This window comes from Diadema antillarum, unplaced genomic scaffold (assembly GCF_040938485.1).
Source record: "Diadema antillarum isolate AM-2024a unplaced genomic scaffold, OU_Dant_1.0 scf00000167, whole genome shotgun sequence".
In the NCBI taxonomy this organism is placed as follows: Eukaryota; Metazoa; Echinodermata; class Echinoidea; order Diadematoida; family Diadematidae; genus Diadema; species Diadema antillarum.
In genome coordinates, this window is record NW_027271056.1 from 3,858,452 (window position 1) to 3,930,540 (window position 72,089).

Sequence of the window (72,089 nt, forward strand, 5' to 3'; positions counted from 1 at the left end):
ACGTGATCCATGTACCAGACTTTAGTATATTGTGTAAGTTTAAAAGCGTTATTTGCGGCGACTATGAAACAATCAATATCCCTCCAATTCAATTAATAAGCCAATAAGCACATTATAATTGTGGTTATCTGGGTCATCTTACAGGTTTTGACGAATATGTGCGAAACTCCACTGTTTGATCCAAACATCTTTTATTTGAAGAGTTTGGAATCTAGACTAGCAGAAATCCAGGAAGTACAAGACCCATTTTTTACGTATCGATTTTCGTATCGTAAACCAGTGTATTGCGTGTGAAGCATAAAAGATATGCCATATAGGGTAGTTATAGCCACCCCATGAAAACGCCTGTACGTGATGAGCGGCGACAACCAAAGAGCTGCAAATCAGGAAATCGTCACACGCATTAGACCGGATCTGTAAACAGCTATTTTTACGATGAGTAACAAGGATTTAACCGCACGAGTTTACATAGAAAAGAAAGGGAATGACGACAGCGCCATACCAACGATTCATTTCTGTGACAAAGATGAAAGCACGTCTAGCAACCGGGATCAAATGAGTGTCATAGCGGAACTCTCTTCGGTTTCGTGTGCATCTGCAGCGTCCCACTCTCAGCACATGGTATCGTCGCCTGCGTGTGACGATAAAACAAGCTCGGTCCTGAAGTCGAGTAGCATGGCTGGCCCTGGGAGCTACCAAACTTCTGCCAAAACTGATGAAAAACGCCCTGTGATCGACAGGAGTATCCCTGCAATCGCCATAGGTAGACAAACGAGAAGGATATTGTCTCAGTTCCTGACTCCCCCAAAATATGGATCGAAAAACTGGGAAGACATGGCCGAGGAAATGGGCTTCAATTACCAACTGGACATTCTGAACTTCCAATTGAAAGATGACCCAGTGGCTACAGTCATGTCAGAATGGAGCACGAAGTCAGACAGTACAATCGGAAGACTTCTTGATATCCTAGACATCATTGATAGGCCAGATGTACTTGATGCGTTGCCCGATTCTTTAGGTGAGACTGAATGCGAATTACAGTACACGTTTGTATCACTGCACTGAGTGTTGTCCCAGTCTGTGAAAAGGGGAATCATTACTTACCCGAATTTTCTGGCACTTTCTTGTGCCAGTTTGGGGTCTTCAAATCCGTTATAAAGGCGCAAAGTGCCAGGTTGATACAGATTAAAATTTGCAGACTAGTCTACTGATGTGAGTTATCTTGGGTGATTCACAAGTGGAAACTGTATAAACCAAATATTTTGTGAGGTTTTTAATATTGTAAATTTTGCCAGTCGGGTGCTATTTGTGAATTTAAAAGCATGTGAAAATATTAACTCTGATCCCGACATGAATGTCACATGCACGCATACACTTCTCCGTTTATTACTGTACTCCACAATTGCAAATTTAACCTCTTACAAAATTGTCGGGAGGTCCAGATTCACACACAGAAAGAAAAGACGCCCTAAATATATGGCATATACAGTGGTGTACTTGTCATTCCAGTAGTGACTATGAGACTGACACTTCACCTGATTCAAGCTTCAATGCTAGAAGTGAAGTGAAATCAAGTGGGTGAAGAGTGACCTTCATACAGGTACTCCAGGGACAGTTTTTCTCTTTTTAAAAGAGGAGGTATCATGAGATCACAAAGCATCAGTCATTCTAGACCTCAAACTTGAGATCTTATATTATAATTGTAAGGCAGATTAGTACCAACTGAGGAATGCTTCCACCAGGTAATTTGATACTCTGAATCAAAAATGGCTGAAATACTTTTTGCTTTAACCTTTTTGAGGACGGTTGATTTTGCTACAACACGCATTTCCTATAGATGCTTGCCTGAGTATACTCTGGACTCGTCCTCAACAGATTATTAGTTACATGTGAGCTAATTTTAGTGAAAGTTTGAATGAAATCAATCAAATGCTTCAAGGATAATATTTATGATTATAATGATTTTATTCAGGAGTAGTGCTCTTGGTTATGGTTGGAGCAAGGAGTAAAAATGCTAAACAACCCCCCCCCCCCCCTTAAAGGTATTATTTACCATTGGCAGCAGTGATTAAAAAAATTTTCAAGTTATTACATGTGATGAACATATGTAGGTCAGTTGTATCTCAAAACATCCTATCATATAAGAATTTGCAATAAAGCCTAAAATATTTAAGGAGATATCAGTATTTTTCTTAATAAACTGTAACTGTAGACAGTTTAGTCTGGAAACATTTTTATTCTAACACTTGTTGTATCATTCTGTATATTTAACAAAACTTAACATTGATTTTACTGATTCAAATTTTTACAGTGGTTGTTTGTATTCCTAACTCACAGTTTAGAACTATTGGACAGCACTAATGCTGGGTTTTTGTTTCATGTACAAATGGTCCTTTATGTCTTTAATGAGAAGAATTTCAGGATGAAGAAGCTATGGAAAGTCATGTATTTTCTTTTGTTTTTTTTTTCTTCATTTTTCTTTAACTCTTTGAGGATGGGCTGATTTTGCTGCAACACACATTTCCCTGCAACACACATTTCCCTCAGGCATTTGCCTGAGTATACTCGGGACTCATCCTCAATGGGCTAAAGGGAACAAAAAGTATGTGGGAATGGGGGTGCCACGTACCCCCCCCCCCCCCCCCCTGCAGCCCTTTTCTCAGGAATGATAATGTATGGCAAAAGGGTTGCTGTCGATTTCTCTACTCATGAATTCATCTTAGCAATGCTGTACAGTTATAACCAGCTTTTCTTCTGTCTCTTGATTTGATCACATGCAGCCGTTGATTGCAGACGGTGGAGGGAAAGACAAGCTCAAGCTCAGACTCCAGTGCAAGTACCAGAAGGTATCCTCACATCTCTCATTGAAACTACAGAGGAAAGTAAATGGAATCTGAGGAAAATTCTCATCCTGTAGTGTCCTAGCTTGTCGCTTTCCATCTCTCTCTTTTTTTTTTATGGCAAATTACATTTCTGTTGTATTGTGTTGGAAATCTATGTTTGTGTACTATGGCCACATTCTAGACTGACAAGATTATTCTGTAGGATTAAAAAAAAATGCCTTTATTATGTTAATCTATTACAAAACTTACCAAACAATGGAGATGCTAGAAAAGAAGATTTATAGTGTCTACCAGAAGACAGAGAGACAACAGTCATATATCATTTTGTACTTTGTGGACAATATTAGAGGAACATTACACTTGGAGTTCTTTCAATCAAAAGCTCTCCCTGACCAGCTTTCATGAGTCTTGAATGACTTGTTGAATGTGCCTATTCCAGATGATAGGTCCATCCAGGGGGTGGTTCCCACCTCCCTGGTCTATCAAAGAATTAGAGAGATGCCTTAGAACAGAATGAAGGTTTTTTTTACATCATTTGAATTTCTTGTGACGTGTTTGTATTGCTCTTCTCTACCACACAGTAAGCGGTGGATCCCTCAATGCACAGACAGCTATGCAGCAGCTGAGGGGGATCACGATGGGAGATGATCCTTCTGGTAAGAACACACTTGGCATTCCATGGCATGTTATCATCTCCCTTTTTCCTAATCTGTCGATTAAACTAGTCCTTGTCTGATATATATCATTGACTGATTTTTCCCCTTTGGATAATCACACACAAAATAAGAAATTATCCACTCTGCATTCTTCACATCTTGCTTATCAAAGAAAAAGAAATATCTTTGAGTGTGGGTTACAATAAACAGAAAACTGTATGCGTGATATCCTTTTGAAATAATAAATCAATTGTGACTGATAGATTATCCACTTCATCATCAGTCTCACTGTGTATAAAGAGACACGCCCCATGTGTACCAAATATTCATGTTTTTAGGCAGCATTGCATAGTACTGGACATTGTGAAGCACTCGTCTGACATCCTAAACTCCTTTCTGTTTCTTACTGGCAATAAGAAAGAATCTACTGTAAAACCAGGGGTTTTCATGTGCATGAAACTTTCACAAATTTCATGAGGAGTCAGTGTTTACAAAAATAAAATGCCTATGAAAGATTTTTTTTAACGAAATGCATTGAATGCCAGTGGCAATTTGTGAGAGTTTCATGCCGCGAATGTTTACGGTTTGGGAGTGTATTACAGAAGAATGTGGCTTTACTTTCTCTCCTCTGAAGGTCCCCTGGAAACCTTTGATGCCTACGTGTGCTTTGCGGAGACTGACTACAGTTTTGTCCAGACTTTGATTCAAGAGCTCGAGGGTCCTCCACACAACTTCAAGCTTTGCATCGACATCCGCAACTTGGTGCCAGGAGGCTCTTACGAAACTGTCACGGCCGAAATTATCGAGAATAGGTGACCTATCTAATCATCTTCATATCCTTTATAGATTAGAAAGCAAGTACATGTAAAGATATTTGTGATTTATTGTGCATGATGATCTATCCAATTGGCGCTGTGAAAATTGTAAATACAGCATGCAGACCAAGGGTACACATTTTTCCTGGATATTGCTCTAAAAGAAGTTTCAACAATAGCCTCTTTAAAAAAAAAGTTCATTTACCAACTTGTCAAGTACTGCAGAATAATCAGTTTAAATTCTCATTAAGTAGAGCAATTAAAAAACTTCATTTGAATGAAAACCTACCATCTTTCAAAGTATATCTGGAATTTAGGTGGACATTATTGAGCCCAGGGTTGTGTATGAAACGTCAGACCATTCATAGTGAAAAGAGGGTGGGGTGTTTGTAGAGCTAGATATGGAAATTGTGACAGGGTCAGGGTGGTAAAGTTTCTGTGTGCAAGTCAGATTTGCTGGTAGGGAATGATGTCTCTTTGTAACCATATTGTGATTCTGTCTACTCTCTCATGTGTCACTATAATCCTGCACAGTATGACTGCAGCTGTCTGTGAAGAGGTTTTTGGCTATGGGAGGCTCACTCTAGTATAATATATATCTATGCATGCAAGATTATAACTTTTCAACAGCACTCCAGCACAACAAATCAAAGAAAGAAAGAAATGAGAATTACCGCATTTATGGCTAATTTCATTTTTTAAACTATATCTTCAGTTACGTTATTACCGCACTTTGTCTGCGTAATGTTCACCTCTTTGCTTAGAAGTGATGACTGTACACAGGAGCACAATGTCCATGTTTAAACATGTCATTTGATTGGTAACCTGTTTTATATGTAGTGTGAAAGAGTTGTAATAATGTTTTGGGAGAGTTGAGTGTCTGATGTTGAATACAGTAGTCAGTGTTTTGTCTTCCTGACGAGGCGATGAGATGAATGCAATAATTTACATGGTGTTTTGAATGAATAGAGCGGTACTGAGGAGATATCAAATGTCTTAACATTTTTAATTTCCTAATAAATCCTTTTTGATGATTTCCTGTCTTCCACCAAGGTGCCGTAAGATGCTGGTAATTCTCTCCCCAGAGTTCCTCCTCAGTAGAGGATGTGACTTCCAAACCAAAGTTGCAGTGTCACTCTCACCAGGTAGAGTTTTCATCCCAAAATATGTTGCAGTTGCCTGATTGCACAGACAATTTTTTTTTGGGCTGAAAGTACATAAATCTTTTAATGTGGCAGGTGCAATAACTTTTTAATTTGTTTTCCCTTTATTATTGTCATTTAGCACAATCATGGTTGATTCATTCTTATACTTTACACATTAAAGGTAGATGTACTGTAAAGAATGTAAAAAAAAAAATCTTGGCTGCAGTATCTGACATACTTCCACAAAGCGATTACAAATTCTAGTTTAAATGATTATTGAATTCTTCAAGAAGTGTGTATACATGTATGTGAGTGAATAGATTTGTCATACTCATTTGATGAAAAAGAAAGGGTTGAATGCTGCCCAAGTATGTATGATTTTTTATCATGGCTACTGTACGACTAAAACACTGACGCTTATTTCATTTACCTGCTATTTATTTACGTTGATGTAGGGAAATTTGTCAATCAGTTCCAATATATTGTTTAACAGATAAATGTAGATATCACATGACTCATGAGTGTTATTTTACTTGACTGCTGTTAAATATTGTAAAGACAGCAGAAATGAGCAAATAAGGCTTTCCATTAAACTTGTAATCTGACATGATGTTTGTTTCATGACAAATGTATAAAGGTGATGCACAATGTTGATTAGGTAAATCATAAATAACTGCAGTATGCAGTGTAGCTTTGTTTGCTGCTCTTGGTAGTGAATGTAACATATTTGTCTCTCAAGATTTCACACATTGATTCTGAGTGATCACTAAGATCAATTTGTTGTGCTGTGGTAGAATTTCAAGTTTAAGTGTTAAGTGGTGTACTTCCTTCTGTTATTCCAGGTGCGATGTGCAAGCGAATAATCCCAATAATGGTAAAGCCGTGCACACCACCAAACATCATCCGCCACATCACGATGTGTGACTTCACCAAGTCCGACCTCCTCCCCTGGCTATGGGATCGCCTGCGTAGGGCCATGAGGACCCCCTGAAGACCATGGCCACCCCCTAAGGACCATAGCCACCCCCTGAGGATCATGGCCACCCCCTGAGGACCATGGCCACCCCTTGAAGACATGAACTCACGACCTCTGCAGCATGTAGCTAGGCCGAACGCACCTGACCTCCATCGAGCAAGCACTCCATCACAGTGTAGACACTCTTCTCTCAGCTGGTATGGTTTAGAGTGTACATCATATTTCTCTTAGTCTTGGTGTTGGACATGTTGTAAAATCTGGTAGCTTTTTTCTTTTAAATTCATTTGTTGTTCCATATTCCTCATTTCATTCAAGTTTGCATTCCATTCTATTCCAAAAGAGGAGTACAAGAGAAAGTAGTCATTGAGATGGAAATAAACAAATCTATAAGCAGTTATGAATAATGTGTAATATGAGGAACCTACTAAAAAGCAGAAACTTGTAGAGTGTATGCTCCATAGTGATGATTTAAGAATATAATACAATGTATTAATGGCAAAAAATGACAATATATGACAACACAAAATGTCAATGATGTAATAAAGTTATGTAATGCACTAAAAGTAATACAGCATTCATGATTTCACCTAAGGTAATAAAGGTTAGTAACAATTTGGTTCAACAAATTTAGTCAAATTTAGTCACCCAAGAGAGACTTCATTGTTAGTACACTTTCTTTCATACATCAGTAATACTACAGATATTTTCCTTGTTACTGGACCAAAATCAACTGAACAGTTGTTCTCCTGTCATCTCATCTTTAACATATAAAGAGGAATAAATTTACCTTTAAATGCAAAGCAAAACAAAAAAGACAATCATACAAACTTGGAAAATTGATCTTGCCATTTGTTTTTAAGAAAAGTCTGCAACCATACGTGAATTTTTTTTTTTCGTGAAAGCAACTGTACAGATGGTTGCATGAAACATTGCTTGAAACAGGCAATGAAATCATATTTTTAGAGATTGTTTTAATGGAACTTAAGATGCACCTCATTTATTTCCAGAGGAAGTTTGTAAATATTCAATGTTTCTCACCCAGAAAGTAGTATTATCTAAAGTTTGTATCACATATATTGTGGTGATGGCAGTAATTTTCCGGCTATGTAGAGAGCAAATCAACTGTGTGATAACTTTTATTAAATATTTGATCTAGACATCGTCCGTAAATCACCGTTAGATTCATACTAGAATTGGAACCACCTGTTGTAAGAAAACTGCACCAAGAGTAGAAATTCTATTTCTGTAGTTTTTCTTTTCAATATTTCTCAAGCATGAAAAGTGATGGATGCCTCTGTTCTGTGTATGTAGGCATGTTGTTTTTATGTATTTATTTAGAAATAAATATTATAGGAATAGTTGACTTCCTGAAATGTACAGTTATATATGTATATGCAGTGTAGGTTTTGGTTTGATCATTTTAGTCTCTCCCCTTAGAATTGATAGTGGTCACCATGACAATCATTTAATACCTTGTGCACTTCCTCAAGATCAAGATTCACTGTAGAGGATGTAATCTATTATTTTCTGGAAGAGGATGATGATTTAATTATCTTTCAATTCACAAGTTAAATTCAGTCAAGTATTATTGAGTGTCAAAACAATCAGCTCCTCTTCACCTTAATGGATACAAGACTTGAGGAGTAGGTTTTCTTGCCAAGTTAAACAGTCTAATGTGTTTTCTCCATTTAGCTCCCAGTGGACTTGCTATAAGACATCCATTTTATGCATTCTTTACTAGACCGTGTCCGGGTAATATACACATTATTGGTTTCTGACTGTTCCATGTAAAATGTATTTAGATATGACTTCACGTTGGTAAAATTTTAGCAAGTAGGGACCGATATGTGTGTGATTACTTTACAATCAGAGACCCGATTCAGAATTTGACAATGGTAATCATCAGTTCTTCTTCATTCTATTTTTCTTTGTAGAAGTGGAGCTACTGGAAAGTTTACCAAAGTGTGCCATTTTTTATACCTGGTATTCCATTGTTGTGCTTTGCAGTCAAGTTACAGTATGATGGTCTGTACAAACCAACCATTTCTTGTACTGCTGTTGTTGGTGAATGTCTGATATTGCAATTTTGTAAATCCATGCTACGAATTTGGTGAACTGTTTAATGCAACATTATACAGTATCTGATTTCTATCAAAGTTCATACAGAACAAAAGTTTTCATGAAATCAAATGGACCAATTTTTGATTGCAATTTGTTGTTTTTTAAGTGTTTTGTGTGCTGATGTGTTCCGATGTCAATGTGTGAAGTTACAGCAAATCTTTGTGTCATGTCTAAAGTAACCATGATAGCCAAATGGTCCCACAAGAGAAGTCTGGTCTGAGTCCAGTTTATCCCATCGACTTCTGAGGAATAGCGCTTCAGAAATTCTTATCTTGTCATTATATTGGTACATCAGAATTTCACTGCATGTCTTATAATGGAGAAAGATTAGATGGAATATTAGTTAACTTCATGAATCTGCACAAGAACAGGAAGAAATTTACAAAAATAGCCGTGAAAGAAACAGGAACTTTAAACTACAGAATCATGTGTTACGGCTGTAATTTCCAGTTGAAGATTCACTTATCAAACCAGTATTTGTGAGGCCTCTGAAACTTCCGCAACTGAAACAAATGATTATGTATGAACAAGAAAAAAGCCAATTGAAAGATTAAGTTTTCACTCTTCCTTATCAATCACTGACAATGAATAGTAAAATTGTGATAAACACCAAACCAGAGTATTTTGGTACGTAGGACTTGCAGGGTTACATCAAATGAGACTGGGGCTCTTTCTGACTTGGTGAGTTTAGTCCAATTCTGATTGTGTTCTCTAATGAACAATTTTAAATGATTATAAGTAAGCAGTCACAGTCCCTTCCAGAAGACCAGACAATGGGGATTTAGTGCCTAACCAAAAAACAAACCAAATATCTCTTTATGACTAAAATGACATAAATACAAATTTTGTCATATATATATATATATATATATATATATATATATATATATATGTATATAAAATATGCACAAGCACACTCACAAGGATACATATACACACATCGAAAACTTAAAAGTCCCTACCGGAAGACCAGACAATGGGGATTAAGTGCCTAGCCTAAAAACAAACCACATATCTCTTTATGACTAAAATAACATAATGCACAAACACACTCGCAAGAACACACTTCAAAGAAGTCATGCATACACTCATCCCCTCTGTAAGCCGATTACAAGCACACATTGGTGGCATAGATAACTGTCTGACAGAGATAACGAGTTAAAGGAACTATGCAATGCAAATGCATGTTGACTTGTATCGATTGATAATACCCTGACATACCAGTGAAATCTTGTGTGTGTCCAGGGGAGGTGGGCTCACCTCCCTAGTTTATCATAAATGAAAAATGCAAGTAACGCTCGGTCTAGGGAAAAGTACATCCCAATGTCTTTTGTCCATCATGTCAGTACTTCAGCAGTGATTGACAGTTGATGTCACTGGCAGAATATTGGTTTGAAGGACTGTTTTTCGTTTTTTTTTTTTTTTTGGTGGGTTTTTGTGGTCATATCCAAGTAATCTGAAGAAAACTAGAAAAATCATCATGATATATACAGTATGTCACATATCTGATCCTTCTTTGGCCACGTACTAAGTAAGTGATGTTGAGGGTACGTATCATGAATCAACACGAGTCAACTTGCACTTGCATTATGTAGTTCTGTTAACTTTGTAGCTTTTGCATAACGCACATAGCCTACACTGTACTGTAAAATATATATAGACCTACTTTATATCTCTGAGTGTTACTGTAGTAGCATATCGAAACATTGAGTTGAGCTTATACTCTTTTACGTCCGAGTTTATTCGTTTACACCACGAATATGAATATAAAAAGTTGGAAGCCCTAGGAGAATGGAACTTACATTTAAATACAATTGAGTCATTTAATAAAGACATCAAAACTTGTCCAAGGTCCAAGGTGTATGAAATGTGATCCACATTTGAAGGCAAGTACAAGCGCTTGTATATCTCAGTGTGTATGTGTGTGTCGTGTGTATGTGTGCAGACGTGTGTGTGTTTATGTAGTGCATGCGTATGTATGTCTGTGTGTACGGATGTTGTGCCATGTGTGTGTGGTTCAGATTAGCCTCCATTCAAGGAAGGACCAATTGACTCTGATCTGCCTGGTATACGCAGATTACAACAAGGGAATTTCGGAAGCCGAATTTCGCAATAAGGCGGTTTATTACGTATATGTAACTTCTCTCTCGGGAACAACGTGTAGACCCCGGGCAAGTAGCAAGCTTTTCCATATAGGTGCGTACTTGTGCATAACCATGCAGACGCTAGAATCGATTTGTATGCAATAAAAGTGAAGTTGCATGATAAGGATACAAAGGACTTGCTTTATACCTAAACGAAAGAGGAACTACGCGGTGTCGAAATTCGTAATCTGGTTCTCTCCCGAGATTAAAGGCATTATTTACCATTTGCAGACGAAACAAAATCCCAGCTTTAGTGCTTCAATATAGTTCTAAAATGTGAGTTAGGGATAGAAACAACCAATGCAAGGATGTAATCTATAGATAATGAGAAACCTCTCAGGGGTTTCTTATTATCTCACCAAAAAAAAAGAAGGAAAAAGCTAGAAACCTGAAGTAAGGCCTCAACCAGAGCTACTAGTATACGATCTCTTAACCGTCAATATGTTCCTTTTTGCTTAGTTAATTATTCGTTAATACACGTGTATATCTTATCTTCTCCCCCTCCACCGATCACCAGGTCTGTCCGTTTTGTCATGGCATATAAAATGGCAAAGACATGTGGCCTGATGGACAGCGAAACGTCAAACTTGCTCCACACAATTCTGGTATTCTAAAGTTCATCTGAATAATGTATTCATGTATTTTGTACGGCACTGTCTATTGTGTGCATGATGTTCATGCACGTGTTCCTATAGTATGTTAGTTTAAAAAGGTGTGTTTCTATGTCGTGTTTCTATCTGTCTAACTCGATCAGTTTTGGCCGTTTCCCCCTTCCCCATCGGCATGCACAAGGGATTATTTTACACAAGTTGAAGCTTTTCAGTAGATTTCTCCCCTAAAATCAGTGAGTTTAAGCTTATTATGCATAGACAATGTTTCTTCCCCGGCATTCTTATGTGATATATCCTCAGGTTGTATATCAACACTTTGAGCCAACCAAGTTACAGGAGTAATCGAAGAGCTCAAAATCACGTTTGAAAATCTCGTGTAACTTGAAAATTTGTATAGAAGATATGTCGCTGTAATATGATTGGAGGACATCAGCCGAAGAGCTGTTAGTTGTCCTCTTGGCACCTTGTTGCGGGTATTTCACCTGTGGATCAACGTGCGCCATTTGCAAGATATATTCCGCGTCCGCGTTCAAGGTTTCAAACTTTCCAACTATGTCGTATTCTATGTCACATGGCCGGCACATTGTGTCGATGGGCATCCAGTGCGGGTTGACGATGGCGTCGTCATTATCGGTCAAGTACTGCACGAACTCGGAAAACTTTAAATCATATTCTGTCCTCCAGTTCGCTTCGATACGATTTCCCTCCTCCTTCCCACGATATTTGTTTATGATATACAAACCATAAGTAGAAATCCAGTCAACGTCCTGATGATGATTTAGCGTGAAAGGAATTGAGATATTCGGCGCCAGCTTGTTGCGAAACGCCGAGAGTATACGAGAGAACGGATGTCGCACGAAAAGAAACTTCGTAAAATTTCGAAGCATGAATCTACGATGACTGACGTTAGTGTACTTGTGTAAGTAATTCAGGTATATTTTGCCACGCGTGTTGGTAGGCAATCGGTTAATCGCCCTCATGTGGAGATCGTTGATGCCGGCGAGCTTCAGGAAGACGGCCTTCCAATTGGTGCAGCCGACTTTGGGTACGTTACAGTAGATGAGACGGTACTTCTCGTCAACGATGAGCTCTCGCGGGGGGTTTTCGGCAGGGTCATTATGATCCGAGGTTTTCATCAACCGTTCGCACTTCCTTCTGAGTCGGCTTACCCTACTCTGCATTGTCGCTGATTGTGACGTCACTGAATGCTCTCTCAGACTCGCCTGAAACGCAACAACAAAAGATTAAGAAGTAAAATCATTCGACATTCAAGGATGATTAATAATAATTAATAGAGTCCCTTCCAAGAGGAGGCTTCAGTTATTTCTGACCAAATTTCAAGCAAAGTTATCCTTCAGGGATACATCCAGATCTTTATTCATTCATATATCATTTAAATGTGAGTGAGATGCTCTCATCTATGATAAATCATGATAGCACATTGCTAAGTTTGAAGACTTGCACTCATTCTGACGTGTAGGCCAACATTTTACTTATAGTCCTGGTTTAACACACATAAAAAAAAAACAGAGGGAAGATCACACACCCGGTCAGCGTAACATACCCAACTTTATTTTTCTTTCCTTTAGTCCATCCATGGTCACTATACTGTCAAGATTCCCCCAGATGTCTAATTTATCCTTGCTTAAATGTAATGCATTTTGAGCTCGCAGTTTACATCCGTTATACGCCCTCTGATCTTTTCTGCCGCTGAGATGAAAATAAGAGAGAGAGAGAGAGAGAGAGAAAGAGGGGGAGGGCTGTCTGCTTTTGATAAATTCCAACTTATTTTAATCATACGACGTTATTGTACGTGAATGTGACGGATTCTATTCACCGTGATCAACATCACCAGTAACTTGCTGATGTCTTTGATATTTTGAATATCGTCATTAATACCAGATAGCATTTTAAATCATATGAATATTACCTATGTCATGATTACGATAACTAGCATTGATATTAATGTTACCATGGTGATTATAATCATCCTCCTTATATTTTTCATGCCTTCGTTGTTATTCAATCCAACTGAGGTATCCCTTCATTCCATAGTAGTCAAGATAAAATGGCATACCGGAGGCCTACTGACGGGACCGTAACCAGCATGTCTGTCGATGTCCAGGGTTTCTGTAATGGAGAGAAACGACATGTATAGTAAATCTTATAACTCTCTATTTTTTGGGGGAAAAGCATGTCAAAAAGGAAAGTGTTTCTCCGTAATCAAATGTTACACTCTATCACACAAAACATTAGGCAGTGTCATAAAAGCTTAATGAGGAATGGCAGCCGCATTACAATGCTTCGGTCGACGTCAGATGAAAATTCAGAACGCCACCCCCCCCCCCCCCCCACGTCATGCTCTCAATTTCCACTGAATTTTCTTTTGTTCCACTGAATTTCCTATTGAATCACTGGAAACATCTATCTTTCATCCAAGTTGTTGGAGATTAAAAGTTACTTACTAATAGCAAAGATGTTTTGGTGAGAGAAGGTTGAGGTTATCGAGTCATCGATTTCCCCAAAATCAATTTTCATAATTTGCCATGCAAATAGAAGAACTGAGCATATAGAGCAGTGAATCGCCTCAGTAAATTGACAATGATTTATCTTTTCGTGAGAACATACCATTGTTTTTCATTTGATGCCTATAGTTATATGGAACTTCTCACACACATAAACGCACATACACATACACACGCACACATAAAATCCTTCTACTCATTCAGGATATTCTGCATATTCGAATAATATTCATAATGAAAAAAAATAATTGGAAATCTGTTAAGAAACTACAATGTTAATGAAACAAAATCAATGAAAATATGAAAATCATGTTCTGAGAAGACTTTACAGTCAGGAGACCAAAATACGGTTACAAGCATGAAATAGTTTCGGTTGAGATGGGGAAATTCAGATTTTAACCTTTTGCGAGATAATTATTGCAAACCACTTATGAAATATGAAAGATCATACATACTCTGAGAGAAATTCAAATTCTACTTGATTAAAATCGGTTTTGAAATGGCTGCAATATCCAAAAGAAAGTAAACAGAATGGACCTCAAGGTGGGTTCCACTTTTTTTAGGACCTCTTTGTTGCGCTTAACGCTAATCGCTTATCGGTAATGCATGATTTTAAGCTTTATCGAAAAATCGATTTAAAAACTTTGCTGAACTATCTGTTTCTGATAAGAACCACAAAATGAGCACTTCAGCGCTACGTGCGCAAATTGCACGGACTTCCTGTTGATCACCTTGGCGATTGATCCGTCCTACCATTTTCGCGCCATCTGTTCAGGGTGAATGCAAAAACAGACAGAATCATACTTATCTATTATACCACGGATTTACTAGGCGCTCCTTGGGTATACCACGTACAACGTTTTGGCGATTTGAGCGGTCACCGAACTCACCACCATCTCTTCGCTGCATAAATATAAACTCAGAATGTGTTCTGCAAAATTGCTTGGAGTATTCGGGTATTGCTTCTACAGAAGAGTACTGATTTAAAGGGATTTGCTTGTGTCAATGCCTGTGAGGGTGTGTTATATGTTCAGCACGGTAACATAAATGGCTTACATATAGAAAGTAGATTTAGCAATTTTTATGCTTTGCTGGGTTTCGTTTGCCGTCAGCATCTACAACGGGCACTTGTGTTATGTGGATTGATAACTATGATAAACAGTCATGGCAGAAGCTGCAACTATATATAAACGCTGGAAACACACTCTTTTTTAATGTTGTTGTGGTATGATATTGCAGTATTAAATACCCCCCTCCCCCCCCCAAAAAAAAAAAAAAATCAAAATCAAAATCAAAATCACACACACACACACACTCAAACACAGGCAGTAAACATACAAAACATTTAGGACGGGTGTATAAAGCGTGCTTGTGACCAGGGAGGTGTCTCACCTCCCTGTTGTGACAAAGGACCGCACCAAAGGTACGGGACCCGGGATTGAAGAGGGCGCTATTGGCTGATGACGGGCCGAGCCTCAGAAGGCTCTGATGACGGGCAGAGCCTTGACGGGCTCTGGCGTCAAGATCGCTGCGATCTTCGTTACGATGATCGACGAAGCATGATAAAACTAGTGAAATATCAATCATAGTAAATCACGTGAGAAGAATTTATTGTTATGATATAATACATGTGCTTGTAAACAGTCAGGGAAAAGCTGCAACAAGAACGCAAGAAAGACACGCGCTTTTCTGTTTGAGAAAAGTCCGATTTGAACTATTTATATCATGATAGCCATGTCGGAATTTCGGAGCCCGGGCATAATTATGTTGTTCCAAATTCATCGTGTCACTGCCGGGATACAAAGTTATATATCAATATGCAATGAATAGCACTGAAATGATTCCCCTGTCGAGACAGGTGGGCTGAACGACAGGTGGCTATAGAGGTAAATACTTTCATAACAGCAAATTCTGCCTAAAGTAAAGACAATTGGATATTCGGTATAAAGTTGTTATTCGACTCACTTTTACATCGCATTTGACAGGACAATAGCTCAAGGCGGTATCTCTTCATGTATTCAAACGTAGATGCGATTTGTTTTATTTCTGATACAGCTGCCTTGATCTACAGAATGGAAGTCCTCTCAAAATGATTCAGGTAGTATCGCTGAATGTGCATGAGAAGTTCAGTCCATGAGGATGAAAATTAAATATTCTCATCAAAAAGTTAATTTCCATTGCCGCAGTGCATTCAGCATCACCACAGGGAGCAGACTCGATATTGTAAAAATGACCAAACAAATACGTTGAATAGGCTTAGGGTGGCTATTGGTACAATGAAACAACTAGAGATTGTAATTTGTCATCACTGACAAATTAAGGTGATCCGATTTTTTTTTAGTCAATGATTCGAGTCCTGATACTGCAAAGTCTCAGCTACAACATACTAAAATCTGAGAGAAATTCACTGAAGCATAAGTAAGATAGTGCTCGATAAAGAGAGTCATGTCAATTTTCACATCTAAAAAATTCCCTCCCTTAGAGATAACACGTCATAGCGAACATAGAAAAAGAAGTACATATGACCTTTGACCCCACTTTGCACAGACAAGATGGCATCTGAGCAAAAAGTGGTTATTTTATGAAATAATCCCTGTAACATGGTCTTTACGTGTGCAAAATATGGGAAAGATAGGACCTGTATTCACCAAGATACAGGATGAAACATCTATGACCTTTGACCCTAATTTACATACCCAAGATGGCGACTGATCAAGTACTTGTTATTTTATGAAATAATGTTCGTGACATGAACTAAACATATTCAAATATGGTGGTGATAGGGTATGTTTTTCTTGATTTATTGCACATAAAGTTGCAAAAAGAAAGAAATATTTCAATACATCGAAGATAAACTTTAATTTCAACCAAGTTTTTTCACGTGATCCCGACAATGTATGAAAAAACAGAGGGCACACTTACGATAGCCCTACATCTCAGCTACAACATATTAAAATCTTAGAGAAATTCACCGAAGCATAAGTGAGCTAGTGCTCGATAAAGATAGTCATGTCAATTTTCATTTGCATAAAAATTGCACTCCCATAGAGATTACACGTAAACTGGTCAAATTTGACAAGGTTACCTTCAATCCATTTTTTCGAGGTAATGTCGTCATCGAATCAAAATTGTGTAATCACATAAATGAAAGAGCATTCCATAACCTACAACATATTGAAATTTGGGTGAAAATTGGGAAAGGATAAGTGAGATACGCTCGAGTAAACTTGAAATTTGATGACGTCATTTTGAAAATCTACTTTTTTTACTTTATTAAGAAATTTGATATCTTTTAATCATTTTGTTAGCTTTGCCAACCCATGAAATGACATGTACAACTAATCAGCTTTCAGAATATGTAAAGAAAATGGGGGATCACCGTCCATCCTGACGAGTAAAATCCGATTTAAAATTGGCGGTTTTTTGGCATAGTTGCACTGTATATCGCCATTGACGCGCGCGCGGAATTTCAACTTTGACGGGCCCGCATGACGTCATATTGAGGTGGATTGATTTGAAACTTGGTAGAAATATTCCTTGACATTTCAGATATCCGATCTGAGTGAAAAAACGGGAAATTTCTATTGCATATTAGCTGTGCGTGCGTATATGCGCGCACGCGTACGCGTCCGTCCGATTTTTTCAATTTTTCAAAAAATGCTCCAAATGGTCTGAAACGTGTCCAAAAAAATTTTGAGCTCGATTGGAGCATACAAATATTTGAACGCGCGCGTACGCGCACGTTTGAAGAGTACAGATGAATTTTGAGAACATGAGTAGAATTAACTTGATTCGAACTATATGTGAGGTAAATTTCATAGAAAAATTCCATTCCATTAATGAGATATGAATGAGAATGTGTTTTCATATAATGACGTCATAGTGACGTCACTTTCGAGTGATCACTATGATTTTATTAGATCTGTCGTCTTTGGGACATGATACATATATGGTATAATTTTGACATTGATAGGATGAGGACTTTCTGAGCTAACCTCTACACAACATTTGAGGAGAAAGAACTTTTTTGTGACAACGGGAAGTTTAACACTAGAGATTGTAATTTGTCATCACTGACAAATTAAGGTGATCCGATTTTTTTTATCAATGATTCGAGTCCTGATCGCAATAGGCATGACCATACAAGTTTCATCTCTGTTTAGAGACATTGTCCGTGTGATGTTTGCATTCTCATTTAGAAAAGGGAGTCATATCTGCCATCTTTGGTACCAAATTCTGTATACACTGAATAACGAAGATACAGCAATGAATACATATGACCTTTGACCCACCTTTGCACTCCCAAGATTGCATCTGATGAAATAGTGGTTATTTTGTGAAATGATTCTCGCGACATCGTCTATACGTGTGAAAAATATGGGAAAGATAGGACAGGTATTCACTAAGATACAAGATGAAACATTTATGACCTTTGACCCTAATTTACATACCCAAGATGTTGTCCGATCTAGTAGTTGTTATTTTATGAAATAATGTACGAGACATGAACTAAACATGTGCAAAATATGGGGGTGATAGGGCGTGTTTTTCTTGAGTTATTGCAAAGAAAGTTGCAGAAAGAAAGAAATATCTCAATACATAGAAGATAAGCTTTAATTTCAACCAATTTTTTATCGTCATCCCGACATCGTATGAAAAAACAAAGGAAATAAAACGATAGCGCAAAGTCTCAGCTACAACATATTAAAATCTGGGAGAAATTCATCGAAGGGTAAGTGAGCTAGTGCTCGATAAAGACAATCATGTCAATTTTCACATTAAAGAAAATTCCCTCCCATAGAGATAACACGTCATAACGAAGATACAAAAAGAAGTACATATGACCTTTGACCTCAAATTGTACAGACAAGATGGCATCTGAGTAAAAAGTGGTTATTTTGTGAAATGATCCTTGTAACATGGTCTTTGCGTATGCAAAATATGGGAAAGATAGGACATGTATTCACTAAGATACAGGGTGAAACACTTATGACCTTTGACCCTAATTTACATACCCAAGATGGTGTCCGATCAAGTAGTTGTTATTTTATGAAATAATGTACGTGACATGAACTAAACATGTGCAAAATATAGAAGTGATAGAGGCCGTTTTTCTTGAGTTATTGCAAAGAAAGTTCCAGAAAGAAAGAAATATCTCAATACATCGAAGATAAGCCTGAATTTCAACCCAATTTTTTGACGTGATTCTGACATCGTATAAAAAAACAAAGGGCACACTCACGGTAGCGTAAAGTCTCAGCTACAACATATTAAAATCTGGGAGAAATTTACCGAAGCTTAAGTGAGCTAGTGCTCGATAAAGATAGTCATGTCAATTTTCATTTCCAGAAAAACTGCACTCCCATAGAGATAACACGTAAACTGGTCAAATTTGACAAGATTACTTTTAATCCATTTTTACGAGGTGATACCGTTATCCAATCAAAATATTGTAATTTTATGTTTGAAAGAACATTAAATAAGCTACATCATACTGAAATCTGGGTGAAAATTGACAAAGGACTAGTGAGATACGCTCGAATGAACTTGAAATTTGATGACGTCATTTTGAAAATTTACTTTTTTTACTTTATTAAGAAATTTGATATCTTTTAATCCTTTTGTCAGCATTGCCACCCCATGAAATGACATGTACAACTCATCAGCTTTCAAAATATGTACAGAAAATGGGGGGTCACCGTCCATCCTGACGAGTAAAATCGGATTTAAAATTGGCAGTTTTTTGGCATAGTTGCACTGTATATCGCCATTGACGCGCGCGCGGAATTTCAACTTTGACGGGCCCGTATGACGTCATATTGAGTCGGATTGATTTGAAACTTGGTATAAATATTCCTTAACATTTCAGACATCCGATCAAAGTAAAAAAACTGGAAATTTCAATTGCACATGAGCTGTGCGTGCGTATATGCGCGCGCGCGTACGCGTCCGTCCGATTTTTTCAATTTTTCAAAAAATGCTCCAAATGGTCTGAAACGTGTGCAAAAAAATTTTGAGCTCGATTGGAGCATACAAATATTTCAACGCGCGCGTACGCGCACGTTTTAAGAGAATATATGAATTTTGAGAACATGAGTAGAATGCGCATAATTTGAAATATATGTGACGTAAATTTCATTGAAAAATTTCATTCCATTAATGAGATATGATTGAGAATGTGTTTTCATATAATGACGTCATAGTGACGTCACGGTCCACTGATCACAATGATACATTAGATTTGTCGTCTTTGGGACATGATGCATACATGGTATAATTTTGAAATTGATAGGCAGCGGACTTTCTGAGCTAACCTCTGCACAACTTTTGCGGAGAAATAAAGAAACAAAGAAGAAGAAAGAATCCGTACAGATACAGAAGGTGATCCGAAGGATACTCGGATCACCTAATTATGTATTATATGTCACAAGATATGTAATCATTTGACGTTTGTTAGGTGATCCGAGTATCCTCTCGGATCACCTTCTGTATCTGTACGGAATCTTTCTTTCTTTGTTTCTGGACAAAATTTGTGCAGAGGTTAGCTCAGAAAGTGCATTGCCTTTCAATGTCAAACTTATACCATATATGTATCGTCTCCCAAAGACGGCAATCGAACTAAAATCATGGTGATCAGTCGACCGTGACGTCACTATGACGTCATTATATGAAAACACATTCTCAATCATATCTCATTAATGGAATGGATTTTTTCAATGAAATTTACGTCACATATATTTCAGGTCAGGTGCATTCTACTCATATTCTCAAAATTCATCTATACCTTAAAACGTGCGCGTACGCGCGCGTTGAAATATTTGTATGCTCAAATCGAGCTCAAATTTTTTTTGCACACGTTTCAGACCATTTGGAGCATTTTTTGAAAAATTGAAAAATTTGGACGGACGCGTACGCGCGCGCTCATATACGCACGCACAGCTCATATGCAATAGAAATTTCCCGTTTTTTCACACTTATCGGCTGCCTGAAATGTCAAGGAATATGTCTACCAAGTTTCAAGTCAATCCGACTCAATATGACGTCATACGGGGCCGTCAAAGTTGAAATTCCGCGCGCGCGTCAATGGCGATATACAGTGCAACTATGCCAAAAAAATGACAATCTTAAATCCGATTTTACTCGTCAGGATGGACGGTGACCCCCCATTTTCTGTACATATTTTGAAAGCTGATGAGTTGTACATGTCATTTCATGGGGTGGCAATGCTGACAAAATGATTAAAAGATATCAAATTTCTTAATAAAGTAAAAAAAGTAAATTTTCAAAATGACGTCATCAAATTTCAAGTTCATTCGAGCGTATCTCACTAGTCCTTTGTCAATTTTCACCCAGATTTCAGTATGAGGTAGCTTATTTAATGTTCTTTGAAACATGAAATTACAATAATTTGATTGGATAACGGTATCACCTCGTAAAAATGGATTGAAAGTAATCTTGTCAAATTTGACCAGTTTACGTGTTATCTCTATGGGAGTGCAGTTTTTCTGGAAATGAAAATTGACATGACTATCTTTATCGAGCACTAGCTCACTTAAGCTTCGGTAAATTTCTCCCAGATTTTAATATGTTGTAGCTTAGACTTTACGCTACCGTAAGTGTGCCCTTTGTTTTTTCATACGATGTCAGAATCACGTCAAAAAATTGGGTTGAAATTCAGGCTTATCTTCGATGTATTGAGATATTTCTTTCTTTCTGCAACTTTCTTTGCAATAACTCAAGAAAAACAGCCTCTATCACTTCTATATTTTGCACATGTTTAGTTCATGTCACGTGAATTATTTCATAAAATAACAACTACTTGATCAGACACCATCTTGGGTATGTAAATTAGGGTCAAAGGTCATAAGTGTTTCATCCTGTATCTTAGTAAATACATGTCCTATCTGTCCCATATTTTGCGCATGCAAAGACCATGTTACAAGGATCATTTCACAAAATAACTACTTTTTACTCAGATGCCATCTTGTCTGTGCAAATTGAGGTCAAAGGTTATATGTACTTCTTTTTGTATCTTCGTGATGACGTGTTATCTCTATGGGAGGGAATTTTCTTTAATATGAAAATTGACATGATTGTCTTTATCGAGCACTAGCTCACTTACCCTTCCGTGAATTTCTCCCAGATTTTAATATGTTGTAGCTGAGACTTTGCGCTATCGTTTTGTTGCCTTCGTTTTTTCATACGATGTCGGGATTACGATAAAAAATTGGTTGAATTTAAAGCTTATCTTCTATGTATTGAGATATTTCTTTCTTTCTGCAACTTTCTTTGCAATAACTCAAGAAAAACACGCCCTATCACCCCCATATTTTGCACATGTTTAGTTCATGTCTCGTACATTATTTCATAAAATAACAACTACTAGATCGGACAACATCTTGGGTATGTAAATTAGGGTCAAAGGTCATAAATGTTTCATCTTGTATCTGAGTGAATACCTGTCCTATCTTTCCCTTATTTTTCACACGTATAGACGATGTCGCGAGAATCATTTCACAAAATAACCACTATTTCATCAGATGCAATCTGGGAGTGCAAAGGTGGGTCAAAGGTCATATGTATTCATTGCTGTATCTTCGTTATTCAGTGTATACAGAATTTGGTACCAAAGATGGCAGATATGACTCCCTTTTCTAAATGAGAATGCAAACATCACACGACCAATGTCTCTAAACACAGATGAAACTTGTATGGTCATGCCTATTGCGATCAGGACTCGAATCATTGATAAAAAAAAATCGGATCACCTTAATTTGTCAGTGATGACAAATTACAATCTCTAGTTACCTATGTATATTGATTGGAAATGAAAATAAATGCGCGTCCTGGGAGTCTTCTGGAATAGCGTAAACTTTGACTACCGTCTCCCCCCGCAATGCTCTCACGTCAAGCAACTGTGGACAAAACTTTTCCGTTTGTCTACTACTTTCTTCGTTTTTAATAACTCCTCAATTTCACGGTCATCCTAGATGTAACTTAAAAAAAAAAACAGTGTTCTCAAAGATATCAAGAACAACCCGAATGTCACGGAAGATTGTACATGAAAACAGATGTTAGATAATGACTTCGTTTAAAAATAATGAAGAGTATAAGCACAGTGGTCATCATGTTAAAAGGCTTGAAATTGTAAAGTTTCGCTAATATTTGCCTAACATTTCTCGAACACTTTGTGTGAATATGCAAGTGAATGGGATAATGATGTCATCACCTATACCTTTCAAGGAAAAAATTAAGTCGAACTTTTTTTTTTCTTTATGAAAGTGAACAAAAATGTTATTCCCGGCTGAATAACTTACGAAATTACTGATCAGTCAGTAGGACTTAAGATTATGGCACCATTGCGTTAAAAACAACAAAACAACAGTGAAAAAAGAAGGCCATTACACAATTTTAGCTACAAACAAATTTAAGGCAAGTTGTAAGGCGATGGTACCATCAACACACTATTTGCATGCATATGCATATTGACTGTTCAATATTATTGTTATATAGAGAGAATCAAGTTTGTTGTTTTTGTGTGTGTGTGTAAATTAGCGAAACAATTTCGTATATATCATATTTTCCCTATTCATCCAATTTTGATTAAATTTTCAGGTGTGCTTGTTAAATTTCTCTTTCTTTTGGGGTTAATTTTCCACTGATTGCCCTTAAAGGATGGTATAGTATTAGTAGAGATGAAGATTGGGTTTTTAACTTTTTGTGAGATACCAAGAAACCACTTATGAAATAATGCAAAGCATACCATTCTAAGAGGAATGCAAACTTTTTATGATGAAAATCAGTTTTGAAATGGCTGAGACATCCAAAACAAAGTTAAACAAAGCGATTGTATTAAAAAGGTGGGTCCCACTTTTCCTTAGGATTACTGTGTTTTGGATATCTCGGCCATTTCAAAACCAATTTTCACCAAATAAAATTGATTTCCTCTTAAAATTACATGTTCTTTCAGATTTCATCAAAAGTTTATCATCATCTGACCAAAAATGTCAGAAACATGAAGTTATAGGTCCCAACCAAAACTAAAAACGATCCCTTTAAACAAGTCCGGAAGGGCACACATCTTGAGCGGAAGTACTCATATCCAAGACATGTTCGGAAGTATCCGCATCGCTGACAAAAACGGAAGTCCATCTTTCATATGAAGTACCCGCCTTTTCTCGAGGGACGGCACATTTTCTCTCTATATTCACTTTCGCAAATAGTTGCCCAATCACTTTTTCCCCTCTCTGTCGTATCATCTGTTAATGTTCAGTTTCGTGAATCAGGTGTAATCCATTGACGTATACACAAAGCGTATACTTGACTAATTGACATTGAAGTATGAGAATTTGAATATAACAAAAGCCGGAACAAACCATTACCGTTTTGGATTCAGCCATCATAACCAAACTACCATCTGTTAGCATTTTCTGTGTGTGATACAGTATGGACGGTATAGATGATTAATGCTTTCGTCGCTCTTCGTTCAGTGCCATTCGTCGGCGTTTTCACGAACCGACGCTATTTCGTTTTTGAGCGAAAATGCAATTCTGAGAAAATCGCGTTTAAAGATCTCACAAGTTTTAGACAACGTTTTCAATGACTTTTCCTGTCTTGTGCGTGAAAATTTTGACAGGGTGATGAGAGTGGAAGTTGTTCTTCCTATCCATAGTGTAATTTTAGTGTGAATTCAAAAAATTTACGATATTTCTGTCTTCAAACTCACTGCGTCGGTTCGTAAATCCATCGTTTCTTGCGCGCACCATAGGTTATGTACTTAAGCGCGGGTCTCACGAACCGACGTAAGTTGTATTACGCCGGTTCGTGAGACCCGCGCTGTAGGGCCTGTACAATAGGTAACGTGCAATACGCGTGTATTTACGAACCGTCGCTATTTCATTTTCGTATGTGTTTACATACAAATACTATTAGGGCTATACCTGCTTATCAGCAATAACCTTATTAATTGAAATTAATTGTCATGTAATGATTGTTGTGATGATTACAATACATTTAGTGATAATTAAGATGATAATACAAGCCAGTTTCTCTTAATTGTTCTAAAAAGAGTGTTGTCATTGTTTTCATCTTCATTTAGTACACGCATGTATTGTTATTATAGCTGTGGTTGATCGTTCCAAAGATTTCTTTGCCCCCCTTTTTTTGTGGATATATCATTATTTAACACTTTTGCATTTGGACATCTATAATTTGGTAATACATGTACTCGGTATACTGTGTTTCATATTTTTTACTTTTTACTGTTTTTTTTTTTTACTTAATTAACTTACTTTTTCATTTTTTCACATTATTTTTAATTCAAATTCAGTTCACTTCTTTTATAATAATTATGAATGTTTGTTCTAAGATGAAGGATACCGCTAGATCTTGGGGAAAAGACGTGCCAGTCAGTAATAATTACTTGTATTTACTCATCTTTCATACTCATGCATGCACTCTGTTAAAAATGTATTTCTTTCTCTGAAATAATATATTAATTTCTTTATTTCTTATTATTCCACATATTTGTGACATTTACTTTGTCACAATTTTTATCAGTGTCATTATTGTCATTTGGCTCGCATGCGAATTCACTCATAATTCCTCATTTTCCATCTTTCTCTTTCCTGCTCAACAGATTCTATGATAGCTGCACCTGATCATTTAAAAACATAAAACTCATCCTGCATGCACTCTTCGAAACTGATAAACTCCTAAAAATACATAAATATCAACACTATCAGAATTTCAAGCTTCATTTTAAATATATAATAATGGTCATGTTTTATTATGCCTTTTGCAGCAATATATTGAAGAGGTACATTATGTAATCGAAGAAACATAGGTCCTCAATAAAATATCAAATTTGAATTATTCAGAGATGAGTAATGACAATGGGAAGGATAACAATTGTGGAAGAGCTCCATAAATCAATACATATCTAATGGCAAATGGAGATGGAATCAAGATTCAAGAATATGTGTAATTCAAGTTCATTATTACAATTTGTATATCAGTTATTGTGTGTTCACAAAAAGAGGAACACAGTTCGAACATGCACACCAAATCTTACATCGTACATTTACATCTATAGAGTGCGGACGGAACATATACAAGAGAAAGAATAACATTCTCAAATTAATATATCAAGCATAACTATGTATATGACCACACAAAGATGTTGCTGCATATGCATGAAGCTTGAGAGTGCTGCAACACCCATATGCTCAGATAAAAACTTGATGTATATCATACAAAAGAGAAGAGGTACTGCATGTACATGTAGTTACACTATTCACAGGACAGTAGAGAAAAAGCACGAGAGAGGGAAATGGGTGTCTAAAATAGGTCGATGTAAGGAGTGCCAAGCCAATTAAGTCTCTAATAGAAGTCATACATATATAAGGAAACAAATTAATCACAACATAAATGATCATGCTCATGTTAACCAATAATTAGCATCTAAAAACGTGTGTAGAAAGCCCATAATATCAGCCTTTCGCCCCGAAGGCTTGTTACATATGAGAAAAGAGAAATTTTGGCCGACCCCCCCCCCCTCCCTGTGAATCCTTAATCCACCAGTACTATAAACACATTCTGAGAATGTGTTTTAGTACATGTACTAGCAAATTCACAAGAGGGGTGGGGAAATTCAGCCAAAATTGTGTGTGGCTAAAATAATTAAAAAGAAAGGTCATCAGCAAAACTACGGGGTGGATGCAGACGAATTTGCATGTGATGACTAAAAAAAAATGCAGCTAAAGGAAAAAAAAAGACGGCGGAGAGGGGCCAAGGCTAATTTGACTCCCCTCCCCCCCCCCCCACCAAAAAACAAACAAACAAACAAACACCACTGTTTTACAGCACCTTTAAAGGACTCTTAATTTTTTGTTTGTTAAAAACAAACGTCTCGAAGTAAAGAATTCCATATTGTAGGCGAAATGTAGACCGATACAGTGTATAAAGTTTACATCCCAAGCTATTAAAGAAAAAAAAAAACAGATTATGAATATCATTTAAAGTAAGAATTTCAGTGTGTTTAATCATCTTTAGTTGAGTTGCAAATGACATGTACATATTTAATAAGAGCAGTAAACTTCGAAGCGCCCCCAAGCCCTTCTATACTTAATTATTCATGTGTAAAGGTAGCGCCAGGGCACTCTGGTGGTCTAGTGGTTATGACGCTGGTCTAGTAATCCAGAGGTCGTGGGTTCGAATCCTGCTTGGGCTGCCTGTGATTTTTTTTTTTCACAGCAGCCTACAAACTGCACACTGCAGTTGCGTGCGTTACTACGGATGGAGACAAATGAATAATCAATTATTTTAATATACAATGTTTGACATCCTTATTGCAATCACTTTCTTTAATTGTAAATTTAGAGACATAATGAATTATTATTAAAAGAAATCAAATTTCTGTATTTTGTTGTGAGTTTGCATGGGAACATACACGTATCATAATTTACAATTTTAGTTAGATAAAGAACATCTTATAACAGAACTGTCTAGTGATGGTTGAATAATTATGTCAATTTGTTATAAGTCCTATCAGTTACATGGAGTGCATGTACCCATGTTTATAAGAATCATACGTGACACATTCAAAGTGGGTTGAAGACAACAAAATAATAAATAAAAGAATAAAGGAGAATAGAACTTAATCTGATTACAGCATCATCTAAATATTGCCAATGTGCACTTAGAAATCTATCAAGATTTATCACAAGGTTATGATTACCACACAAAACCTTCAAGATTTATTATCATGAAATACATAACAATGAACACTAAAAAAAATCTAACATTCCATATCCACATGAAGCTTTCCTTGATATAAATGTCTCTCTGTAGTGTTATTAAAGTGTAGCAAAATTGTAATTACGACATCACAGAATGGAATGCATTGTTTTCACCTTCAATCTTAGGATCTCCTTTCATGTTTCCACTTTACAATCACATTTCACTGTAGATATACCGTCCTTATGTTGTCGCCCTTCATCCCAATTTCTCCCTTCTATCCTATCTGTAGATTGTCTTCTTTCCTAAGCCATTGTATTCACATTCCTTGATGATCAGCACGATGCTGTACTTTTTTCTTCTTCTCTGAAACAGTCCAGCTCTTCGCTACTGCATGGCATCAGTCATCTGAAAGAAAAGACAGAAATTAAGAACTTTCGATTAAAATCAAACATCATGATACAAGATACAACTTTCATTTTGAGAAAAAGAAATCAGCCAACTAAACTGTAGTTGAAATTATTTTGCTCTATTTATATTAAACATAAAACAAAACGGTATACAGGAACAAAGAATGTCAAAAAAATACTGCTGTTTTTGATGCATATTCAAATTGTCTCGCCTTTTACATACTTTAATGATGCACGATCTTATGTCTAGCACTTAGTAAGTCTCATGTAGAATTTAAATTATTATTCACATGAATAAATCTGCATGTCCTTGTAAACAAGGCATTGCTTTGAAAAAGCTGAATATTACTAATTGCATTTGGGAAAGAGTCTACGACAATCAAACTTGTTTATTATCAGAGACTTTAACATCTTAATTAGACCTAGACTCTACATTACCATTGTATTCACATCCGTTGGTGATGTACACGACCCTGTACTTTTCCTTTTCTTTTCTGAGACAGTCCAGTTCTTCGCTACTCCATGGCACCAGTCATCTGAAAGAAAAGAAAGAAATTAAGAACTTTTGATTAAAATCAAACATCATGGCACAAGATACAACTTTAATTTTGAGAAGAAAAAAAAAATCAGCCAACAAAACTGAAGTTGAAATTATTTTGCTCTATTTATATTAAACATAAAACAAAATGGTATGCCTATGCAGGATCAAAGAATGTCAAAAAATGCTGCTGTTCGTATTTGATGCATATTCAAATTGTCTCTTCATTTACACATTTTACTGATGCAAGATATTATGTTTAGCACTTAGTATGTCTCATGTAGAAATTGAATTATCATTCACATGAATATAAATCTACATGTATTTGTAAACAAGGCATTGCATTGAAACAGCTGAATATTACTACATGTACCTGCATTTGGGAAACAGTCTATGACAATCAAACCTGTTTCTTATCAGAGACTGTAACATCTTAATTAGACCTAGACTCTACATTATCATTCAGCTTTTAAAGGTATTAACCATTCACTTATAAAACACTGGCATTGTCATGTGCATCATATTTCTTTGATACTGCACATATTTTCATGAAGTCTGCACAAGAATGCAAATGAAACACGTCTGCTGTTTGGTATTTATGAAAAAAAAAAAAATCACTAACCCGGAAGTCCTTGGCCTTAGGAATAACGCGTGGCGAGTTAGTAGGAATTGACGTTAAAATAGAATAAGAATAGATCTACTAAATAGGCCTTTGCCTCATGAATGTCTGGTCTAATTATAGACTAAGTGAAGTCTAGACCTTTCACTTTTAAGTTACCAGTGGTTCACAAAATTTATATTATAGATCTAGACTACATCTAGATCTAGACATCTAATACTATTAGATCTTGGCAACTTTTGTCTTTGTGACACGAAATTAACACGTCACAGATGATATTGCGGCGATATCCAACAGGATGACAGTACCACTATTACTGAATCAGTAAGTTGACATAGATAACTAACATCAACTTGTTAACGTACGTTAGAGATGGCACCATATACAATAACCGGTGACACTGACACTGACAGATCTAACGACTACGTTTAGACTAACGTTAAAGAGTTAGACTCGGCCATCTCAGTAAGTCGGCCAAAGACAAAGTCAATACAGGGCTAAGTCAGTGTTACTGTTATGTTAGGCCTAACAAATGTTAACGGTTACTCGGTTAGGTTAGGTTTACCAGGACTCAAGAGTCCTGGTTAAATCAGTCGAGGGACATTTCTTAGAAGTCCTTTGATTCCAAGAATAAAAAGGGTGAAGGAACAAAGGGAAAAAAGGAAAGAAGAAAGGACAAAAGATTATGTATGGCTGCTGTGGAAATCGACAGCGCTACTGTATCACTATCAATCACGCGTGAATATGTAAACGCCATTTGGTTGGGCCGCATTCACAAGTTTTAGGGAAAAAAAGCCCCACCGCTGTGTTTCAAAGGTACTCCACTCGAACTAACGTTAGACATAATGTCACATATCTACACACAGTACGGTACTAGGGCTGAATTCACAAGTATACTATAACACTGCACTGTACAGGAAAGCCACCTAACCTGTAGAGTACTACTCGTAGTGTTTAGGTAGTATCACTAGACCACATACTGTCATAGATGACATCTACACCAACGCTGCACACTGGCACTGGTCCGACGGTCCCTGACCAGGAAAAATCACTGTTGGACACTGACCAGTAACTTTTTCAGGAATGGACCAGTAAAAATTGGGGGAAAAAATGGGTGGACTCTACCTACTATTACCACTAGTCTAGATGTAGATCTAGAGCTAGACTATAGACTCTGTGTTAATTTGACTTGGTCTTAGACTTCAGCTGATCTTAGTTTTAGTAACTGGCATTACAAGTAAAGTCTTAACTTAGACTTAATAGTTAAACTTGAAAGTTAAAGTCTAACATGTCTAACTTTATTCTTTACTCTTCCTTTGAGTTTTACTTTTAGACTTTTTACTTTTTTTTTAGTTTAGTAGGCCTACTTTGTCAATCTCATGATTTCATTTTCAACTCAAGTCAAGGCATAGCCATGAGTGTCTTCGAGACTTTGACATCTTGCATGTCTTGCACACAGACGTTACGACTACAGTATGGACTAACACTACTCTATCCCCCTCAGTAGTCTCAGAAGTAACGACATAAGTTGAAAAGAAACTATAAATAATATGATTTGGGATCTAATTTGAAATTGGATGGCGTTTACAGACTAGGCTTCATAAGCATCACGCGATTGAATACATGGGACTACACTCTACCGCAATTAATGGTTATGGTAGTCCAACTGAAACTGTTATTTTGAGCATGATTTTAATAGGATTATAGCTTACCATTCACTTCACTCGTGGACAGTGGGCTGGCTTAGGTCGTCATTCATCTTTCAGATGGTTTGGTTCTCACTCTGAGATCTGGATTAGGGCCAAAACCTAATTCTAGGCCAGTAAGTTGAACAAAACTCAAAATAATGCAACTGCGACGGTTCGTAAAACCCGCATTGCTCTTCACCCTAGCAATTCGGGTTTCACGAACCGGCGTATCTTTACTGCGTCGGTTCGTGAAACCCCTTTTTCTCAATTTCTCGATATTTCGAGTACCGTCGTTTTTTTCTTTCTTTGATAAAATTAAGAATAATTAATTTTGTGATCTAAAATTTTGGGATTTGGTAGAGTTTTGAAAGCACTTTCATTTGGTACCAATATCTCGATTTTGAAAATTTTGACCAAAATCGAAATAGCGTCGGTTCGTGAAAACGCCGACGATCTTTTTCATTACATTGTTCTATTGGGTCATTAAGAAATTCTCTAGTGAAAAACAGTTTTTTTCCTCATCATATAGCATGCATTTATAACAATAATCAAGATGATCAAATCAAATTATTCAGGTTTCTGCAGTGACTTTCAGTAGTTCAGTTCAATTCATTTCAATTCAATAGTCCCATCAACAATATTCAAGGGTTCATTCGATCATTACAGGTGTAATACAGGCAAAATCTCGACACTTTTCAATGTGAAACCCAGTCAGCGCTCAACTTGATCCAACGATCAATCTAGAACGACGAATAGAGCTAGAGTGGTAACGACAAACAGTAAACAGTTTGTAAACAATGGGAATTGTTAAGACCAAAATGAGAGATTTGCTCACCTATATTACCATGTTCGGAAGATCCAAGGTTGCCATGAGATCTGATGACAAGTAGTACGCAAGCCACTACCACTATCAACACCGTGGTCGCTTTCTGTCGGGTCTTCACACCACGCCTGCAGACCACGTCCACCAGGCGGTTTGTCATTGTCCGTTTCGCTTCGAGGAGATGGAAAATAACATGGCCAAGACCACCACATCGGGGAGTGATGTTTCCGGTCCTCTCAGGTAGTTCGTGATTACATAATGGTTTGTCAGGCATCTCGCAACGTCATCAAGATTCACTACTGCACAGGCCAACCTGTATCATTCCGACTGGAGGTTTCACCCGTAGCTTCCAGTTGCAAAAATTGGAGGGGTGTTGGTTTGTCTTCAGCAGCTCTCAGCAGAAAACGAAATTGTTTGTCGTCAAAGTGATGTCAGCATGTGAAGTGCAAAGATTGTAACGATGCAAGACGGTATTAAAAAAATACCTCCTTTGCGAATACAAACCACACAGGTCTGAATCTTAGGAGGCGAAACACCAGCAGCAGGGGGTGATTGACAGTTATTGGTCCGCCAGAAAGAAGTATATATGATGTATCTGACAACCCTGTGACCTCACAACTGGCTCCTCGTTCTGTCGGAAGCTGTGATGAGGTGTCATTTTCCCTCCTCTCTCTCTCTCTCTCCCTCTCTCTCTCTCTGTTTTTATCGGGAACAAATGCAGGTGGGGGAGCCTAGGGAAGGAGTAGAGATTCGCTTGGTGTTTGGAGGTTCTGATCATGTATTAAAATGAGTTTAGCTCTTACATTTTTATTGAGCCGCGGAACCGGAGGGGATGAAGCGCTGCAGCCCCTCCCCCTTTTCTTCATTGACATTGACAAATACCAAGATCTAGATAACTTTATTTTATGTATATATATATATATATATATATATATATATATATATACATGTATATATATACATATATATATGTATATATATATATTATGTATATATATATATATATAATGTATGTATATATATATATATGTATATATATTATGCATGTATATAAGTATATATATATATATATATATATATATATATATATATAATATTTACATGTATATCAAAAGAAAAGGAGAGGTTGGAGTTGTAAATCCATGATTGTGCACAAACTAATGCTGTACCATCAACACATCATAAGCTTTTTTTATTTATTTATTTATTCTGTCTTCTTTATACAGGGTAGTCTCTTCAGTACATAAAACTGCTTTACAAGAGAGCCCTGTATTACATAAAAACATTGAAATACAATTTACAATTCGAAACAAATTTGATACAGTATAATGTTACAATCTATAACAATATATTACATAAAGTACAATACAAAATACGACAAGTTAAAACGGCAATCAAAGTATAAAACTGAGTATGATATAAATTGAATAAAATGTAGAACAATGTAAGATTAAAATACGTCTTACATCTTACATTCAGGATAACAATATACATTTATTATAACCAGTAAAACATCACCCATGATTTAAAAAACAAACAAACAAATACAATCTATCCATTATCCCCTATCCCCTTTCCCCACCCCGCACCCCACCCCCCCTTTCCGGATAATACAGTGTAGTAGCTGCGGCAAGATGTTTTTGGGGAGAAGAAAAAAAAGAAGAAAAAAAAGGTGAATACGGTCGGCAAGAATTTGTTCAGCTAAAATGAAAACAAAAATCAAACTCATATTTACATAATTTCTTTAGATATGAAAACTACACATAGATTCGTACATAAATAAATAATCACTGTTTGGTTTGGGTAAAACCTCAGATGGGTAAAATATATAGAAATTAAAAATCAAAAATCAAAACTTAAACGTTTACACTGTTTCTTAAAATTTTCAAACGACACAGAAGTTTGGACTTGAATAGGTAACATATTAAAATACATTGTGCCTTGATACGAAAATGTTGACCTCATATATTCTGTACGTGGTTTCGGAACAAAAAGAGGATTGTTTGCAGCATATCTTGTATAATAATATATCGGTCTGTTGGAAATTAGTTTCTTTAAATACATGGGTGTACGATTATTGATAATTTTAAACATCATTATACAATGATTGAATTTAATCCGTTGTTGCACTGATTGCCAATTAAGCAACCTTAATAAATTATCAGTTGATGTATATCTATCAGCATTTAATATCATTCTAGCATATCTGTTTTGAGCGCGTTGTAATCTTATTATATTATATTTTGTCGTATTCCCCCAGATAATGCTACAGTAATCCAAATGAGGGACAAACATAGTATGATATAAATCAATCAAATTCTTCTGATTCAAATATGTTTTAATTCTACGTACATTTACTGTTACCCATGAAAGTTTACTCACAAGGTTATCAACATGTTTTGTCCATTTCATATGAGAATCAAAAATAACCCCGAGGTATTTCATTTTATCTACAACTTCCAGTCTGAAATTATTACATATGATATCAATGTTACAATTTCTTACTTTTTTAATAGAACCAAATATCATAACCTTTGTTTTGTCAACATTAATATACATTTCATTTCTATCCATCCAATCAACTATCATATCAAACTGAGATTGTAATATAATCTGTAATTCTTCCTTGGTTCTTGCTTTGCAAAAAATTACAGTATCATCAGCATATAATGAGAGTTTAGTCAATGGCATATACTTCATTTCACAGATATCATTAACATACATACTGAAAATCAATGGCCCAAGGGTGGAACCTTGGGCGATTCCCGTTTTCACCAAAAGAGAGTCACTCAAAATACCTTCGACTGAAACACATTGAGATCTGTCTGTAATATATGACTCGAACCATCTATACTCTGTACCCTTTATACCATATAACCACATTTTCTTTAACAGTTTATCATGAGGTATGACATCAAAAGCTTTCTGAAGATCTAAAAATACACCACCTGTTATAAATCCAGAATTCATATTTTGTAAAATATGTTCAGTTATATCAAGAATACAAGAATTTGTCGAATGTAATGGTCGAAACCCGGATTGATTATTGGCAAGTAAAGATTGTTCATTCAAATATCCATACAACTGTTTATAAATTCCTTTTTCTAAAATCTTACTTACTATTGACAATACAGATATAGGTCTATAATTCAAAGGGTATGTTTTATCACCGCTTTTATATATGGGAATTATTTTGGCAGATTTAAAATCTTTTGGTATACTTCCCGTTTTAAGGGAACAATTAAATATATAAGTCAATGGTTTTACAACACTTTCCGCAGCTACTTTGAGTAATAATGGGTGCACTCCATCAAGACCATATGTTTTACATACATCAATACTCTTCAATTCTTTTATTACAAATTCTTCTGTGATATCCGTAAAAGATAATATGCTGTCAGTTACAGGTACATCTTGGAGACAGCTGTCCTCATCATATTGATTTCGGTTTCGTGTGGTTGACCTATTTATTCTATCCGATACAGTATTGAATATCTGATTAAAAACATTACCGATTTCATATTTGCTTTCTACAACTTTTCCTTCATATTCTAACTTATATTCTGTTTCACATTTAGTTTTCGACAAAAGATCATTAATGACCTTCCATTTCTGTTTTAAATCCTTATTCATAACACTCTGAAATTTATTACAATAATATTCTCGTTTCAACTTCTTATTCATATTATTTATCTTATTGCGGATGCGTTTATATTCTATCCAAAAATGCTGCATAGATCGTGTATCAGAAATAGACTTACAATAATCAAATTTTGATTTGTAATAATCTCTATCTCTTGAAAGTATCAGATATTCATTCGTTATCCATGGTGCGGGACTACGCTTCTTTCTTATGCTGACGTAGGGGGCGTGTTTATCGCACAGTTCAACAAACTTTGCTTTGAACTCCAGCCACATAGCATCGATATTATCATCTTTGCCTGATAAGACACACTCCCAGTTTACAGAAGATAAATCACGTTTGAACTTTTCAGAGTCAAAATTGCGAAAAGATCTCATGTTCGAAATTTTAGGATGAAATTTAACATGTTTTTCAGAAAGGATTGCATATATCAAAGAGTGGTCACTTATACCCACTGATTGAACACCAGCTGTCAATGAGCCGAGAGACTGTGATACAAAAAACAAATCAATCAATGTTTTACTGAATGGAGTAATGCGAGTTGGTTTTGAAATCAGTTGGTTAAACTGTAAAGCCTCACACATGCGTGTTACTTTCTGTGACAATACATTATCTGTTAACATGTTACAATTCATATCTCCTGTAATCAACACTTTATCTGTCACAGTACAAGCACTTTCAAAATTACATTCCATGGTTTCAAACACATCTGTTGTGGCCTTCGGTGGACGATACACAATACCAAGAAGATATGGTTTATGATTTTTCATTTGAATTTCAATCCACATCATTTCTAAGGATTTTTCTTCTAAATCTTCTCTTCTCTTATATATGATATTAGTTTTGATATAACATCCGACACCACCACCTCCTCCATCTTAGCTCTATCCTTTCTCTCAAAAACATATCCATTTATATGTAGACAACCGGTGGGAAAGTTGTTATCAAGCCACGTCTCAGTCATGGCAAAAACATCATATGGGTTTGACTCTAAGAACAATTGAATATCATCTTTCTTATTCCGTAAACTACGAACATTTAAATGTGCGATTTTAATACCTTTTCCCTGAGGATAATGAGGTGTACATTCAGAAAACTCGTCATCTTTAATAGATGAATGCATTTCTTCCCCTGCCGAATTTTCTATATATCCTGGAAGTTCATTCATGTAGCAAACATTACATATCCAGTCTTCGGATGAATAAAATGTATCGTCTGTGACATTTCCGCATTTAACGTGTGACCATTTCGAACATTGTGTACAAAGAATTGATTTTTGATTTTTTCTTACAGATTTGTGGCAGTAAATGCATGGGTAAACAACATTCATAGGTGTAAAGGAAGCACTAGACATTGGAAATCCATATTTTTATGAGTCAAGTTCCTCGATTTGCTTCGTCGATGTGATAGTTACCCACCTATCTGTAGACTTCTTCAGCACTTTGACCCGACCGTCAGTTGTGTAGACCTTTGATACATTTGGAGACTTGTTGGCTAGATTCACGAGGGTTTGTCTGTGGCTTGTGAGATCTTCATGGATGTAGATCCGAGTCCCTTTCAATTTAGCTCTGTTGCTGTATATCAGCTGTCGAACACTGTAGCGAGCAAATTTCATGATGATGGCTCGTGGCTTTCCATCTGCTCTCGATCCTGATCTTGCGGTAACTCGATGACTGCGATCGATGTCGGTCTCCGCAAGGTTGATGTCAAGCTTCTCCTGGACGACCTTTCGAACGACGTCATCTGTGTTTTCATTCGCCTTCTCTGGGATTCCATGGAATCGGAGACAATTTCTCCGGCTGTATTGTTCCTGCGTTTCACATGTACTCTTCATCCTCTCGATTTCTTTGTTGAGATCGTTTACCTTCTTTGTGAGTGACGTAATTTCATCCTTTTGTTGGTCAAGATCAAGCCGTACTGCTTCGTACACCGATTGCGTAACACTTTCCACGATGACTTCAACAATAGCGTCAACCAGCCTTTTTTGTGTGGCTTCAGCGCAGAGAGCTTCTACAATAGACTTTTGAAGCAGATCTGGGGACATTAAACCTCCTTTGCCTGGGACTGATGATTCACTCGGGTGACCAGCACTTTCTTCTGACGGTACATCAGAGTCGATGGTCCCCTGCTCCGTCCCATGAAGAGTTTGGGTTTCTTCCGATGTACCTGGTTTGTTCCTGGTGCGTACCATCCTTGCTCAAATATCTGCTGAAATACTTGCCAGTTCTGATGAAAATATGAGTCTGATGTCAGTCAAGTGGTAGTAGAAGTGCTCTTTCTATATGTTGGTGCAACTCAGAGTTCACTTTGACAATTCAATTCCGCAAATTTCAGAGAATTTGGAGGTGAATTTAGGCAGTGCGTATTCGCACACCTTTGATAACTCAAAACTCTTTAAATTCAATTATTACGTATACTTGTAGTTATTAATGTGGTCACTTCATTATTCGGTGGGACGCCTTAACAATATCATTCCATAAGATTATCGTCTCATGTACGATTTGATGAAACTTCTAAAATTCTATATAGATACGAGCTGACATGAAGTGTATGTCTCAGTATTACAAACCGGGTTCCGTAAGATCAAATCTGCAACATGTCATTAATGACAATTAATTACTTGGTAAACGAAATGGGGTCACACACTGCAAAGTGCTACAATAGCCAGTGCCCAACAGCAAGTTTGAGTACAGTCTTTTATTAACAATCGCAATTCAAAAAAAAAGTTTTTTTTTTTAAAACGAAAAGTTCACATTCCCTTGGCATATTTTTACTGATACTTATGCAGTATTATGTTAAAGAGGATATCCAGTCCAAATAGAAGTTAGTCTGATAAAAAAAGAGTAAAATCTTACGAGTTAAACGATAAAAATTTGACTGAAATCGGATAAAAAAGGAAGTAATGACATATTGAAGTGTGCTAATTTCTGAACAACAGTTCTTGTACAGTGGATAAGAATATGTAAATGAGTGAGCTAACCATGGGTCAGCTAACCATCAATTTTCCATTCATTGAATAAAAAAAAAACCTGACGAAAATTCAATGTTTTTGTACTGATGTCTGAAACATGACGTTATTCCTGGTTGAATAACTTCAGAATAGTGATCAGATACACGTACCAGGATTGTGTTTATATGAAAAACTGGAAATTTCAAAATTTTATACGCAAACTATATATAGCAAGTTGTGAGGGGATGACATGCTCACTTTGTCATTTGCATATTCATATTGACTGTTCAAGAACCGTTTCCTGAAAAATTAGCGAAACTTCAAAATGTCATAACTTCGTTATTTTTCACCCGATTTTGATCAAAATTTTACCGTTGAACCTGTAATATTTTACTCTTTCTTATCAGACTTATCTATATTTGGATTGGATTTCACCTTTAAGGGTAATATCATTTCCCCTGCTTTCTGAAATAAGTCAAGTGCTCTTTCATTACGCTAGGAAACTGAAAATATGTATTTTCCCCTTTATATTTCATAATGTGACGCCACAAACCGAAGTAGTCTACTCATCAAGCGATGGCTGCACCAAAACCGTTAAAATTCATATCTATTGAACGGATTGTCCGATTTTTTCTCAAACTTTCACTAATGTGTGACATAGCTGCAAAAAAACTCAATACAAGAATATATTTGGGTATCATTCCCCTTTAACGAACACAGATGTAACGTGATTTCTTCATAGCGGTGCATTTTCCGATTAAGGGATTTTACCGCATTATCTGGCATCACAACTCACTCTATATCGATTATGGCGAGGTAGTATCGGTAAAAACATCACGATATTTCGTAAGTAAAGGAGGATTTTACCGGTAAAACAATCATTACACAGTTTCCCTATTTGCCTTGATCGTTCGATTCAAAACTATCATCATCAATCAATCAATCTACCCATACCCACTGGGATCGTTTGGGGACATGATGAGGATGCAGAAGTTGTTCTCCAGGTCGTTCGGTTGGCAGTTGTCATGAGGAGATCCGACATCGTCATCCCGGTCAAAACTACGTGCTACAGATAAATGTTTAGGAGTTGAATTGTTTAGGCATATTGTTCTGCTATTTTCCTAAAATTGAAGCTTACTGCGTAATATGCAGTCCAACACTTCAAAGCAATTTCAATTTCTGTGTCTGTTTGTGGCGTAGAATATACGAAATACGTATCCATAAGTGTTTTTTTTTTTTGGGGGGGGGGGGGGGCGGTACTTGTACAGTCACTTAATTCATTCGTTGTCCCCAGTGTGTCATCGAACGCCTTTGAAAATAACATGTAAAAATTCAAAATTTCATGCGTTTTCCTATTTCCGCTCGACTTTCACGACACTTTACCATTCTCTTCTTGTGGTTTTACTGTACTTGATAAATACAACTTGAAAAAAAAAACACTTTTAAGGAGAATGTGACGATGTATGCCCTTACAAGCACAATATTTCGGCAAGAAGTTATTGCAACAACACAGATTCTTTAACATACCGCATTTAACTGACTGCAAGCTCGTTTGTCAAACTCAGAGAGTAATGAAGTTACATTTGTTGTGGCAAGTTTTTCATCAAGTGGAATTCTATAATGCGGAGCCTTTATGTTGTTTATGTATTATCATATTATTCACATAATACAGTTGGTACACCTTATCGATCCGTCAAGTACTGAAATAATTACGCTGCGGAAATTATCAGCATGTCCACGTTTGATTGACAAATCTTAATTTCCCTACATATTCTATATTAAAGGTTGATGAGACATAACTGCTAAAATCCATTTAGCTCGCACAAAGTCAGGAATGGCAAAACTTGACATTTTGAGACAGAAGCATTAGCTTCTAAGATGTGTTATCAATTTAAGGATTAGCTTTTGTTGTAACATCAAAAAATATTAATTAATAATGGCAAATGAGAAAATGTCATTTTACCTTATAAAGTACGGTATAAACAATGTATAGGGTGGTAGAAGGTGCACCACGTATTCTTTCTTGAGTATGCTTTTAAGCCGAATTTTCCCTCCAATAACGCATTCTCTTGAAAACGGCAAGAACATGCTTGCCGAAACGTCGGGAATGGGTAGGCCTTTTTCAGGGCAACATACCCAAGAAAGAATACGTGGTGCACCATTAAACCTTCTACCACCCAATGTTCTACCGCAACGGAAGCCTTCAAAGATTTCTTTGAACAATGCATAATAACACTCTCTATGAAACAATAGCACTAAACTACAGAAATGTAGATTCTGGAACTGAATGGGTTAATCATGTTCATATGAGGAAGGGTCATAATGAAACAGTCTGAAATCTTCTGAGTACAGTGTTGCTAGTTTTAACAGGTGATCTCGTGGCACACTCCGAAAAATGCGTTCGGCTGTTCCGGGACTCGAACTACTTGTAACGGACCCCGGTGCTGGCGTTGGGAAACTGATGTTGGGAGCGACATTGGCCAGTTGTAAAACGTATGGCGCATCTGCGCTTATTGTTTCGTATTTTCCTATGACGTCGTACTCAATGTCACACGGCAAGCACATGGAGGACATATCCGACCAGTGTTTATTGTAAGAGTCTGTGTCTGGATCTATGACGAATCGAATGAATTCCGCGAATGTCAAGTCATATTCCTTTCTCCAGTCCGAGCTGACTCGAGCACCCTCTTCGGCTCCGCGGTATTTTGTGATGATCGTCTTTCCGTATGTACTAATCCACGGGGCATGAGCCCCCTTTGCCCTATTACGATAACGGAAAGAATACGAAACGTTTGGCGCCAATTTGCTTCGAAAGGCAGAGAGTAACCGCGTGTACGGGTGACGAACGAACATGAATTTCACGTAGTTTTTGAGAATATATCGGCGATGACTGATATTTGTGTACTTATGCAGGTAGTCGAGGTAAATTCTGCCTTTTCTATTTGTCCCCAAGTGATCCATTGCTGAAATGTTAAATTTGTCGTAGCCTGCCATCTTGAGAAAGACCGCTTTCCAGCTGGTGCATCCTACCTTTGGCACGTTACAGTAGAGGATTTTGTGCTTTTCGTTGACGATGAGACTCTCGGGTGGATAAACGGCTACATCTCGTGACTTTCGGTACTTTGCCGTGAGGGCGCACTGCTCTCGGAGCCACGATATTCTCTCTTTCAATGTCGCGATGTGTTGGTCATCTGGTGTTTCCTTTTCATCCGTGACCTACATTAGTTCGTTAGAAAAGACAAATTGCCGTAGAATTTTAGTGATGACAACATTTTCAAGGTTAAGCACAGAATTTGACAGAACGGGGAAAGCACTAAGTCTTGAACATGTATATGTATATTCATGATTATTTCACAATGAATAAACAACATTAATTACTCCAAATTTTCTTCTTCCGTGACGTTTTTGTTCTTACACAAGAATTGTGATCAATTTGTAAGAATTGTAAGTGTAAATAATGAGAAATATCTGCCTATAACAAGTAATCCTCTGTAACCTGAAGATAAAAGGCCAGACAGTTGACAAGTCACCATGCCGAGTGTTCCTCTGTAACCTGAAGATAAAAGGCTAGACAGTTGACAAGTCACCATATGCCGAGTGTCGTAACAGACATGGGATGGGTAATAAGAGAAATGGCCACGAGCTGACGAGTCCAGCAATCAGGACGCTTACACTGTCCCAGTAGTAGGCCTACTCAATATCATTCATAGGCAGAACATCTAGAAACGGCATACATTTCTACCTTTCTTTCTATTTTCTGCGACATTAATTCTATTAAAATCAAATGTTGTGACTCGCTCACTCACCTCTTTCAGTGAACCAGAGCTATGATGATCTTCTTGTGTGTCCGATACTCCTTCAACAGACGGTTTCCGGTGTTCTGTGACGATATAAAAGCATGAATTGTAAACTCATTAAGTAAGGATTTTGTTAAGTGCAATTTCATTCCATGTGTAAGTTTGTTTCCAGTAAAAACGAGTACCAAAATACCATAATACGTCGCATCACATTTGGACCTTCCAGATTCGCATGTTAACACGAAATTGTTTGAAGCACGCAGGTCTGCACATACGGTCATGAATTGATTGCTCCACAAGTCTACCACCCAAATACACACAAATATGAATTAAATCTACTTTTTGACAAGCAAACTCTGACACGGTAACTTTGTTGTAACAACCAATCAACACTGATTTATTTCTTTTATATTTCTTATAGGAAGAGGGTTTGCAGTCGCTAAACTTTTTACAAAAAAACAACAACGTTGTTTTCTTTTAATTGTACACACGTATTCTTGTATACAAATCAGTGGAAGAGTTGTGACGTCAGAACATCAAAATCTCATCTTATTCGCAAACGTTGGTTGTAACTAAAATCACTGTTTCTCAAGAAACGTATGAAACTCTGCAATTCCTTCCTAATTTTGCTAGAAACTTTGAAAGTTTTACTTATTTAAAAGTAAACTCTAAAACAAAGGGTGAATGCACTTAATATTGATGACAAGCAATACGGTGATGTATGACAAGTAAATAATGTTCTTATCACATGCTTAAAATCAAAACAAAATCAAAGGAATTTTTGTCTAGCCACGTGGCAGAGATTCGAACCACGTGTATATCTATATGATAATTCAATTTTAGGAAAGGCTCACATGCAGGGAAAGAAGTTGTGGACTAATCAGTTTCACCACAGCATGAAGTTATGGTCACTATAGGGACACTTACAACGATGAATTATGATCACTTATATCATGATGTACAAAAGAGGGGGAAGGTTTTACATATGGAAAAAAAATGAACAGAAAATACTTCTTTTTCAATCAATATGAACACTGTCACACAATTACACATTATGATTGCATTCCAGGTCGTCAGTATGTACATATCGTAAGTGTCCGTGTGTGTTTATACAAATTAATATCTGTGGGTATTTGTGTGTGTGCGTGTGTGTGTGTGTGGTTCAATTTTCTACCATTTTCATCATACACGGAGACAAAGGTAAAGAATTTGTCTTTTTATTTCTTTTCTTTAGCTCTGAGCTCGGAAGCCGGTTTTCATGGCAAAATAATGATGATTAAAAACGATCGACACTATCTTCTCTCTTTATCATTAAAAAAAAAAATGGTTGAAATAACTGTTTTCGGCAAATTGACTGTCGTATTTGTAGAGCACGGATTGATCTTCTAACCGCCAGCTGAATTGAGTCATAATTACACACACACGCACACACACACACACACACACATGCACACAAAATGCTTCGGATGCATAGTTCAGATACGGTGTGATGGGAATAAAACTAATCCTGGTAAGTAATTGCATTGCGCTACAAGTATTCATATAAAAATTCCAGTGCTCGTTAATCATGATACCAAAGTATCCCTATGAAATGTTGTCGTCCATGCAGAAAAAAACCCCCATAAACCTATAATGAATATGAATACCACTCAAGGTTGATGTAGGCTTGATAATAATAATCTATATTCATCAAAAACCCCGACCTTTATTGACATTCACTTTGTTGTAAAAATCATTTCACAAAGTCAAATCACAATAACAAAGCCATTACCTTGATTAGACTTTGAAACGATATGCACCGGAAAATAACGCAGCACAAATTAATGAAACTCTGTTTCATTTTATTCTCTCTTCTCTGTTGATGTTGTTTTTGCAGCCGTTTTGTCCCAGAACGAGGCATTCTCATCTTGCAAACTATAAATGATTTTTTTCTTTAGTTTCCTGCTAGCTAAAATATACAGACATGAAAAATGTATCTATTTGTACATGTTTGTATAGGAACGTGACCTCTTGTGTCGAAAATGCTATGGAAGGCTGGAGTATAGGAACGAATGATATGAACAGAATTGAAAGGACTTTCGCAGGATGCGAGGTATAAGTAAGAAAGTCATTGGGTCATTTCTTTGTGTTAAAATCTATTCATTTTATACCCCTTGAGCCTTTGGCTATGTGTAATTACTGTCAATTGGCTTAGAAATCCCAGTGAAGGTTGTCAAACACACAACTTGAACCTCTGGATATTTGAAAGAATCTCAAGGACTGAAGAAGGCAAATAAAAGGGATGGTACAGCTTCGGTTGAGATATAGTAACTAGGGCTTAAGTCCTCCAACGTCTTTTGATGACGATTTTTTAAAGAGACAATTAGTAACCTCTTATTACACATGAAAGAGCATATAATTTTTAGAGGAATTCAAAGTTTATTTGATGAAAATTTGTTCTGAAATGACTGGGATATCCAAAGCAAAGAAATCCTAATAAAAGGTTATAGGGCCCGCCTTTTATGAGGACAATTTTGTTTTACTTTGTTCTGGATATCTCAGCCACTTCAAACCCGATTTTCATCAAATAAACTTTGCATTCCTTTTAGAATTGTGTGCTCTTTCACATTTTCATAAAGTGGTTTTTAAGTACAAGTGTGTATCTCCTCAAAAGTTAAAAATCCTCACCTCAGGCAATTGTACTATAAATAACATGAGGAAGAAGGAGGAGGAGGAGGAAGAGGAGACGTACATCCTACACGAGTCGGCGGCACACAAACTTTCTTACGGTCAAAACGGAAGTATCTGTCTTGTACACGTACAAAATCATATCACAATCTCGAAGCTACATGTCGAATAGACTTGACAGAAAGATCGGCGTGGACGTGTATATCTTGTCGTCGGAATTATGTTCCGCGGAAATGTCTACGTCTGGCTTTAATAATCCCTCCTCGTCAACGGAGGAGTGCCGGAGTAAAAAAAAAAAAAAAAAAAAAAAAAAATTACAACAAAACTCCTCCGGACAGACGGATTTTTCTGTCTGCTCAATACACCTACCTGTTCTCTCCGTATTCATGGACATCGAAGCGTACTGGTGCTTAGGTGATCCGACGCCTGTGAAAACACGGGAATCATATCGACTCACTAGAAAGTAGCACGTCGTGAATACCACTAAGATGGCAAAAACACACATATTGCACTTCGACATTCGTCGACTTCCACACAGCCACAGGCTACGGATGGCCTCAGCCGCTGTGACGGCCATACTAAGATTCGCTGTCACCTTACTTTGAAAGCGATCGGGTCATTTCGCAAAAACGTGTATACTATATAGAGTATATATAGGGCCTATGATCTCGCTCTCTTATCTATCTTCCTTCAAACGTGACCGCTACAGACCACTAGTTACAGTGTTAGTCGTATGGTTATCCCGTTCATAGAGCTGCACTGTATAATAGGCGGTGTTCATGGAAACTAACTTCCCGTTGACTTCCACAGCAGACTTCACCGTCCGTCATCTATACGATGTACGAACGTAGCCTACATTGTCTGGTTGTAGTCGTCCGTTGTCGGTCGCGGTTCTCGATCAGTCACAATAGCCTTTTCCTAAGACCCTTCACGATGTTGTTCTAGCATCCACTGGAGCTTGAATAGGAAGAACTCTAAGCTGATACCGTCTGAGCTGAAAGGCAGAAGGGTGCAACTTATTCTAGTGGTAGAGGGCTCGAAGAGGCTCTCTCAGCTCCATAGCTCTGGAAGCACATTTCATTGCTGCAGTCAGCAGGGATGACTCCATCTCGAGATATAATGATAGTGCACTGACGGCCGTCTCTCCTCGATTCCCTTTGCAATGTTATTATCAATATCATTAGGCCTACAGCAAGAGGGTTCCGGAGAAAGGATAAGACATGTCCGGTCACAAAGGAAGGGATCTCCTTAAAACGTTCATACATACACAAATAATCGTTACAAATGACTGTATAAATTAGAACTGAAACATTTCTGTCATATCATTGATAGATCTGCACCAGCCAGAGTGTTTGATTATAACGTCTCTCTCTCTTCATATCATTATTAAGCCTTGAATATAGTTTGGCATTTTTTTAAACCGGTCACAATAACCTACCGACTATCTGAACCCGACCGTTATTATCCGAACGGCATATAGGTAGATTGTGGCTCCATATGAATATTTTTCTTCATTTATTCTTGAATATTTTGTGATGCTTCATTTTTTCTTCACAGGAGATGATTGTTTTCCTTTTTGTTTTCATGCTCTGGCCTTAATCTTCTAGACTGTGGAATAGTTTAATCAAAATCTATGCAATCTATACGTATACCATATATCAATATCTTATCTTTTTCCAATCAATCTATCCATTTATAACTATCTATCCATGCATGTATCCATTTCGCCACTCTAATAATCGGTCTTTTGCCATTTATAATTTGGAGACATAAGGAAGAATGATAGGCCCTTATAATGCAGTTCCTTTAATACTTCAGTATACGACTGGCTGTACTGCAGTATTGAAAAACAAGGAAGTATGCTCCATGTTTGTACTGGCTTGATGACATGCACTAACGGCAATCGCAAACACGCATTTAATTAGTTTTATAAAACAAGTCAGCCCAGAAAGGAAATTCGTGGACTAATAACACATAGCGACAATCACATACTTAGAGTATTCCATGAGGTCGTGATAATTTCAACACATCTCAAGAATGTTAAGTGGTTTATACACATTTTTACTACAGAGCGTGCTACGTGCTATTCTTATTTTGAGTATAGCAGCTCAGCTAGTCTCCTGTGAGGATTACTTGCACTTGTTTTGACCGTGGTCGCGGTCAAAAGTTCAAACGACTTTCCGGACGCGCCGTGCGCAACTTTTCCTCGAACACGAATGTTGTCTGTCAGCACACGACGTAGTCGAGACATTCCCAAACCAGATGCTGCTCAAAACCAGCGAGCACGCACGAGAGCTGAAGATATCGCGAGATCAACATCAGGGCTGTGGGAAATAAGTAGAGACTCTTCCCCACCTCCTTGGCCAGATCATAGAGGAAACCATGATCATCAGAAAGAGTGCTAAAAAAAAGAAGAAGAAGAGGAAGAAGAAGAAGAAGAAGAAGAAGAAGAAGAAAAAAAAAGTACGTGTACAGTATAGTCTGGTTACTAGAAGCTGAACCTTCTTTAAACTCCGCCCAGTGTCTTGTTCGTACAATAGATGATGTACATGGGTGACATGGGTGCCTCTTTGAGACGTCCGCCAAAATAGTTGCCAAAACTTGACATTAATTTGTTAAATTCACATTTTTCCACTTTCGGACCACATATATGACATAAAATGAACACTCTGAAGTTTGAATTATAATTGGTATATTGATTAACACAAAATGTGACAGTTAAAACGAAGGCGATTATAAAGATTACCCTCTTCAAAGTAATTAACATCGGGGTATTCGTTGCATTTCAGTATTTACAGAATTCAACGGTTTGGGGGCAATAATGAATAAAGCTATTTCGTAATATTCGTAATCCATTATGACACGAAAGTAGAACACAGAAATATATACTCATACTGACGGGATGGGAAACTTAAATAGAAAAAAGGAGACTTTTGTAGATAAAACAACACAAAACAACAGTCATGCAATAACACCTATATACGTCATGCAATTGAAATACAATGTACTATACCCCTACTAGCTCATGTGTGACGTAATATTTTGTTTTACATTGAATGGACCCGAAGTGCAGAACTATGACTTGCACCAAGCAAAACAGAGGAACAGAACAATAGACTAGCCCTTTTTAACCCAATGAAATAATAATGAATTACGGATAGTAGTAGCAATGGTTTTAAGGAATGTGGCAAGGTTAAGGCATAAAAATTGTGAAGGAATTACAAGATGCTGTAATTATTCAGTTGAGTCATATCCCTTCGTATTTTGCTCTTAAACGTAACTTGAGTTTAGTTGGGGGCCTCTAAGGGCTCAAAATGGGTTGTTTGGTTCAGATTCTTCCAAAAGCACCAAATTTGGCTCATAGGTCCCTTGTACCATACTCTTTCGATTTTTGATGGGCGCCAAGACTAAAAACCCTTGGGGCCGCCATATTGGTGGAATCCAATATGGCCGCCATCCGGGTTAAAGGTCAACTGCAGTTACAAATTGAAAAGGTTGATTAATGTTATGAATCCCATGTGGAAGATTTTACGGGGTTAGAGGATGTGATTCTAAATATCATTTGTGCACTTCAAGGTCACTATCACCTCTCAAGGTCACTTTCAAGGTCAAATAAGGGTCAAATCAGGCATTTTGTGCATTTTTTTCGAAATGGCGTCTGTGAGCATTCAACTGCAATACACTGGTACCCCTATTTTGTCCCATTTGTCATCTCTTCCATACTCCTTCAATGGTCAATTAGGGCCAAGAGCGGTTCCATCCTCCTACATATCAATAATGATTATGACAAATAAATGAAAAAATTATATTTAAGTTATATATACATATATATATATATATATATATATATGAATAATTATATACTATTAGTATATATATTGAAATTTTGAGCACAGAAAATGGGCTTCCATCGGTTTCGTTTTCTTTTCTCATGTTCTTTGCTCAAAGTTTTCGCTATTTATCAATTGTTTCAGGTCAGTTTTTCCTTTCTTTGTTTCGGTATATACATACATATATATATATATATATATATATATATATATATACATACATATATACATATATATATATATATATATATATATATATATACATATATACATATATATATATATATATATATATATATATATATATACATGCTTAAATACGGCCGCCATCCTATTCCAAGGTGCCGAATCAGGGTGCAATGGCAAAGAGGGTAATAAACACGCCTAATCTTATTTTGTCTTCGTTTTTTCTTCTGACGAGATAGCTGGATAGCCCATATGCAACTAGCTGGTCAGTTGTATGTACTTGGGGTGGACCACTTTACCGGTTTATGCACCTTGAGTTTACTTTTTATATCCAAGTGATGAGGGGCAAAGTGTTGTGCCTCTACTAGAGGGGACGGTATGACAACACACACCATTGCTCAGCTATAGACTTGAGATAAGTGGGATTCGAACCCGCGCCGGAACACAAGTCTTTAGACCGCAAGCCATACGCTACCGACTGAGCCACCTCGTCACCTTTCATGGTCAATTAGTGGATATAACTTTCCAGCTGGCAAGCGATATGATTCTCCTCCTGCGGAAATTGGTGTACGCCTGCTCTCCCTTGCTTCCGGGGAATCGAGCTCCTCAATCCAGGTCAGACCGGTATTCTAGGGGCAGTTAACTAAATTCGATCGATAAAGTCCTTTAATGGCAGTATCGTATCAGAGTAGGTGAAGACAATTCAGCTGATGTTTTTTTCTTATCTTTTTTTATTCTCTTTTTTATCAAACGAAACCGTTTCTTTACTGAAAGCGCAAATGACCAGGGAAACTGAACATCTATTGATGTTGTATGGGATACTGATCCTGAAGAAAATAATCTTAAATTGCTACCCTTAACATATGTCAATATCAAGTTGATGGAATTTGTAATTTTCACGAAAAATGGATTTTTGTAGTATTTTCTTTATGTTTTCTTGGTATTGTTGTCCACTCATACGTCATAACCTCTAGTAGTCTCCTCATCCAGCGGTTCCAACACCAAAACTTTAAAAATTCATAACTTTTGCATCGATTGTCCGATTTTCCTCAAACTTTCACTGATGTGTTCTACTAATGTTGCTGCTTTCACTCAATCCACATTGTTCTTGGGGTTTATCTTCCCTTTAACATTTTTGCGCAGCAACACTGTGCAGTCCTCTGACAAGAGATGGTGATGGCACCACTCAAATCTCAGATTATGATTGGAAGAGCGTAGCGGCTTCCTGAAAATTAAGATTGAAAAATAAAGTACTGCCCTCATTTATCAGCGCACAAATATCCAAGAATAAATGGGACAGACAACTCATCCTGAGCACCTGATTCGAGACGGAAATATCCAACAGGAATTGTGATCTCACAACTCTTCAGCTTTCCAACAACTTAGATGCGATCTACGCAAAGATATCCTTACAAAGGATGACATAATGTTTTCTGAAAGCATTTTCTGAAAACAGTATACAATCGCACGGATGAGCATAACATCACATTTTTCGGTAGTGTGCTTTTTTTTTAATCCCGTTGATCTGAGGGAGTTACGGGTGGGTCGTGGTATTGAAAAGATAAAGGACTTTTCAGCTCTTTCCTGTACAGCATACCTCTCTTCCAGAGCCCAACATCAGGCACTGACAGGGTATTACTTCAGACTTGCTTTGATGTGGCATGCAAAATAAGTAGTGGGTCAGCAAACCAGAGCTCACTGACACATTAACTACTTTAATCGTGCTCATGTCCAGCAAGGACTGATGAGCAACAAGGTTTATGGGGCAGCCTGCGTCAACGAGGGTAGGCATCATCTCGTCATAACGTGGGAGCAGATCATCAGAAACCACCCTATCTGATGTGATCCCTGATTTCAGGGAGTGGAGTTGGAGGAAAGATGGCACAGGTACATGGCAGTTACTAGTACTATCAGCCACTCTCCGCAATGCTTCAGTACCAAATTTCATTCTTCTGCACCACAGCTGTTTCAAGGCATGCATTGGGAGGTGAAAAACATGGAAATGGAAAAAAAAATTAATGAAATGAATGAATGAATGAATGAATGAATGAATGAATGAATGAATGAATGAATGAATGAATGAATGAAGGTGAAAATGCACAATGTAGAGCAGGTGTCAGACGAGCCATGGTCAGTAGTTTGATATTGCTGCAAACTTAAAGTGGGGGGGGGGGGGGGGGATGGAGGGCCTATTGAGGGCCTATCTGTATGCCAGCGTCTCGAAGAAATTATTTTCGCTGTCACAACTAACGCGATTTCCAGGGCGACGTCCAAGACGTCTTCAAACAAAGGGACAACTTATTTGCTTGGAAGTCACGGGGATGTTGGCACGCCTTTTGCAGTCGCAGGGACTTATCAGAGACGTCTTTTCTCAGCGACTTCTCCCTTTCGTCGCCATTATGTTATTACGGTCTCCACAAGATGCGGGAACATCTCGAAGATGTTGCAGACAAATTTAGGGGTGCACGTCACGAGACCGACACCCGCGAGTCATACAGCCCACAAGTCATACAGCCCACGAGTCATACAGCTCACAAGTCATACAGCCCATGAGTTCGACGCTAAGCCAACAAGGCCCACGAGACCGACATATTACGCGCCGTGTTGTATCTGTCGAACTCGTGGGCTGTTTTTACCTAGTGTCGAACTCATGGGCTTTATCTGTCTAGTGTCGAACTCATAGGCTGTATGACTCGTGAGCTGTATGACTCATGGACCTGTTTTCAATGTCGAACTCGTGGGCTGTATGACTCGTGGGTGTCGGTCTAGTGGGATGACCCCAAATTTAGTCCCCACGACATGGCCACAGTGATGGAGACTTCGCAGAGACGTCTCGGAGACAAGCTGGAAGACGGAAATAGTCTCTGCAAAAATCGGAAATGTTCGATTCTCCTGCGAATCCTGGAGATTGGGCTCGTCTCCAGGAGACGTGCGTCGTAGAGATGTTGCGGAGAGGAGAGTTGCAACCTAAAGTCTTCAGACCAACGAGATACCAACTTATAAAGTCTTGTGATATCATACCAATTTGCGTCCAAGCACTTTGGATAGAATCTTAATAGACCCTAGAAGGTGTAATGAAAGTTGTACTATAGCATATCTAATCTGTACCCTGTTAATGGTGTCACTGTGGCACCTGTGAAATATGCTTGTTCCCTACATGGCGTTCCCCAGACCGTCATGTTCTCTGAACGGCATATTTAGCTGTGGAGGCACATAAATTTCCTATAGGGACTTTAGAATCGAACTTTCTTACACAAGTTCGAAAATAGCAAATTGATGCCAGCCTGATCACTGGCGTAGCCAGGGGGGGGGGGGGGGGGGCGATGGGGGCGGTCGCCCCCCCCCCCCCCCCCCCCCCTAAGATTTGGACCGGGGATTTGGGAGGCGGAAAAAAAATGCGTGTTTACTGTATGCATTCACATGAAGCGGGTCTCCTTTGCAACCTTTCATCAGATAAGATATTTTTTTGAATATTTCACTCAAATTGTGCACCAGATCGTTGAATATCAATTCAAAATATGCAAAATCTCTCGTGCTTGGGAGGGGGTATCCTCCTCCCAAACCCTCCCCCTCTGTGCCTCTTTCCCTAGCTTAGTACACTTTTTAGATTTACAAAAAAAAAAACCCGAATAATTCTGAGTGCACAAGACTTATCACTTATATTCCGAAAAATCAAGGTTCCCTCATGTATAAGGGGAATTCCCCTTTTAATCGACCCTTTCCTCCCTCAGCCCCCCCCCCCCATCAGTTTTTTTTTTTTTTTTGCGGTTTCCCAAAAAATGTTGATTCCATCATAATATGCGTATACGAGATATCTCAATTTCAACCTTAAAAAGGCAAAAGCTCCATCGGAATTGGAAGGGTGGAGATAACACTCGCCCACGCCTTCTCCCTGGTCGCCCACCCCCCCCCCCCTTCCACCATGCATAGAAGTAGACTGTGGCTATACCCAGATCGTTTTATTTCAATTTTAAAAACACAAAAGCTCCGCGAGCGGGAGGGGAAATCCCCCTTACCCTATAAGCTCTACCTCACTAGACTTTATACATACACACAGATGGTGCACATTCGGAATAAGAGCTAAATTCCGTGATTTTAACACTTCGATGAAAAAGTATTGCACCAAAAATTTGCACCAGATCGCTGAATTTCAGGTCTGAAAACGCAAAATCACCTTCGTGTGGGAGGGGATATGCCCCTATCTACACCCTCGTGTGCATGCTTTTTCTGTTTGATTGCTGAACTGCAGACAGCGTTCATGATATTCAGTGTAAGAATTAATTCAAGAAGATTATTTAAATGATACCATTTTATAGGTAAATTGTTCAATAATGATCTACACTAAAATATACTGCAACCTTAAACAAGTGGGACTGTTTCAACTCCTTAAAACGCGCAAAAAAAAGGCATCAAATTGCACCATTTGCAACATCAAAATGCAAAAAGTTCTCACCGTGGGAGGAAGGACAACCCCCTCCCACTCCCTCCCTCCCCCTTCGCTCGCTCCGCTCGCTTGGGTTCAGTCGCGTTCATGATATTCAGTGAAAAGAATTAATACAAGAAGTGTACTTAAATGATACCATTTTATAGGCAAATTGTTCAATAATAATCTACATCAAAATATATTGCTACCTTAAACAAGTGGGACTGTTTCACGTCGATAAAACGCGCAAAAACATGCATCAAATTGCACCATTTAAAACATCAAAATGCAAAAAGTTCTTACCGTGGGAGGGGGGACACCCCCTCCCACACCCTCCCCTCCCCCCTCGCTCGCTCCGCTCGCTCGGGTTCAGTTGCGTTCATGATATTCAGTGAAAAGAATTAACACAAGAAGTGTCCATCAAAATATATTGCTACCTTACACAAGTGGGACTGTTTTACGTCGATAAAACGCGCAAAAACATGCGTCAAATTGCACCATTTAAAACATCAAAATGCAAAAAGTTCTTACCGTGGGAGGGGGGACACCCCCTCCCACACCCTCCCCTCCCCCCTCGCTCGCTCCGCTCGCTCGGGTTCAGTCGCGTTCATGATATTCAGTGAAAAGAATTAACACAAGAAGTGTATTTAAAAGATACCATTTTATAGGCAAATTATTAAATAATAATCTACATCAAAATATATTGCTACCTTAAACAAGTGGGACTGTTTTACGTCGATAAAACGCGCAAAAACATGCGTCAAATTGCACCATTTAAAACATCAAAATGCAAAAAGTTCTTACCGTGGGAGGGGGGACACCCCCTCCCACACCCTCCCCTCCCCCCTCGCTCGCTCCGCTCGCTTGGGTTCAGTCGCGTTCATGATATTCAGTGAAAAGAATTAATACATGAAGTGTATTTAATCTATACCATTTTATAGGCATATTTATCAATAATCTACACTAGAATATACTGCTACCTCGACAAGTGGCTGACTGTTTCACGTCGATTAAACGCGCAAAAACATGCATCAAATTGCACCATTTACAACATCAAAATGCAAAAAGTTCTTACCGTGGGAGGGGGGAAACCCCCCTCCTACACCCTCCCCCCCCCCCCCCTCGCTCGCTCCGCTCGCTCGGGCTCGGTCGCTTCGCTCCCTCGCAGACTAACCGCCTCCCCAAGATCAAATCCTGGCTACGCCGTTGAACCTGATGTACTAAAAACTCTCTTAAACACGACAGATTTTTTTTCTTTTTTATCCAGATTAGAAGTGATCTTCATAATTATTATTCGATTGAATTTAAATCTGAATTATGAATATCTATTGTGATTGAGGATCCCTGAACTGCAACAGAGAAATAAAAACACTTCTCTTTTTAGTGGCAACGTCAAGGACGCTGGTAATATAGAGAGTAGCCCCCCCCCCCCCCTTATTGCTAAACGATTAATATATTAGGTAGCAATAGGATTCTATTTCTCATATATGCATGTTTTTATTGCATTCCTTGCAGATGAAGATGAAAATAATAATCCAATAATCAAATCTAGCTAGCTCTTTTGGCTGTCATTAAAGCAAATGCAAATAATATTGAATTCCGCAAATATGACCAGTTGGTGAGGACATTTCCTCTTAGGGCCTGTAATGTAAAAATAATTAATGGAATGACTGTGACATGAACTATGATATTCCATAGCTTTGGACAGAACCTCACTTAAAAGCTTGTGTAGCTATATTATAACAGGCCATAATTGAAATGATGCAGAAAAAAATTACCGTAAGTAATCATTAAATATGAAATTGAAGGGTTACCAAGTCTTCAAATTTGATTGCGAAATAAGGATCTGAGTAAGATCCCTTAAACCTAATTACTCTCAGAAAGGGGTTCTTATTATAATTCATGAGTGTATACCTATTTAGTGTTTGAAATCTTAACACGCAAGCAGATATATTGATGGTACTCGTGGGGAAAGCCCACCTCTCCCTCTCCCACAGCCCTCAACAACTGCAATTCTATTAGCAGGGCTGGCATTCCTCCTATATTGACTATAGGCAAGCCATTTTCTAAAAACCTCTTGTGAATATAATGGTTTGACCCCAAATGACCTTTAGGGAGACCTTATAAGGAAAAGTTGACATCAGACCATAAAAACAACTTCAGAATCGAATTCCTCGACCCATAAAACCTCTAAAGCTGACTTTTCAAATTATTGTAACACTTTAAAGGTTTTTTTTTTGTTTGTTTATGGACTGGTCTTTAAACGTAGGTGGCAGCCATATTGGATTTTGCAAATATGCCGCCCCTGATGGCGCCCTTCACAAGAAATACGCCTTTTTTTCAGCCGTTGACAACTGCAATTCTATTACTAAGGCTGGCACTCCTGGAATATTGACCGTGGGCAAGCCATTTTTTCAATAAACTGTTATGATTACAATGGCTTGACCCCTAAATGACCTTAAGGTGACCTTATAGGGAAAAATTGACTTAAGACCATAAAAATAACTTCAGATTCGAATTCCTTGACCCAGAAAACCTCTTAACCTGACTTTTTAAATGATTGTAACCCTTTTATGTTTTCAAATGCAAGTGACCTTTAAACCTATATGGCGGCCATATTGGATTTTGCCAATATGGCCGCCCCAGAGGGCGCCCTTCTTGGCGCCCATCAAAAATCGAAATAGTATGGTTTGGGCTACATGTGTGCCAAATTTTGGTGCTTTTGGAAAAATTTGAACCAAAAATTTCTTGCGCCCCCCACTAGTTTACGAAATTGCGACCATGAATTTTTCTTAAAATTCTTTTCTAAATTACGAGGTTTTCGTCGCAAAATTTTGGCTGAGCTACCGCATGCGAGTATCAAAAGTGGGGTAATACGTGTACAAAATGGCCGAGTACAGCATAATCAAAATATTCATGGAAAGAAATGTTTTGAATCCAGATAACTCCTGAAATCCTTAGGATACGAGCTGTTTTCATGTATAGTTTAGATGAATATTCGGATACAAGATGTTCATCTACATGCTAAGAAGACCTATAGTTTTGCGTTATTTAACTAGAAAGATTTCCAATAGCATTACTTGATAGAATATCATGCAATTATTTTTTTTTCTATTTGTGAATTTAGCACCAAAAAAAAAAAAAATGGTAGAGCAGATCAATAACTCTTTAGAAAGATGAGTTCACTATTTATGGTAATGAGAAGAATATCTTCTGGAATATCTTCTGGATCTTTATGCAGGTAAAAATTTGGCGCTGGAGTTGTGAGTGAATAAAATGAATTCAAAGGTTACAATGAGCATGAATTGTCATTGATATGATATAACAAAGAAAAAGAGGGGTCCTATCATAAGAGAACCTTGTAGAACGCCACATTTGATAGGCTTCAGGGAAGAATCACGTGTCAGGAGTCTTATCCGTCAGATAATCCCTGAACCACTCCAAGGCCTTCCTCCGTACAGCAGCCGACAAAACAAGTCTTAACTTTCTGACGTGTATACCCAGCGAAAGAGAGAAACAGAATCATAGATTAGACCTTTTCGACGAATTGAAAATATAAGGCCTAATTATTATGGACGATAGTAGCCATTGGCGCACGTCATGAGTTCGACACCTACGAGTCATACAACCCACAAGTCATACAGCCCAAGAGTCATACAGCCAATAAAGCCCATGAGTCCGTCACTAATCATAGGCAAAGAAGTGCCCACGAGCCCATAACTATGTATATAGGCAGATAGGTGCCTACGAGTCCGACACTAGGCAAACAAGGCCCACGAGTTCGCTAGTAAGCAAAACAAACAAACAAACAAACACAAAAAGGCCCACACTTATGTCTGTCTCGTGGGCCCTTTTTAACTTTATAGTGTCGCACTCGTGGACCGGACGTTATAACTAGTGGGTGTTGGTTGTGTGTGTGTGTGTGTTTGTGCGTGTGTTAGTGTGTGCGTAGTAGCGAAAGGCTAACATATTTCAGTGCAAAGATATGGCTGGTACTCTAATGCTTCTACCCCCTCCCCCCTCCCGAAAAAAAGGAGAAGAAGAAGAAGAAGAAGAAGAAGAAGAAGAAGAAGAAGAAGAAGAAAGGCATTAACAATTCGGTTGGCAAAATGTTTGTGTTTATCTGACCTAAGTAAGGGATGATAGTGAACTGCTAACAGTGGAGATCATTTTTAATGCACAATGAATAATTCGATGTTGCCAAAATTTGGAGGATATGAATGGGACCAAAATAACGTACACCCTAAAGTCTCTGCACCAATGATGAACATCAGAACGGTGTTCGTCATTACGGGACAATTTTTGTTCGTTTGCAGCTCCTAGCCGCGTTACTATGATAATATTTGATGTTTGGATTTCACCTCGCCCTGCTCTCTATACATTGGCTTTTATGTATAGGCCCATAGCCAGGACATGTTGGGCTTCCCTCATCACTTATCTCAGCGTTCTCGAGTTAGGTAATCACCGGATCTTGAGTCGGGGACTCTACAAGCGTTTGGGAGCTATTTCCACAACAGTGATTAGGAGTAGGATCCTTTTCTTTTCCTGCTCATCCTTTGTCTGGAGATTAGGGTCGTTGATCTGACCCTGGACGGAAGGACTCTCGCCCCTCGCATCGTTTTACATAGGCAATAGGAAAACAACAACAGTAACAGCATTACAACAGTCCCGCAGCAACAATAGAGTGCATGCTCGTGACGTCATGATCAGTCGTAGTCATTTTTTTAGAGAACTGTCTCAATCTCATCTCCTCATCATCGTCACCATTCAGTGAAGACACCATTATGACCTTGACATTGACTTTATCATCCACATCTATCCAACGAACTCACCTCAAAAACTTCTCAGCCTATTCTAACCAGGGTATACACACATCAATTCATACAAATGTTTGAAAACACAATTTCACATACACTGTGATTTGCAGTTTTGGAACGATCATTGTGTGAAAAATACTTCACTGTGTAATCCATCAACGTATAGCTGTACATGTATTATGACAAAATTTACTTCAGGTGCGAGTTTATCCAAGTTGTCTTCCTCTACAAGATGGAACCAAAGTGAAGAAACTCGCACCTGAACCTTTACCCCTCTGAATAATATATTTCTTTCATTAAAAATTTACTTGTCAATAATGTCATTAATATAACATACATTGTACTGTAGAACAACGTTGTGTATAGGGCCTACATGTATTTGACAATTTGAAGATTAATGTTGCAACTTCAGAATCTTTTCAGGAACTTTGGAACCAAGCAAGACAGGCTTCAAATAAACCTAAATGCTTCAACTTTTGTAACATAATGAAAAGTATCCACTGTATCAACAGCCCGTTTTAGATCAGTAAAGAATACATGTACAATTACTCTTGTGTAGAGACTCTTGTCGATAGCGAGTACAAACCAGTCATCCATTACCTTCAGTATCAAAGGCTATTGCAGTGTGAAGTGTTTATCTCGAGAAGCCCGGCTGTGCTGCAGAGAGCAGACCATTTACTTTTAATGAACGGGTCGATTTTTAAAAACTTTTTCTGAGACTTTTGAAATATAATTATGTACATGTATGTGGCAAGATGGCGAAGGGAAATGAAAAAAAAAATGGAATTCGTTTGGACCTCTTCCATCGTGAGGGAAGATCTCCCTCAGCTAGGGACTCATTTAAGAAGTATGTTGTACATTTATTGTATGTGATGATGGAATTATGATTAGGATACCGTGGACTCCAGTCATAAAAAAGTCCTCGGGACCGGCAGTTTTCTTTCTATTGTATTGAAATTTCGTTATAACAGAACAAATAAACAATAAAAATATATAAAAGTGGATAACAAATTTTTACTTTGTTATAACCGGAATTTCATTATAACCGTGTTCGTTATAACAGGAGTGCACTGTATTTTCAGTATGTGCACAAATATACTGTATAGTAAATCTATGCACATGTAGTTGCATATTGTACAGTGTAATACATTGTGTGTATCAGAGGAGTTGACGAGAATGATTATTTGTCTTGTAAATACTGTTTGTGCACAAGTATACACAACTGACACGATGCACTCAGGCTACAACATTTGTTTTGTTTTGTTGTTTTTTTGTAACAAATTTATTTCCTTATACATGGACACATATTTACAGCAGACATGGAAATGTGTGCATTCTAAATCTGTCTCATACATAGGTCAGCTCAGGGCCACAAAAACCTACCATTGCCCACTATCATTAGACGTCTGGCTCATGATTCTGATTTCTTACCTAAACATGACACACATATGCACTAGAATGGTTGGTTGTCATGATATTCTCAAATTGTGGAATATACATGGTCCTAAACATGCTCATGAGTTCACATTCAACTGGCATATAGTGAAAAGTGTTCTGATTACACCAACAGACAATTTAAGGCACCTCCAAAGTGGGATATGGTGTGAATTATGACTTTTTTTTTCTTTCTTCAAATGCACAACTATAATTGCTTGATTTACAAGACAATTCATTACAACTGCGTGCAAAACATGGATATAAACCTGTCAAAAATTGTCATCAAGTTGCAATGGACTTGCAGGTGCATCGAAGAAAGTCTAGGACAGCTTTAACTCAGAACAATGATTCCGTTAATGTGCTATTTTCCCCATAGAGATGGTTTAACAAGTATTGCATGGCACAACTTAGTCGATATAGCGAGTTAGTTTTGGTAAAACATAACGGTGCAACATTCATTATTTGTCCCTATTGCTTTGTTGACGAGACTGAAAGAATAGTGGGAAAATGGTTGACTTCCCATTACTTAGGGGCTAGAAGGACTCACAACCAGGCACATATTTACCTCCGCCAAGGAAGGAGGATTTAAGTGATCATCGACATTGGTTTGTCTGTTTGCAAAATATCTCAAGACGCTGTGAATGGATTTGAATGAAACCTGCAAGAAAAATTGATAATGGCAAAATGAACAGATGATTAAATTTTGGTAGTGATCCGGGAATTTTTATGGATTTTTTTGGAAGGATTTTCTATCTTTAGGCATATATGGTCACTGAACTTTGGAGTTGAAATCTTTGAAGGCTTCCGTGGCGGTAGAACGATGGGTGGTAGAAGGCTCAACGGTGCACCATGTATTCTTTCTAGGGTATGTGCGTGGCCCTGAAAACGGCCTACCCAATCCCGATGTTTCGGCAAGCATGTTCTCGCTTTTCTCAAGGGAATGACGATGAGAACATGCTTGCCGAAACGTCATGATTGGGTAGGCCGTTTTCAGGGCCACACACATACCCTAGAAAGAATATGTGGTGCACCTTTAAGCCTTCTACCATCGAACTTGGGAGTTCTAGCTAAATGTACTGGAGGGTTACATACGTACGTGCACTAAAGCGTGTGCTCTGCTAGGGCAAGGTACCACGTAGATGGAAGCTGATGACATAAACAAAGCTTCTATACACTGTATAGGGAAATTGCATAAATGTATGGGTGGAAATGAGTTAATGGCTTGGTGGAGGTTTGCGCTCTGTGTTTTTCTAGTTTGTAAACATGTGGCATGTGTCGTACACTCATCAAACACAAGAAACAAATAGGCACCTGTTAGCAGGTAGGAGGTGTGACCAATTCTTCAGCTATGCACTATCTGCTAAGTACTACAATGTAGTGGCAGATGTTTCCACCTCTTGTATGGCTTGTAGGAATCTACAGACAGCTTGTATACTGGGAGCGAGTACACAATCAACTGAATACAAGTATTCCTAAAAGATAAGTCAATGATTCGCATGTGGGATTACAAATATACATGTCAACAAGATGTCTACATACATGTATATTACATTTGTATACAGTATTTACTCTTCTATAACATGAAGATATACATGTACATAAGATAATTTTTTCATCTGCGAGAGGAGCTTCATAATTATCAACAGTCTATAGTCCCAAGTGTGTGCAGTTACTAGAACACAACCACAGGCATCCCTCTTTAAGATATTTCAGCGTTACGGAAAATAAAAACTTTTATGGTACCAAGTATCTTGTAACACAAGCATTGTCTGTAACTGACTCTAGCACATAAATCTGTCCTTTTGTTTTGTTTTAAATGGGCACACATGCAAATTTATGATAGAGGGGGATTAGCTGACAAATGGAGTCAGTCATGTGCACAACATATTTCAGTAATCCACCAAGACTACGAGGAATTACTGGCACACCATGTGATGTGAATCACAATGAACATGACATGTTAAGGGTTAATAAGCAAATAATCAACGCTGGTGAAGGTGATGGGACAAACTATCACTTCCGAAGCGATCTGGATGTAGCTATCTTTCCGAAGCGCAGCTGAGGAAAGATAGTGTACACATTCAGATCGCCGAGGAAGTGATAGTTTGTCTCATTGCCTGAAACTAAAAGTTGATTATTTGCTTTATATTCCACATCTAGGGTCCTAGAAATTCCCATTTTATTCCACATCTGAAACCGTTTTAGCTGTTTTGAGATATCCTTAGGGCTTAGGCTACGTGTGCGCGTAGATGACAAAACAATGAATTTGCTGCGTGCACCGCGAGGCACCGAAGTGAAAGTGCATTGCACTGTGTACTATCAAATGACCTAGGTCACATGATAGTCCACAGTGCAACGCACTTTTATTTCGTGCGTACTCATCTTGCGTTAGGACTGTGTGGACTGTGTGGAGATCAGCGAAACAAAAGGGACTATCAACATAGAGCGTAATGAACTTTTCTTCATTGCACTGTGTACTATCAAGTGACCTAGGTCACATGATAGTCCACAGTGCAACGCACTTTTATTTCGTGCGTACTCATCTTGCGTTAGGACTGTGTGGACTGTGTGGAGATCAGCGAAACAAAAGGGACTATCAACATAGAGCGTAATGAACTTTTCTTCTCAGGTGATGTGATGGGCAAAACTACGCTTCATCACGTGATCAGCTTTGGACCAATCCTATTGCAACATTCTTAGTATGTGGAATATAATAAAGAATAATACAAAAGGGAGACCATGTCAGGCATCTGAACTTAATCCAGCATCTTATAAGTAGAAAATAATGCAAAACATCTCACAGCTCAGTCTTTTCCACAATGTACTTGATAACTTTTTTAAACTGTTATAGGCCCCTGCGCAAACTAGCCTACTTTGGTTGATATCCAAACATTGCCACAATGCTTACCACATATGAAAACTTCACAAATGTAAAATAGCTAAACAAATATGATTTTCCATAAATCTTTATGCATTTCTATCTTTATACACAAGATATACACTGTATCATATCAACAGTAATGTCATCACCAATTTTAAATAAAAATAAAAAATCAAACACTCACACAAATAATTGGCACAGGGACTGCACTGCTGTAAGACAAAAAATGAAAACTCAACTTGCAAGCACTGATAAAAACATAACAAAATCTGCTCTGAAAATTTCACAAGGAGTATGAGAACAAAGGACACACATCTTCAAACAGTTTCAGAGGATTGTTAATGTATCATATAGTTATGGTACTTCATACTACACATCCCCTGTCACATAAAGCTAGGCAACTGGGATTTCTTAACGTGGTTGTTATATATTGACAGGAATACAGGACCCAATGCACCAATACACAGAACCAGACTCTTTGTATAGAAACTCTTCTGCACTTCTGGTTTGATCAATCTGTCAACATTAAGCACTGTCTCACCAACATACCTAACAGTTCTGCACACATGACAACCTCATGCTTGCAGCTGACACTGATAACCTAAGATTTCACCTCTCATCCATCAGTAGAAGAGACCACTTTGCTTAAAGGTGGTAAATTATTCACTATAAAGAATCAATTAGTTGAATGCACACTTGCGTGCTGTGAAGTTGCATGCATTTTACAATATTTCCACACTCTCATGATCTCAATATATTTCCCATTGGAGTGCAACTTACCAAGCATTACCGAAAATCAACACAATAGTATTATTTTCCTCAACTGACTTTATGCAAGGTAGGTCAAATTAATCTTTTGGGTATCAATCCTCTTCATATAAAATCCTACATTTGAAAACTTTATTCCCCCCCCCCCCCTAATTTCAACATTGTGCATTTCAACACATCCCCTGCCCCACTGAAGATCCAGGAATGTCGTGGTGATTACATTCTGGCAGTTTTTGGTTTGGAAAGCTGGAATCAAGGCTTGGACTTCGAAAATAACCTTGGACAGTCTAACCACAAACACAACGTATCGAATAAAGATACTGACAGACTGTTCCTACATTGTACTTGTCACAACTATTTTAAAATAATGGACACTTATACAAGCAGAGGCTCCATAAACAATCTCTGCAGTTCAGAAAGCACAAGTTCAGCTGTCTCTTGCCAGAGCAACTCAACTTCCGAGCTCACGGTTAAATTTCATGGTTTCCATATGTAGGCATTATCTGCCTAGGACACAGAATCAATGTTACAATGGGAAACAAAACTGGAAACAAAACCTTTCCACTGGAGCATAGGCTGAGGGCAGCATACACACCAACACCTGTGGGTCTCTAGCCAGTGGCAACCTCTCTCAATCTCTGATATGCATATACTCTGCTCTTCCGCGCTCATATGAACCTTGTGAATTCTCTGTTCTGGCAGCATCTGTTCTCTTCTGCTTCCACAATCACAGGTATGGTAGACAAATATGTACATCGTCAGAAATGTCTTTGGTTGAATCGAGCAGATTCGACACTTTGGTGCCTAGTAAAGCTGATTATTTGCGGCTTTCCGCAAAACCTCTCCAACCAGTTCACGGAGTGTCTGTAGGGGCAAATGAAGAGTCACAAAATTGTAGATGGAACACCTCAAAGAAAAGCTCCTAGTGCTGCTTTTACAGAAACCAGTATGCTCTCATTCATCACTCAGCACTAAAATGTATTATAACACAGTTCTCCAGAAACTTTAATGGTATATTTTGGCATCCATAAAGCTGATATGACCACTACAAGAATACCTTCCAGCCCTTACCTAATTTCATGGCACATGAGGTAGGCATATCGTGGGTGGAACTACAGTATTTTTTACCTTACCGGCAATAGACACAAGTAGTAAGACAACCATGGAACCGTTCTTTTTTTTTTCTTTTTTTTTAAACATGAAATATATCTTTGGTAAAGAATGGTACAAACCCTGAAAAAAAAGGTAACGTTTAACATTTTTGATATATAACAAACAAATTGTTTAAACATTTACCGGCAATTCAAGATGCAGAAGAAATATAACAATACCAAGAGATTGCAGCAAAACGATACCAACAAATCTATTTCCAATCTACATTCCTTGAAGCCGAGTCAGTTAAAGGGGCATTCCAGACAATTTATATCCTTGTACATCATGTACTACATGAATTGATAGTGCCATTATAGATTTGTGGAATTTATTGTGGTCTTTGTGCAGATAAACCAATTCTCTGCAAAACCCAAAGCATACTGCAGTGATCAAGGATGATCACATACTGTTAACATCAATATTTATATGTGAATAATTTTTCGCACTGGGCAGCTCCAAAACATGTTCGCAGGTTCTTGAATTCCCTCTGCACAATTGTCAATCCATACAAAATATGTAGAGAAAATTATAAAGATATTTTCATAGGTTTTAGAATTCACACTGGCCAAAAGTAGCACGAAATACATGAAAATTACTGGACAGTGAAAAGTTTAGCATTTACTGTAGGAGACTCACATATTCCTGTAATGTAGCAATGTAATTCCTTACAATACCACTTGCTTAGCAAGTTCACCTTTATAGAAGTTTTGTATGGTCTTGTTTTGTTCTGCTTCCTTAAGCGCCCAACTATGTGTTCTTATATGAAGCTGCCATGTCATCATCCTTGTTCATTGTAAGAATGTAATACCTTACAATACCACTTGCTTAGCAAGTTCACTTTTGTAGAATCTATGCATGCTTTCTTTTTGAGTGCCCAATTCTGCATTCTTATGTGAAGCCGCCATGTCATCATCCTTGCCCATTGTGATTTATTACAAATTTTGAAAGCATTCTTATTTCTCATCCCAATCACTGTAAAATCTGAAACTTTGTACCCAGTATAACCAATTTATAGATGTTTGAATGCAAAAGTCTAGAAATCATCTGGAGGTCTCCTTTAACAAAAATTTGTCCTTGCAAGCTACTACTAAACTGAAAAAAAACCTAGAACAATTATTTTGAAACACGGATGTATTTCTACTGGCATATGGATTTTCAGTGATCTCCCCGAAATATCAGAATATTAGACAGTCTGAGTTGATTCAGACTTGATTCAGTCGTAAATTTTCATACATGTACTCAGAGTTTACAGTGAAGTGTTTGTTTAACCTGAATGAAGATAAACACCTCAGATGATTGTTCTTATTTTGTTATATTGATATTGATTTTAGAGTATGTTTAGTCTTTGTTTTGTTGTAGTTTGTTCTTTTTTTTATATTTGTCTCACCTCTGTGTTTGAATTGATTTTGTTTGGCTCTATATCTTTGATTTGTTCTGTATATATGTCAAATACTTTGTTCATGGCCTCTCTGAAAAACAGCCTCTTGGCTGATTGAGGGCTTTTAACCCCATGATTAAATAAAATAAACAAACAAACATTCTGCCTGACCTGTGGCTTGCAATACTCTTCCAGCCAGCTGAAGACACACGCAGAGAGTTCCGCAAAGCTGGCTACTGAAATGGTGGCATTGAAGGTCTGGAACTGGGCATCCATGATGGCCTTAAACTGTCACAAACAAAAGACAAAACACTGACCAAATGACCAACAAACAACACAAAGACACATTCATACATGAAACTATATATAAGCAAGTACACTTCCAATTCACATGTTTGTTCACAGAGTTATAGAAATAATGCTAACATGGATATTTTGGACAATTAGAAATATGCCAGTTACCAATGATAAGTTGTTAATACATTTGAATACAATAGAAATGCCATCAATTCTGAACAAATAAATACATAATTGATGCTCTATCTGTGACAACAAATTTATTCATTTATTTCTGATATATTTTGCTTGCTGTTCCTGAGTGCATTTGTGCCATATGCTTAAAATTTGCTGAGACCAAGCAACCATAGGCCAGGTTAGATGAACTCATTTCTAACACCTGGCTTCTGCCAGCTATCACACAGTGATCACAGAATTACACATGGGTGTCATCGTAAACATTTGACTGAAAACTTTGGAGTACAAGAAATATACCACTTTTCACTTCAAAAATTTTGTGGCTGTTGTAAGGTGTGGGCATTCTACACAAGTCATTGTAACAAAAGACTTTACTGCAGTAGCAAACTCTGAGTTATGCTTGTAATATCAAAGCAAATTGATAACTGAAAAAAGGCAAGTGCCAAAATGTGTCTCGCCCATTTGCATAGAAGAAGTTAATGTCTTTCTAACTCCCGGAAGTTCATTGACCCCACTATGACCTTTGACGTTGTGGTGACCTTCAACTCCCCAAGGGACATTTACCAGCCAAGTTTGGTCACAAACAGACATATGGATCAAAAGTTATGAGCCATAATTGAAACCTGCCATAATAAAAAAACGCGCCGTAAAAGTTAACATTGGGCCCTAAAAGTTTGTTGACCCCTGTCTGTGACCTTTGACCTTGTGATGACCTTCAAATCCCCAAGGGACATCTACCATATAAGTTTTGTCACAAACGGACATTGGGATCAAAAGTTACGAGTCATAATCGAAACACACCATAAAAACTTAACATTGGGCCCTAAAAGTTTGTTGACCCGTCTGTGACCTTTGACCTTGTGATGACCTTGAAATCCCCAAGGGACATCTACCATCCAAGTTTGGTCACAAACAGACATGTGGATCAAAAGTTATGAGTGATAATCGAAATGCGCTGTAAAAACTTAACATCGGGCCCTAAAGTTCATTGACCCCTGCCTGTGACCTTTGACCTTGAGGTGACCTTCCTGTACAATGAAATGTGTAACTTTGTATAACCACTCTTCCCTCCAAGTTTTATTGAAATTGAAGTCCTAAGTAGAGAGTTATTCAAGTTTTTGTAGCGTTACGGATGGACGATGGACGGACGACAGACAGACGACGGACGGAGAGACGCCTTAGGCGATCCCTTAGTCTCCCCTCACCTCCTGTGGGCTCGACAAAAAAGAGATCTACTGAACTCTCCTGTTGTTCTGTTACTAACCACATTAAACTTGACCTGATCAGAGACTTGGTTATGTCCATGGCCGGGTGTGCTCTGATGGGCTTTTACAATCTGCTCGTAATTTCTGTAAGTGCACAAAATACAAACAACATAAATACAAACAAATTACCCTTTGGGGAAAAATTTGATCCAGATTTTCACACTAAGTGATCTCCATCAGTAACACAGACTGCATTCACAGAGTTTCTATTTATTTGCACTTGCAATCTCTGGTGAGTTTCAAAGAGAAGTCTGCAGTTTAAAGGCATATATTTTGAGATAAACTAAAACTTGAGAAAGTTTGTTGTAGACCTCAAACCATGAAAACTGAGGCCAACATCCCAGATTCTGCTGGACATCATGGGTATATTCAAGCGCTCTCCTAAAGTGTACCGTACTGTACTGTCACCGTGCCAGAGTAGTGCTTGAATGCTCCAAAAGTTTTCTGTACCACACCGCACCAAAAGTGCACCACTTCAGTGTTCTCCGAAAGCATGTTGCACCGTATTGTACTATGCTAGAGAATGTTTGAATGCAAAGTAGTCCAAAATTGTACTACATCAGCTGATGACATGAGAAGAATGCATGTAACATGCACTATGTCACAATACCAAGAGCTGATTCTATTTGTTAGGGATACCTGTACGTAACATGAGTGGGTGAGGTGAATGTGTTGGTTGCTACAAAACATGTTAACCCTCTGACTCCGGTCCAAATATAGCTCATGAGATATGCTATCTCCACAGAGCCCTTGAACGCTCCCAATCTGGCATGGTACATTTATGGTTCTTTTTTTTTTTCTTGCTAAGGAGTCCTGTAAGTTGTCCTGTTCATTTTTGGCACCACTGCAAGTAACGACATAAGTTAATGTCTGACAATTATATATTAAACTGCATTTTCTTTCTGTCACAATCCTGTTGCATCGACAGGAAGCAAGAAATGACATGAATGCTTACAAATCTCGTCACACTTTGAAAAGGAAGAAGAGTGTATAAGTACAGGAGAGGAGAAAACTAAGGAGAACCAGGATAGCAAAGACGTTAAACATCCAAAGAATGGTCTAACTATTCCCTATCACCCATCTATCCCCTCCAACCTACGCCTTCATGATCTTCAAGGCCATGACCTCTTTGCGTAGAGCCTCAAGTTCATCCTCTTGTTTCTTCTTCTGCTGCACCAGGTATTGGATATAGTCTATTGCTGTGAATGTGAACAACAACAGAAACTATCATTATGCTTTCCTTCCGCTGCATTGTGGAGTAAACCTTGTCTACATGGAAACTATTGGGTCTACATGAAAGTCTCTGAATTTTTCAATATTTGACTCATGCACTAGCCAACTTTTGATGTCAAAAATTGGAGTTCCATGGAGTTTGATGTCTATGTAATATCTGACCACAGGTGGCATCTTTAAGTCAAAAACACTTTTTTTTTCACTGCTGTTATGTCTCTACCATTTGAATTGAATCGAATTGAAAAGGTGTTTTATTCATCAATAAAACAATGACGTAAGAACAAATCCACATACTGTAGAAGCTGTTATTTTCACGAACATATAGTTTTGCGAATAAGGAGGTAACAGACTTTTCCACTAGATGTTGTTTTTTGTGATTCGACATCGATGCTCTCATAAGTGCACATCATTTTACTGTACATAGCGATATTTTTGTGGGTTGTTAAGCGAAATTCACTCATATTAAACCCACACAAAAAATGAAAATTTTGCAGTAGTTGTCTTTTATCTACAACAATATGGCATTACTGTTTCCTCTGTCTGAAGTTTATCCTTGTCTGAACTTCAAGGTAAGAGAGACCACATGGGTTTGAATGTCAGAGATTTTCTTCACTGATGTACAAGTAGTTGTTGAGCAAGTATGCATGCTCACCCTTCGTAGCACTGTTTACTAGGAAATGGACATGAATGCCATGCATGAAAGGATCACATTCATGTGCCTAGATTTGCTTCATGGCAACTTTTACCCGATCTGTTGCGATTCTAAATACTTACAAACAAAATATCTGATGTTCTAATTTTACGAGCAACAAAAAATTCTAACTTTTGTGAGGATATCTAATAAGAAAAGGTCGAACATGTCAACTTACATCTCTGTAGTACTGTTGCCTTGCTGAGTTTTTGGGATCCAACCTGGTCTGTCTGTTGGCATGTTGGCACAATCAGCTGCAAGTCTTCATACCCTTTCTGGTTTATAAGGACAAAAGGTGAAGATTGAAAAAAAAAATCAAGAAGAGGTATTCTGCCACGCCTTTTAACGTGGACTGTAATCACATTTCCAGCAAAACATGCCAGAATTCTTCATGACTTCATATACTGAAGGCTTAATTTCTCCACAATAAGACACATAACTTGCAAGGCATTACCGAAAGTTCTTTAAGAAATTCAAAACTCGCCCTTACAAATCAATCTGCAGCTATCTTTCACATGGAATATTTTGTCAAAGTAAAAATCAACTTGCACACATGTTCAAAAGGCATAGCATAGTCATCGAGTACAGCTTGGGGAAATAAAGATACAGTCCAACCTCGATTATCTGGCCATCTCTTACCTGGACATCTCTATCATTCATACATGTTCTAGCAGTGAAGACAGAAAAAAAAAAAAAAAAGTGATTTCAAACTCGATTAAAACTTGGAATTTAACTCACATGATTTACCAATTGAAATATCCCAAACATGAATTTTACAATAAAATGATCAAATTTCCATAACAAACGTACTGTAATTTTAGGTAGGCTGGCACAGATGACACCACCGTAGAGTGGTGTACGCTACTTTATAATACCTAGCTACCACTGGGTCAGCAGCTACACAAACATGTACATAAACATGTACGTACACATGTAGTATAAACATTGTTTCTCCCATATCCAGCTAAATCGCTTATCCAGACAGGCACTGGTCCCAGCATGGCCAGATAACAGCGGTAAGACTGTATTGGGATTAAATGGCTTACCTTGATGGCATCTCGCCTCTTCTGCTCTGCCGCTGTGTGTGCATTTCTCCTCCTGTCCTTGTAGCTCTTGTAGGCCTCAGCATCGTCATCATCATCTACCAACAATCAGTGAAATAAAGGACACTACTCATGGAGCACATGCTTACTTTATAGAGCCTAGATACATAATACAGGTGATTGCTGTTTTACTTATGGAGCACATGGTTACTTTATAGGGCCTAGATACATAATACAGGTGACTTCTGTTTACAAAGTCGTAAGGACTGGCAGTTTTCTCTTGTTATATTGAAACTTTGTTGCAGCATAACAGTAAAGTATATAAAGATATAATGATAGAAGAATAGATGATAATTTTGCGACCTGAATTTTTCCTTTGCGTTCGATATGATGAGAGTGCACCGTCATTTATGATTTGCTCTTTTTGAAACACTTTTTGAAAAATTACGTCTTACACTGCTTCTCTCTTTGCTTGCCTATCGTTTGTCATTGAAGAACATTGATGTTTTTTAACATTAAAAGGGCCGGGGGTGGGGGCTGAATCAACCCCCCCTCGACATTTTTCGCGACTATTCCGCCGTGCGAAATCTTTTTACTGTGCTGTTCACTGACATTTTACTTTCAAGTCTCGCACATGGCTTAAAATGGCTTCAAAACATTATTTTGTGTATAAAGTCTTTGCATATGGAGTTTTCTCACCTTATTCATAAAGATATGACTATTTTCACTTTCATAGGTTGAAATCAATTAATTTCAGCATGATTATGCTTGAAATAGCTTGTTTCATAAATTTTGTGAAAAAAAGATTATTAAACAAAAGGTCGAAAAACAAAGAAATACATAAGAAATTAGTTCTGATACCAGATCTTTTTTTCAGGTACATTGTTAAGAATGCTACAAGGAATAATGTTACCAAAAATAAGAATGCCATTCGCTTTATTTTCTAAATTACAGCAAAATTTATGATTTCACGCATATTAATTAATATAAAATATATATTTTTTGGTTTTTTTTTCTCTAATTTTTCTGTTATAGTTTGGTAGATTATAGATTGGTAGATTGACAGGTAATTTATGTGCCAATTTTCAGGGCGATTGCGCGATCGACGGCCAAGATCTCGTGGGGGGGGGGGGGGGGGGGGGGGGGGGTTGAATCAACCCTCCCCCCGGCCTGGTTATGGTTAACAGTACCATTGATAAACCATTCTTAGACCAACTCAAAACTATTTCATGAGCTCAGCACTCATTTCATCAGGTTATGTCATCTAGTATTGTTACAGATATCATGCGCAATAAATTCATCTTTGCCCTTGACATGAGTAACTTTGCCCCAGATGAGATACTATTTTAGTGGTTATCATTTAAAGGAGCATTCCACATGATTTTGAAAATTTCACATCATGTAGTACATAGACAGCTCCATGTATAGATTTGCGGGAGTTATATAGTGGTCCTTGAGCAGAGGAACCAATACTCTGAAAAATCTGGGACTAATTACACTGAACAGTGATGATGACATAGAGCCTCACATATTATAGAAATGTAGCAATGTACATTGCAATTCCATTACAATACCGCCCGCTTAACAATTTCACCTTTGGAGAATCTCTGCATGCCTTCTTCTTTTGTTCTGCTTCCTTAAGCCCCAACTCATACATTCTTATGGTGAGGCTGCCGTGTCATCATCCTTGTTCACAGCAATTTGTTATGAATTTTGAAAACATTCTTATTCCTCATCCCAATCACTATGGATTCTGAAACTCTGTACTCAGTATAACTAATCTATAGTTGTCCAAATGTAAAA

General features: G+C 37.7%; 4 protein-coding genes across 4 annotated transcripts in view; 1 reads left to right on the forward strand and 3 right to left on the reverse strand.

Annotated features, from left to right (window-relative positions):
* The first annotated feature begins 341 nt into the window (after positions 1-341).
* On the forward strand, positions 342-8,182 carry LOC139722550 (myeloid differentiation primary response protein MyD88-like). Its single transcript, XM_071633839.1, has 6 exons — positions 342-1,018; positions 2,781-2,846; positions 3,425-3,499; positions 4,134-4,311; positions 5,368-5,459; positions 6,302-8,182. Exons 1-6 carry the CDS (start codon positions 436-438, stop codon positions 6,448-6,450), a joined length of 1,143 nt encoding a protein of 380 aa, XP_071489940.1. The 5' UTR covers positions 342-435; the 3' UTR covers positions 6,451-8,182.
* Positions 8,183-11,619: 3,437 nt separating this feature from the next.
* On the reverse strand, positions 11,620-31,811 carry LOC139722619 (carbohydrate sulfotransferase 11-like). The gene is made up of 4 exons (XM_071633919.1): positions 31,664-31,811; positions 15,255-15,404; positions 13,389-13,441; positions 11,620-12,534 (listed from the first exon to the last, which is right to left on the reverse strand). Exons 1-4 carry the CDS (start codon positions 31,809-31,811, stop codon positions 11,620-11,622), a joined length of 1,266 nt encoding a protein of 421 aa, XP_071490020.1.
* Positions 31,812-40,421: 8,610 nt separating this feature from the next.
* LOC139722551 (carbohydrate sulfotransferase 11-like) lies at positions 40,422-45,143 on the reverse strand. The gene is made up of 3 exons (XM_071633840.1): positions 45,078-45,143; positions 42,051-42,124; positions 40,422-41,460 (listed from the first exon to the last, which is right to left on the reverse strand). Exons 1-3 carry the CDS (start codon positions 45,100-45,102, stop codon positions 40,537-40,539), a joined length of 1,023 nt encoding a protein of 340 aa, XP_071489941.1. The 5' UTR covers positions 45,103-45,143; the 3' UTR covers positions 40,422-40,536.
* An 18,099-nt stretch (positions 45,144-63,242) lies between these two features.
* The window catches only part of LOC139722553 (max-like protein X), a 9,745-nt gene continuing 898 nt past the window's right edge, over positions 63,243-72,089 (reverse strand). Inside the window, exons 3-8 of the mRNA XM_071633841.1 lie at positions 70,290-70,384; positions 69,422-69,518; positions 68,419-68,518; positions 67,319-67,403; positions 65,752-65,868; positions 63,243-63,914 (exon numbers count right to left, since the gene is read on the reverse strand). Coding sequence (XP_071489942.1) covers positions 63,855-63,914; positions 65,752-65,868; positions 67,319-67,403; positions 68,419-68,518; positions 69,422-69,518; positions 70,290-70,384 — 554 coding nt within the window. The 3' untranslated portion in view covers positions 63,243-63,854. The remainder of the gene's footprint in view (positions 63,915-65,751; positions 65,869-67,318; positions 67,404-68,418; positions 68,519-69,421; positions 69,519-70,289; positions 70,385-72,089) is intronic.

Bases quoted from the DNA above. Each gene is read 5' to 3' on its own strand.
- LOC139722619 (XM_071633919.1), bottom strand. From the start codon at position 31,811: ATGACAAACCGCCTGGTGGACGTGGTCTGCAGGCGTGGTGTGAAGACC. The intron at 15,405-31,663 runs GTGAGCAAATCT...ATATTTCACTAG, and splicing joins TTCCGAACATGGTAATATAG to TTTTATCATGCTTCGTCGAT. The intron at 13,442-15,254 runs GTGCGGTCCTTT...TCTCCATTACAG, and splicing joins TCCCGGGTCCCGTACCTTTG to AAACCCTGGACATCGACAGA.
- LOC139722551 (XM_071633840.1), bottom strand. From the start codon at position 45,102: ATGTCCATGAATACGGAGAGAACAG. The intron at 42,125-45,077 runs GTAGGTGTATTG...ATATCGTCACAG, and splicing joins CATGAATACGGAGAGAACAG to AACACCGGAAACCGTCTGTT. The intron at 41,461-42,050 runs GTGAGTGAGCGA...GAACTAATGTAG, and splicing joins GCTCTGGTTCACTGAAAGAG to GTCACGGATGAAAAGGAAAC.
- LOC139722550 (XM_071633839.1), top strand. From the start codon at position 436: ATGAGTAACAAGGATTTAACCGCACGAGTTTACATAGAAAAGAAAGGG. The intron at 1,019-2,780 runs GTGAGACTGAAT...GATCACATGCAG, and splicing joins TGCGTTGCCCGATTCTTTAG to CCGTTGATTGCAGACGGTGG. The intron at 2,847-3,424 runs GTATCCTCACAT...TCTACCACACAG, and splicing joins TCCAGTGCAAGTACCAGAAG to TAAGCGGTGGATCCCTCAAT.